At 43.0% G+C, this 72,089-nt stretch overlaps 1 long non-coding RNA gene across 1 annotated transcript; it reads left to right on the forward strand.

The window, feature by feature from the left end:
- Window positions 1–24,128: 24,128 nt before the first annotated feature.
- Window positions 24,129–34,200, forward strand: LOC118665056. The gene is made up of 3 exons (XR_004970523.1): window positions 24,129–24,155; window positions 33,038–33,097; window positions 34,131–34,200. It is a non-coding gene; the product is annotated as an uncharacterized LOC118665056 (long non-coding RNA).
- Window positions 34,201–72,089: the final 37,889 nt, after the last annotated feature.

Raw genomic sequence — 72,089 nt, forward strand, 5'->3', positions numbered from 1 at the left:
TGTTAACCTTTAGGATCATGCACAGGGAAGGTCCCCTATATAAGCATTATCCTTCACATGAATATGCAGGCTTTGGAGTCTCATGTCCCAGGAGTCGAATTCCAGCTCGGAGCTATCCACACTCCAGCTGCACCTCTCATAGGCATGCGACTGTGGTCAAGTAACTTTACTCCTCTGGGCCTCAGTTTCCCCATCTGTAAAACGAGGGCAGTGATAGCAGCTGTCTCACAAGATTTAAATGAGCTGTTCACCACACATAAAGCACTTGCGGAGTCCCTGCCACCCAGGACGTGTTTCACGGCTCTCAGCTTCCCATGTTCTCTTGTCCCACCACTGAGACCACGTGGGGCAGCCAGCAAGAACAAAAGAAAATTCGGCCATTCTTTGTAGCTTCAGCTATTCATTTATGTCCAGTAAGATGTGAATTAAACAAATAGAGCCCAGACTGCTCTGACTGTTTCCGCCTTTCTCACATTTGTTTATTTTTAAAGAATACTTAGATAGCACTTACCTGTGATAGGCACATACTAAGCACCTGACAAATACTGAATCATCTAATCTTTTAGAACAACACTAGGAAATGCATACTATTATTATTATTCCCATTTTACAGCTGAGGAGGCAGAAACACAGAGAGCTTAAGTAGCTGGTCTGAGGCCACATAAGTGGTAAGGGGCACAGCCGGGATTCGAACCCAAGCCTTCTAGTCCATTCCCTCGTATGTATCATGGGCATGTTCTTTATCTGGGAAGCCCTGCTGAGGACAAAGCAAGTCGAATGGAAAGCCAGGGCCAGTTCTGCACACTCTATAAAGTAGCAGCAGAGCTAGAAGTGCTGCAGTGGAAGAAGTCTCTGCTGGATAAGCTACGGGTAGCCACCACCTCAACCAGAGGGGCCTAGAGGAGTTGGCTGAACCAGCAACAGGCAGGTTTCCCAGGCCTTTGGCACTCTGCCCATCTCTCTACTCCCACCGCCTGGAGGGTACAGCCTCCTCTGCGGTTTCTTCATTCTTCCTCACACCCTCCTCGCTGTGAATGTGAATGTGCTGGCTGTTGCTGACTGAATGTGGAGGGGAGGTAGCAGAGGGAGGAGAGCATGAAAGTAATCAAGAAAAACAGAAATAACTTGTTTTAAAATTTTAATACTTTTATCATTTCTTTTATTCAAAAGCAATATATGCTTGTGGGAAACATTATAAAGAGGCTGACTCAAACCCCTCCTCCCTGCTTTCCAGCCAGGGTCACGTGATACAAACCTGGCCAATCAGGCCTAAGTCTGCTACGGGGTTCCTGGGAACGCTCTTCTATCGCGTCCCCCTTTCTTCTCTGAGTGCTTATGTGATGACTAGAGGTACAGTGGCCGCGTTAAGGCCTCGGAGGAAAGGTCATGCAAATGTGAGGCCTTGGTCCTGGCCTTGTTGCGTGGCTGCACCACAACAGTTTGGATTTTTATGACTTGCGGCCAAGCACAGTCTTATCTATACAAAGTTCACGTTGTAGAAAAGTTAGAAAATGCAGAAAGAACAGAAGAAGGGGGAACAATATCACCCATAAGCCTACCATCCAGAAATAAGCAAAATTAATATTTCAATCTATAGCGCTTCAATTTTCCCCCTTCATAGTTTTACAAAGATATGAACTAAAGTTTTATAAATGGTCTTTTATACCTGATTTTTAAAAAACTTACCAATGAGTTAAGGCCATCTTTCAATATCAACCATATTCATCACTGCCACTGCATGGGTGTTCCAACGTTTATTTACCCAGTTCCCTGGTGCTGAACATTTGTTGTCTTCAATTTTATCTGTTGTAAACAATGATGGTGTGAACATGTTTGTAGATACATCTTTGTCTGATTATTTCCTTTGGATTATTTTCTGAGGATAAATTCCTAAAGTTGATGTGAACTGCTGGATCAAAGAGAATGAACCTATTTAAGGCTTTATATTCCTTAGATAAAATGCCCTTCAGAAAGGCTTTGCCAAATTTTATACTTTTACTTGTAGTGTGTGCCTCTCCACCACATCATTGGCAACCCTGGGAATTATTACCTTTTTAAAAATGTCTATCACTTTAACAGGCAGTAATAGATTATCTAACAATGTAATTATTGAGCTTGACATATTTCCATGACATTGTTTGCCATTTTTAATTTCTGTTCATCACCTTTTATGTGCCAAATATTGGGCTAGGCACATGTTATTCCTTTTACTTCTCATATATCCATTGTCTTTTGTTTCACGAATGAAGAAACTACAGCTCAAAGATGTTATACAACTCGCTCAATATCACACAGCTATTAAGTGATGAACTGGGCTTCATAAATAGGTCTTCCTGACTCCACAGTAGATACTATAATAAGTAAAGGTTTAAAAGGGGGTGGTAGTGAGGCACTGTATAAGTTCTCAAGTCCTATAGGAACGAGTAGGAAAGAGGGTTTATAGGGGGAACTATTTACAGGGTATGGAGAAGGTCAAAGGACCAGCCAAGGGCTGGGGAAGCACCAAGGGATCATCGACAGCAGGAAGCCATGGTCATCCCTGTCCTGAAGGGGCAGAAAGAGGGTCCCCTTGTGGGAACCTGTAGCCATGAGAGAGCAACTGCCCGAAGGGAGCTTGGCCATCAACAGAGGAGCACAGCCCCTGCTCCTACACAGAGCAGTTGGGACACAATAATGCACCCAACTCTGATCTCCTGCTGGGGAGTCCCACTGTCCCACTGGCCAATTCCAACTTGAAGCCGGAGGACAAGAAAGTCTGGATGGGTCATCCAAGGAAAGCCAACCTCAGGGACACACACACACACACACACACACACACACGGGAAAGAAGGGTGGAGAATGGACCTCCCGGGGCACATTTGCTCTTTATTACCTTCAGAAGAGCAGAAGTGCATCATCCTGCAACTATCTACTGATACACTTTAAAAACCATGAGCAAGGCTGCTACAGGATTAAATGCAACCAGGTCGGGAAAGGGGTTAGGACTGTTTGGTACATTGTAAGTACTCAATAAAAAATGAGTTATTGTCTCAGACATATGCCAAAGCAATTTCTTCACTGATACAGCTCCTAGGGCATTGGAAACTAAAGAGAAAATAAACAAATGGGACTACATCAAAATAAAAAGCTTCTGCACAGCAAAAGAAACCATCAATAAAACAACAAGAAAGCCCACTGCATGGGAGAACATATTTGCCAATGTTATCACTGATAAGGGTTTAATCTCCAACATTTATAGGGATTCATACAACTTAACAAAAGGAAGATAAACAACCCAATAAAAAAATGGACAAAGGACATAAATAGACACTTTTCAAAAGAGGACATTCAGAAAGCCAAGAGACAAAGTCACGAATCATCTGAGAAATGCAAATCAAAACAACAATGAGGTACCATCTCACACCTGTCAGAATGACTATCATCAACAAATCAACAAATGACAAGTGCTGGAGAGGATGTGGAGAAAAAGGAACACTCGTGCACTGCTGGTGGGAATGCAGACTGGTGCAGCCACTATGGAAGACAGTATGGAGTTGCCTCAAAAAACTAAAAATGGAACTCCCATTTGACCCAGTGATCCCACTTCTAGGAATATATCCCAAGAAACCAGAAACACCAATCAGAAAGGATATATGCACCCCTATGTTCATAGCAGCACAATTCACCATAGCTAAGATCTGGAAACAGCCTAAGTGCCCATCAGCAGATGAATGGATTAGAAAACTGTGGTACATCTACATGATGGAATACTATGCTGCTGGAAAAAAAGAAGGAATTCTTACCATTTGCGACAGCATGGATGGAACTGGGGAGCATTATGCTAAGTGAAATAAGCCAGTCAATGAAAGAAAAATACCACATGATCTCACTCATTTATGGATAATTAAGACCATTATAAACTGATGAGCAAAAATAGATACAGAGGCAGAGCAACATTGAACAGACTGTCAAACTACAGCGGGAAGGCTGGGGAGGGTTGGGGGGCGGGAGGGGGGGGGTAAGAGATCAACCGAAGGACTTGTATGCATGCATATGAGCATAACCAATGGACACAAGACACTGGGGGGCATGGGAGGCTAGGGGAGGGTCAAGGGGAGAAAAAAAGGAGACATATATAATACTCTTTGTAATACTTTAAGCAATAAAACAATAAAAAGTAAATAAAAATAAATAAATGAATAAATAAATAAATAAATAAATAATCAAGTGAATAAATAATCTGAAAAAAAAAAATGAGTTATTGTTCCTACACTTTGAATCAACACTCCACTAATGGACATGGACCACTCCAAAAGATTCTTCATCTTCTTTTTTTCCATTGGCAACTGAGCCCTCAAACCCCTGGCCATAAAACAGCAACAACAAACTACAGAGAGAAAAACAAAAGAAAAGGGGAGAAAAACAACTTCGTTTTGGGCACATTTCTCAAACCCCCTTGCTCTAAGACAGCGGTTCTCAACCTGTGGGTTGCGACCCCTTTGGGGGTCGAACGACCCTTTCACAGGGGTCGCCTAAGACCATCGGAAAACACATAAATAATTACATATTGTTTTTGTGATTAATCACTATGCTTTAATTATGTTCAATTTGTAACAATGAAATTGGGGGTCACCACAACATGAGGAACTGTATTAAAGGGTCGCAACATTAGGAAGGTTGAGAACCACTGCTCTAAGGCATGGCCATGTAACTGAGTTTCAGCTAATGGAATGTGAGCAGAAGTGGTGAGCACAACTTCCAGGCTTGACCCATAAAAGCCTCTCACATGCATTCCTCCATGCCATTTCCTCTTTTGCCCGCCCAGTATCAATGAGCAGGTTATCCTCAGATCCCTGTGCTGAGAAAGACACAGCCCCGGTCGGTCTGTGTTTAAGCAGAGCCCCCACTCCCTCCTGACCTGGAATCGCCTTGGCTCTTTGTGGTAATGCAATGTAAAAGTTGGTGGTGTTGAGCTATCAGTATGTTAGAGCTTCTTTGCAGTAACATTTAGTGGTACCACCATTAGGACAAAGACCAAACACATTAGTGCAATATTCAGACAAGGACCCAGACCAGCACTGATGGCCATAAATGAATACACACAGTGAGGCTTCTCAGAAAGGAGCCTCCGGTTCTAAGGCTCCTAACCTTCCTTTCCCTGATGAGAACTTAATGTTGGTGTTCTTGGCGTACTATGTTCTACCACAAATCTCTACTTAAAATCCCTTAAAATGAGTAGAACGTACCAAAAGGGGGAGGCCTGGCACTGCATGCCATCAGTTCGCAAAGATTTGGGTTCACATTCACTCCCACTCCTTTAGAGCAGTGGACCTTGGGCAAGTGGCTCAACTTCTCTGACTTAATATATATACAAAGAACTGAAAACTGTCCAACATGTAGGTGGCACTCAATGCAGGCTTAATGAACAGAAAATAACATGAGAAGAAGAGACAGATGTCTGATCCCTCCCCTCTCTTCCCTTTCAACCAGGGCTACCTTTGCCTCCTGTGTTCCTTGCTTCTCAGAGGAGTTGGTAGACAGTGATGTGGAGGAAAAGGGGGGCAAAAGGAGGATAAGGGCATGGATATGGCCAGCAACGAGTTCCCTTCTCCTCGGGGGTTGATGCAAAACCCAACTCTCTCAATGAGAGTCCCTCTAGCCCACCAGTGGCTCCCAAAGTACAGCACTGGACTTAGAAACCAGACTATGGATATAGGCTGGTTTGAGTCCTGACTAAACAGGAACACAAGCACCAAGGACAATGCCTTGCCTAAGTGTCTCCTATAAGCATTACCTATGTCTACTATTATTGCTTTGGTCAAACCCTTCAGTACCTGTGAGCATATAGAGGCCTCTGGACAAGGTTGTTGCCTTCCCTTCTTGACAGATGCCAACACTGGTCCTACCTTGAAGTGGCACCTTGTTTTGAAACCCCTGCCCCCATCCATCCATGTCATACTTGACCGAATGCCACCAATTCAGAAAAAAAAAATTGTTAATGATTTGTGAGCCTCAAAAATATATCAGAAGAAAGGAAAACTTTCAGAATCACTAGGTCACGGCCCCCAGCTCTAGTACTGTGAAGAGAGTGATGACCAGATGCATGATCTGGTTACAGGTTTCAATTGCATGCAGGGCAGTACCACCAAAGTCATCTTTCCCATCTGTTAAATGGGGAATCATCCATCCCAGAATGACAAGAGAAAAGTAATGGTGCAGAGCATTAGAATATGTAAAGCTGCCCTGATCAGGTAGCTAGTTGATTAGAGCATCATCTCAATATGCCAAGGTTGCAGGTTTGATCTCTGCTCAGGGCACATACAAGAAGCAACCAATCCTATCTTATAAAAGAGAAACATGGTAATTAGCTGTACCTCTGCTACCCTTCCCATTGGCTAATCAGGGTGATATGCAAATTAATTGCCAGCCAAGATGGTGGCCAGCAGCCAGGCAGCTTGAAGTGAACATGAGGATTACTTGCTTCAGTGATGGAGGACTCCAACGTTCCCGGCCTGCCTGCTGCTGCCGGCCTCTGAGCTTGCAGTTTGAAACATTGTTACAAATATAGAAGCTAAACAAAACCCCAGAAACCTGCTTTCAGCCAGCCAGGATCTCAGAGCTGGAGTTGAAACAGTGTTTCAATTATAGAACCCAAACAAACCAGATACCTGCTTTCAGCAGTGGAGGCCTAAGAGCTGGAGCCAAGCCTCAGAGCTAAAGCTGGCCCAGAATAAAAAAAGAAAGAAAAAAAGGAGCAGTTGGGAGCTTCAGTCACCCACCAGCCTGAAAACAGCCCTCAGCCCCTCACCCAGACTGGCCAGGCACCCCAGTGGAGACCCCACCCTGATCCAGGACACCCTTCAGGGCATACCAGCTGGCCCCCACCCATGCATCAGGCCTCTATCCTATATAGTAAAAGGGTAATATGCCTCCCAGCACCGGGATCAGCAGAGCCGCAAGGCCTGGTCGCCCTGCGGCTCTGTGTGTGACAGGGGGTGGGGCTACAACCTCCCTATCCGCCCTGCTCTGTTCATGACAGGGGAAGGCGCCCCAACCCCCTGATCAGCCCTGCTCAGTGCCTGATAGGTGGGAGCTCCCCAACCCCCTGATCGCCCTGCGGCTTTGTGTGTGACAGGGTGAGGCGCCCCAACCCCCCTACCCCCACGGGCCCTGCTCTGTTTGTGATGGGTAGAGCCATATCCTCCCCATCAGCCCTGCCCTGAGTGTGACAGTGGCAGCTCCCCAACCCCCTGATCGGCCCTGCTCTGTGGGTGATAGAGGGTGGCGCCTCAACACCCCCCCCCCCCCACGGGCCCTGCTCTGTGTGTGTTAAGGGGTAGAGCCATAACCTCCCCATCGGCCCTGCCCTAAGTATGACAGGGTGTGGCAGCCCAACCCCCTGATCCGCCCTGCTCTGTGTGTGACAGGGGGCGGTGCCCCAACCCCCCTATCAGCCCTACTCTGTGAGTGACAGGGGAGAGCTCCTCAACCCCCTGATCGGCCCTGCTCTGTGCATGACGGGGGCGGCGCCCCAACTCCCCAATCGGCCCTGCTCTGAGCCCGACCAGGGGCTGCACCTAGGGATTGGGCCTGCCCTCTGCCACCCGGGAGCAGGCCTAAGCCAGCAGGTCGTTATCTCCCGAGGGGTCCCAGACTGCGAGAGGGCACAGGCCGGGCTGAGGGACCCCTCCGCCCCCCCCCCCCCCGAGTGCACAAATTTTTGTGCACCAGGCCTCTAGTCTATAATAATAAAAGGGTAATATGCTAATTAGACTAGACGTCATTCTGGACATCATTCTGGATGTCCTTCCAGACAGAGCCGGGACCAGAGTAAAGCCCAGGTCCTGGGTGCCTGCCGGTGGCCAGAGGGAAGCCTGGGTCCTGGGTGCCAGAGGGAAGCCGGTGCCGGCAGCCGGGGGAAGGAAGGCCTACTCTTGCATGAATTTCGTGCATTGGGCCTCTAGTGAATGCATAACTAAATTGAATAAAATCTCTCTCTTGTCTTTCTTCTGTCCCTCTAAAATCAATAAACATTGAAAAGCACACACATATATAAAGCTAAGAGTACCTATAAAATGCATATAATAGCTAGGACATATTTTCTGTCAATTTAAGCTCCCTAAAACCTAACATTTCCATTCAGTGAAATTACAATACAACATGGTTAGTGTATAAAGAAAGCATCAGAGCTGCAGAGCTGCTGGGGTGAACACAAAGTTCCCTGGCCTGAAGTCTCAGTGTCATGCCATAGCTTGGGCCAGGAGGAACACTGTAGATGAAAGAACAGGCTGAGTAATGAGACAGAGAGATTACTCAGGCCCACCTACTATGTGCCAGGTGCTTCATGAAAATCGCTCCATTTAATCGTCACTTCATCTATGTTTCACAGATAGCTTTCCGGAGCTCACCTGTCCCTGTGATGAGGGCAGGCCTCAGGAATCACAATGCCCTGGATTTAGAGCTACACTGCCACCTCCCAGCTGTGTGATGTTTAGAAAAGTTACACAGCCCTCTGAGGAGTAAATGGGCTGGCACACGCATGTAAAACACCAGTCCATGGCAGGTACCTGATCAGTATGCATTTGTTTCTCTCGCTTCTATCAGCGATTTTCAACTTTGGCTGCACATTGCAATCACTTGAGGAGCTTTAAAAAAATACTCTTGACTGAGCCCTTCCTCCAGAGATCCGCATTTAATTGGTCCAGGGTTCGGTCTGGCCATAGAAATGGGGAATTTTAAAAGCTCCCCTGGGTAAACCTAAAGTACAGCCAAGGTTGAGAACCACTTGTCTTAATTGAATCATCCAGTATCACACAGGGAGCTAGTGGGTGATGCAATGAGTGTATTGCTAATCACATTGGGCCCAGTTATCAGAACTGGGAATTCTGGGAACTGCTGACACGCCCTTCGGCCATGAAGGGAAAGGACAAAGGAAGCGTAGTTCTCTCAGCCATGTGTCTTCCAGGGAAGCAAGTTAGGAAGATGAAGAAAAGGCTGGACTAGCAGTTTTACCTTGAGGCAGGACACCCTTTGGGGGAAACCAATTCTTCAGAATGAATCATATGAGTTGAAGAGCCTGTGGGTGTAATTCTCCGAACTAAATTCATAGTCTAGGAACCAAGATAATAATCGGTGCTGCAGTCTTAATGGAGGACTGAGATTCTGGAGCCGGGGTTGTTACTGCCGGATGCTCAAGGCGAGTTCCTTACACTCTCTGAGCTTCAATTTGGGGCAAGTTCCTTACACTCAGAATTTCCCAATCTGAATAGTAGTTAGGGATATACTCCCTTTTAAAGATAACTGTCTGAAAGCTTGACCTCAGGAAAGAGAATAAAGCCATATCCACATTCCCACAATCTCACATACATCTTACTTGTAGGGAAGTTCATGAACCACATTACATTTTTCTTAATTACATGAGCCCCTTTGAACTTTATAAAATTATTTTGCTGTAATTAAAATATTGTTTAGCGATTATGCTACATGGGTGGGCTCTACTGGGAGGCTGCTAAAAGGAGAGGGACTTCTGGGGCGGGGGAGGGTATTTCAGCAGGAAATAATGGGGCCAAATCTCTGGCTAGCGTGAATTATTTCAAAGGTCTTGGGTCTGGGCAGCCCAGTTAAGTACCTAAAAAAAAAATATTCTCAGGAAAAATAACTGGGCCAAAGAATTACCATCCAAACTCGTTCTTCTGGAATCAATGCCTTTAAAATGGTCTTCAAAGTCTAGTATAGAAAATCCACATGTGATTATCAGGGTCATGGCCACACAGCTCTGTGGATGAGGGGAGCCGGCTGGAAAGGAGGAAGTTGTGCGTGCAGATCCCTCTTCTACCAGCAGCTCATTGTGTGATTCCGACCTGGGCAAGTTGTTTCACCTCTCGGTGCCCTCGCCTGTAAAATGCAGATAACAGCACCAACCTCACAGGGCTGGTATGAGGAATAGCTAATAAAATGTGATAGTGACACACCCAATTTAAATGCAAACGGCTGTAAAACAACAGAAAGCATATTTAAAGATTTCCACTGCTAGGAGGTTGAGGGGGAGGGAGGGTAGAGGAGGAGGAGGAGAGACAATAGGGCTTTGAGAGGAGATCCTTTATTTTGCTTTGTAGGGCACACTTCAGTTAATCAATGAAAATCTATTATTTTATGTGCCAAATACGGTGCTAGACTCTGGGAAATAGTAATTTGTAGTCAGCCATTCCGGGAAAGACATATAAAGCCCATTGGAAAATGTTCTAAATCACAGCTCTCTTTCTATATTTAACAAACTCTACCTGTCTGCATAAGATTGTGCTATGAGTTTTGGGAAATGCACAGGCTTATAAGACACATCACGAGCCTTGAAGAGTTCAAAGTCTCACCTTAAAGAAAAGACATATGGAAAAGGGAAGTTGTCCAAGGCAGGGTAAGACCCAATGCCAAGTGAATATTCAACTTCTCTCATTTGTGTTTCTTTTCCATTTGAGTGGCTCCCTCTCCACTCTCTCCCTCTGAGGATCTCTTCCACACCCCGTTCCCTGATTTCTAGATCTCTCTCAGGACCAGTGTGAAGCAATGCACGTATCTGTAATACTATAAATAGCCAGGACCTGGAAAATGCATGCCCTGTCCTGTTTAAAGCATTCAAATTCGTGTTTATATGATTGTTTACATGCAGTAAAATGCTCAGGTTCTAAGTGTCCAGTTGAATGAGTTGTTGACACATGTATGCACCCTTATCCATACAAAGAACACTGGAAGTTTTCTCGTGTCCCTTTCCATTAATTATGCCTCATTGAGAGGCGATTGCTCTTCTGATTTCTATCACTGTAGCTTAGTTTTGCCTGTAGCTCTTCATGTAAATGAAATTACACTGCATGTGCTCTTTTGTGTCTGGCTTCTTTGATGCAAAATGCTTTTGAGATTTATCCATCTAGTTGTGTATATTGGTAGTATGTTTCTTTTCACTGCCATGTTATGTTCCTTTGTAGGAATATACGGCAATTTGTTTATCCATTCAATTGTTGAGAAACATTTGGTTTGTTACCAGGTTTTTGCCATTCTGATAAACTTGTTATAGACGTTCTTGTACAAGTCTTTTTGTGGACATATGTGGATTTTTTTCCAGATATTTTTTGGGATGTAATTGGCATAATATTATGTAACTTTAAAGTGTACAACATAATAATTTGATATACTTATATATTTTGAAATGATTACCACAGTAAGGTTAGTTAATAGCTCCACCACCTCACATAATTACTATTTCTTTTTTTGTGGTGAGAACATTTAAGATCTACTCTTGTAACAACTTGCAAGTATCTATATATATAAAAAGTCAGCGACAGTAACGACATAACAACCAGAAGGACCGGTCGCTATGATGCCCACTATGGCCAGGGAAACAACCCAATCAGGCCAAATGCCCCCTCATCCTTCCCCTCGGCCAGCCCTGCCCCCAATTGGCTCTCCCCACCATGAGAGGCCTGCACCCCCTCCCCCTAGCTGGCCCCGCCCCTGATCACAACCCCCACCCTAATAGGGGGTGGGGCTGGCCAGCCAACCTCCTGCAGCCCCTCCCCCCGGGCTCCCCCGTTCCTGATCACACCCCTCACCCCAGCCAGCCTGGCCCTGATCGGGCCCTGACTGGGGTGGGTTGGCCGGCCAAACTCTCACCATCTCCTCTTCCAGATAAGCCCAGCCCCAATCCACCCTGATTGGGGCCGGGCTGGCCAGATTCCACCCATGCATGAATTCATGCACTGGGACTCTAGTCCTATATAATAAAGAGCTAATATGCTAATTAGACTGGATGGCCAGAATGGCCTTCCTGAATGACCAGTGGGTGGGGGGTGGGGCCATGGGGCAGCAAGGCAGCCAGGGCTGCGAAGGCCTACTCTTGCACAAATTTCATACATCAGTCCTCTAGTATAATATGGTATTGTTAACTATAATCTCCATGCTGTGCTTTAGATCCCCAGAACTTATTCATCTTATAGCGAAAGTTTGTACCCTTTAACCAACATCTCCCCCTCTCCCAGTCCCTGGTAACCACTGTTCTATTCACTGTTTCTATGAACTCTGCTTTTAAAAATTCCATATATGTGATATCATATCATGTTTGTCTTTCTCTGTCTAACCTATTTCACTTAGCATAATGCCTTCAAGTTCCCTTCATGTTGTAACAAATGACAGAATTTCCTTCTTTCTTATTCCCAAATAATGTTTATTCCATGGGATATTCTTAATTTTATTTTTCAGTTACAGTTTGCACTCAACATTATTTTGTATTAGTTTCAGGTGTGCAGCATAGTGGTTAGACCAGTGGTTCTCAACCTTGGCTGCACATTGGAATCACCTGGGAATCTTTTTAAAATTCTGATTTCTGGGCCTCATCCTCTGAGAGGTCCAGAAATCAGGATTTTAAAAAGATTCCCAGATGATTCTAATGTGCAGCCAAGGTTGAGAACCACTGGGTTAGACAATCATGTACTTTACAAAGTGCTCCCCCTGATATTTCAAGTACCTACATGGCACTGAACATAGTTATGACAATATTATTGTCTATAATCCCCATGCTGTAATTTACATCTCCGTGACTATTTTGTAATTCCCAATTAGTACTTCTTAATCCCTTCACCCAATCCTGCAATTCCCCTCCCTTCTGGCATCTATCAATCTGTTCTTTGAATCTATAAGCCTGTTTCTCTTTTGTTTATTTTATTTTTTAGGTTGTACACATGAGTGAAATTATCTTGTGTTTGTCTTTCTCTGTCTGGTTTGTTTCACTTAGCATAGTACCCTTTAGGTCCATCTATGCTGTCACAAATGGTAAGATTTCATTTTTTATAGCTGAGTAATATTCCATTGTATATGTGTACCTAAACGTTTTTATCCACTCATCTATTGAAGGGCACTTTGGTTGCTTCCATATTTTGGCTATTGTAAATAATGCTGCAATAAACAGAGGGGTGCATATATTCTTTTGAATTAGTGTTTGGGGTTTTTCAGGTATGTATACAGAAGTGGAATCGCTGGGTCATAAGGTCGATTCATTTTTAATTTTTTGAGGAAACTCCATACTGTTTTCCTCAGTGGCTGCACTAATCTGCATCCCCAGCACCAGTACTCTAGGGTTTCCTTTTCTCCACATCCTTGCCAACATTTGTTGTTTGTTGATTTATCAATGATAGCCTCTCTGACAGTTATGAGGCAATATCTCATTGTGGTTTTAACTTGCATTTCTCTGATGATTAGTGCTATTGAGCATTTTTAATATGTCTACTGGCCATCAGTATGTCCTCTTTGGAGAAGTGTTTATTCAGGTCCTCTACCCACTTTTTAATTGGGTTGTTTGTTTTTCTTGGTATTGAGTTATCTGAGTTCTTAATAAATTTTGGATATTAACCCCTTATCAAGTATATCATTGGTAAATATCTTCTCCCATTCAGTAGGTTGTCTTTTTGTTTTGTTGATGATTTCCTTTGTGTCAAAACCTTTTTAATTTGATGTAGTCCATTTGTTTATTTTGTCTTTTGTTTCCCTTTCCCAAGGAGATATATCAGAAAAATATTGCTAAAAGAAATATCAGAAATTTTACTTTGTTTTCTTCTATGAGTTTTATGATTTCAGGTCTTATATTTAAGTCTTCAATACATTTTAAGTTTATTTTTGTATATGATGTAGGAAGGTGTTCTAGTTTCATGTCTTTGAATGTGTCTGTCTAATTTTCCCAGAACCATTTATTAATTAGACTGTCTTTACTCCATTGCATGTTCTTGCCTCCTTTCTCATAGATTAATTGACCATATAGGCATAAGTTTATTTCTGAGCTCTCTATTCTTTTCCATTGTTCTATGTTTTTATAGCAGTACCATGCTGTTTTTATTACTCTTTGCTTTATAGTATTGTTTGATATCAGGTAGCAAATCTCCAACTTTGTTCTTCTTTTTCAAGATTGCTGTTGCTATTTGTGGTCTTTTGTGTTTCCGTATTTGTTCTAGTGCTATATACCACATCTTTTTTTAAAATAAATCTTTATTGCTGAAAATATCACATATGTCCCCTTTTTTCTCCCACTGACCCCTTATAGCCTGCCCCAACCCCAGGCCTTCACCACCCTATTGTCTGTGTCCATGGGACCACATCTTTTTTATTCATTCATCCATTATCTTATCTATCCTATCTTATTATCCTACTCCAGGATGTTCTCTATGTACTATCTTAAAATAGTTTTGGTGGGTGGAATGACAAAGGGTCTTCTAGCATCATCTTTTGGAAAGACTATCATCTTTGAATTATATTGATGCCTTTATCAAAATCAGTTGACCATAAATGTATATATTTCTGGATTCTGTTGTGTTCTACTGATATATTTTTCAATTCTTACATTAATACCACACTGTCTTTATTACTATAAGTCAAAAGTAAGGCTTTATATTCATTTTCTATTCTGCATACCAAATTGTCCCAAAATTTAGTAATGTAAAACCATAAACACTTAGTGTTTCCACATTTTTTCTGAGAGTCAGGAATCTGAGAGCAACTATATTGGGTGGTTCTGTCCCAGGGTCTCTCACAAGGTTGTTGTCAAGCTACTGGTCAGGGTTACAGTCATCTGAAGGCTTGACTGTGGCTGGAGGGTCTGCTCCCGAGTTCACTAAGGCAGCTGTTGACAGAAACCTCAGTTCTTTACCGACTATTCCTCACCATGGGCTTCAGTTCCTCACCATGTGGTCCTCTCCATAGGACTGGTCATAGATGGAAATTGGATCTCTTATAACGTCTTTTCCTCAAACATGAGGTACTGTGATTTTGTGCATGATTTTATTAGTGTTCATGTAAACAGGTGTGAATGTCTTATAAAATAGACATTATTAATCATTATTTCCCTTATTATCTCCCTTGCTAGTTACTAATTAAAGGTCAGGTGGTCCCTTACTTCCAGATTTAGCCAGAAATCTCACTGACTGATTGCTTGTCCTTTAGGGGTAGCAGCAGTGAACTCACTAGGCTTTGAGGACAGGGCTGGGGATGAGGTCTGCAGGGATAGCTGGAGAGAGAGTCTGGATGGTCTGCTTTCCTGCTGTTTCTCTTGCACAGTTTGAGTTCCCTCTGAAATCACAAAGAAATATTTGAGCAGAAGGATAAGATACCCAAATTGAAAACTGCAATTATTGAATTACTGAGAAGGAATTTTCTAAAGACTGAAAGTTTGTGCCGTCCCCCGCCCTGCTCCTCCCTCCCCCCACCCCCAATTAATATGTTGACACCTAATCCCCAATGTGATGGTATTTGGAAGTAGGGCCTTTAGGAGGTCATGAGAGTGGGGCCCTCATGAATAGGATTAGGGCCCTTATAAAACAGACCCTGGAGAGCACTCTCACTCCTCCCCCACAGAAAAAGACAGCTGTCTATAAACCAGGAAGTAGATTCTACCAATAAGCTATTCAGTCTGTGTATTCTGTTCCAGCAGCCCAAGTGACTAAGGCAGAACTCTTTGGAACAGTTCTGGGACACATTCAGAACTGAACCTTGGCTACCAGTTCAGATCAATTGGCAAGAAACAAATGCCTCTGGGTTATGTTCAACAGAAGCTCTTGTCAAATGTTCTATCAACATATGGTTGAATCAATCATTCCACAATGACTATTTTTAATAGGTCAAATAATTCAAAGTTCAAATATTCTGCAACCAACATTTAACTTCTAATGTGATCTTCAAAATAAAGGAAGGAAGGAAGAATAGTGGTGAGGAAGAGGAGGAAGAAAGGGAAGGAAGAAGGGAGAAAAGTATGTAAAATTTCCATATTTTAATGCTTCAAGTATAGCTGCAAAGCAAACATCATTTGTCCCTGTCACTAATAGCAAACCTCTCACCTCCATGGTTTCTGATAAACAAAACCATGCCTGAGGCTGCATACTCTGAGATAGGTTTGGCTAACAGCTACTTTTCTTGAGACACAACAGAGGATTTGTTTTACTCTAGAATAAAGGCAGAGCCAGAACTGTTATATTTTTCTGTCACTTTGCTATGCAGAGTTAATCACCCAGCCACACCACTGCAGGTGCTTCTGTCAAGGCAAGGATGCAAGGGATGAGAAGATTGAGGTCCAGCATTGTCCCTTAGGTCTGAGACCTGAGTAAGACAGAGAGGCTTACATTTGGGTAGATCAAATGTGAAAGAGGAGCCTAGACTAGCTTGGATCTGCCCCTTTGAACTTTTCCTACCTGTCTGACCCACTGGGGTAAGTCACTTACCTCATCTGAGGTTTTCTTTTCTCCCATATAAAAGGGAGGTTATAATTCCTGTCCACGAAGGTTCACATATGCCTGATACAAAGTGGGAACCTGATATATATTTGTTTCTTTACTCTCCTTCCCTCACCTGCACTGCTCATCATGTCCGTCTGGGGATGAGTGGCCCCTTTCCCCCCCTCAGAGCAGGTTTGGAAATGGGTATCAAGGAAGAGAGCATGAATTTTGAGGCCAAACAGAGAGAGAGGTGATTCTCAGTGACCAATTACTACTTGTTGACTTCGGGCAAAAGACTCAGCTTATACACGCTCAGTTTTAGTTGTAATGTGAAGACAGTAACAGTGTCTGTCTCAGGTTTTGCAAGGCTTAAGTGAAGTAATATGTTTAAAATGCTTGGCACGTATGCTCCATAAAGAGTGGATATCATTATATACTTGACACAGAGTAAATGATCAAAACTGAGGGCCATTGTTATGATTTATTCATTGAAAAATGAATTATGAAGATAAAATCATCTCTCTCTATGTAGGGTTGCAGTGTCGTCTTTTAAGACCTTGTGTCCACCAGTAAACACTTCATTTGTATCCATTGGCAGGTGTTCCCAGGAAATAACCAATCAGAGCTGTCACTCTGACGTGTATGGGAGTTCCCTCCCTGCTGGGTGAACTGGGGTAAGACGTGAGGGGGAGGATGACTACAGGAATGAGACTTCCTGCCTAGAGCGGGGTTCTACAATAATAGCCTAGGGAAATCACGAGGCATACTTTCCCACTCATTCAATACGTATTGTTAACCTATGGGGAGATTCTGGATGGAGCACAAAATAGACATGGATTTGCCCCCATGGAATTTACAATCTAGTTGAAGAGACAGAAAAATAATTAAGAAGGGAACCCAATAAACCTATAATTACCATTTGTTATGTGCTATGATGGAAAAAGGATAGGGTATTCTAGAAGAAGAATAAGAGTGGGCAAATTTAGTTCAGGAGCAGGGAAAGCCTCTCTGAGGAAGTGTCCTTTGAGCCAGAAGGAAGAAGAGGAGTTGGCTAGGGAGCAAATGGCCCAGCCACTTTCTGTCCTTCAGCCTGCATGTTGCTCCCATCTTGGCCTTTCCTTGCCCTTCACTAGACACTGTGCTTGGAGCTAGGAACAGATGAGGAAGCGATAATTGCTTCCCTGTGGTGGTGGTGGAGGGAAGGACAGACAGGTCAACAGATATTGACAATAGAGTGTGGAGTGGGACCATAGAGGAGTGGCAGCCGGGACCGCTAGTTACTAGCTGTCTGCCCTCAAACAACTTTTGACTTTCATTGTTAACAGGTTTCTCAGTGTATGAGGACAGGTGTGGCTGTGTGATTGGGGATGGCCACTGGAGAGGTGTGGTAATGGAGGGGAGTAAGGAGGAGCATGATTGATGCCTTCTTCCCATGCTATGTCCTCTCATGGTAGGAAGGCTGAGCCATTGCTACAGGAGCCTCATTAAGATGCTGCTCTTCAATCCCTGAGCCACCTTCAGCTTTGATGGGGAAACCCTTTAGAGAAAAAATGTGGTCCAGCATTCTCACTGGGTTTGGAATGAGGATGTAGACCACATTTGCCCTCCCTAGGGAGCAGGCATTTCAAAACTTATCATTTCACATTTAGAAAATGAAAAGCAATTCCAATTATGATGTAATATACTATAATATATATCCATCCATTCTCTAAATAAATATTTATTGAGCAGCTACAATGTGCCAGGCACATCTTTACTGATAAATAGATAACAGTGAATAAATCAGATGAAATATTTGCTACCAAAAGAAAGCTTGATTCTGTACAGCAAAAGAAACCATCAACAAAACAACAAGAAAGCCCACTGCATGGGAGAACATATTTGCCAATGTTATCACGGATAAGGGTTTAATCTCCTACATTTACAGAGAACTCATACAATTTAACAAAAGGAAGATAAACAACTCAATCAAAAAATGGGCAATGGACCTAAATAGATACTTTTCGAAAGAGGACATAAGGAAGGCAAAGAGACATATGAAAACATGCTCAAAGTCACTAATCATCCGAGAGATGCAAATCAAAATGACAATGTGGTACCATCTCTGTCAGAATGGCTATCATCAACAAATCAACAAATGACAAGTGCTGGTGAGGATTCGGAGAAAAAGCATGCCTTGTGCACTGCTGGTGGGAATGCAGACTGGTGCAGCCACTATGGAAAACAGTATGGAGTTTCCTCAAAAAACTAAAAAATGGAACTCCCATTTGACCCAGTGATCCCACTTCTAGGAACATATCCCAAGAAACTAGAAATACCAATCAGAAAGAATATCTGCCCCCCTATGTTCATAGCAGCACAATTTACCATAGCTAAGATTTGGAAACAGCCTAAATGCCCACCAGCAGATGAGTGGATTAAAAAACAGTGGTACATCTACACAATGGAATACTATGCTGTAGTAAAATAAAGAAGGAATTCTTACCATTTGCAACAGCATGGATGGAACTGGAGAATATTATGCTAAGCGAAATAAACCAGTCAGAGAAAGATAAATATCACATGATCTCACTCATTTGTGGAATATAATGAACAACATAAACTGATGAACAAAAACAGATCCAGAGACAGAGAAGCATCGATCAGACTGTCAAGCCTCAGGAGGAAGGTAGGGGAGGGTGGGGATAAGGGGGAGAGATCAACCAAAGGACGTGTACGCATGCATATAGGCCTAACCAATGGACACAGACACCAGGGGGGTGAGAGCATGATTGGAGGGGTGGGGGTTGGGGGCAATGGGGGGATAAGGACACATATGTAATAGCTTAATCAATAAAGAAAAAAAGAAAGCTTGACATCCATCTTGGATGTGACAAGAAAGCATTTGGAGAGATTAAATTACCAAGTATATGATCAATGTTGAGTGCCCTGCTGATCAAGACCGGTCCATTCGCTGTCCATCTCAAAACTGAGAGCCAGAATCTCTCCTATTGCCTCTGGACACTGAATCACCTGGTGAAGTTGTTAGAGCAGGTCCCCAGCACCACCCCAAACCTGCAATAGGATCTCCTGAGGAAGAGACCTAGGAACCGCATTTTAAATGAGGCCTCCCTCCCCGCAAATGACTTTTCCGCCCACTACAATTGGAGGAGCGCTGGTGTTTGGCTCTTTAGTAGACTTAACTCCCACCATGTGTGCAAATGTGAACGTTTTCTGTTTAATTCCCCAAAGCAGAACGCTGATCCTAATTCTACTGAGGCTTTAGATTAAAGATTGATGCTGCAGTGACCATGATGCAGGTCCAATAAGGAGAACATAAGATTCTGAAATTGACCCAAAGGGAGGCTGGTTCTGTTGAAACCCTCCATACACCTGAGTAAACAGACACAGATGCTAAAAGACTTGCTTAAGGTCACACATCAGGGGCAAGAAAGTAGCTGCCCCTATAAAAGGCACCGTGGTTGGAGCATCTGGTCTTGACTACAGGAACACTAATAGAGCTGTGCCCGGGGGTGTGGCTCCCCCGTTTGTGAGCCGATTCTTAGGGCTTAGAGACAGACCATCCCCTTTTGGGTGGGACACAGCTCCTATTCCCAAGACTCCAGCACAAATTCCAAGAAGTAACAAACCAGGAAAGTACAAATTACCCCGAGGCCAGGGCTCCTGCCTGCTGGCTCCTAGTGTGGGCTGACCCTCTTCGGGGTGCTGGATCTTTGGAAGCCAAACTGACCTTTAAAAACGGACTTCCTGAAGTGAGGAATAATGATTTTCATATGTGAACCTGGAAAAATGTAGGTAGTGACGACAATGAACAAACGCAGGTTTAAAAAAAAGTTCTTGCTGCCAAAACAATTCTTTCAGGATCTTCTCATATTTTCCATGCATTCCCGCAGCAAGAGAGTATAAGACAAGTTAACCAAATCAGAAGAAATAAAATTTTAAATTTGCAAAATTACAACATGGATCCCAAATTTGTTAGCATGTAATAACTTTTAAAAGAGCTATGCTTCCCTTCTAGGTTTCTGAGAACTACATTATGCTCTTAGAAATTAAAGGTGAAAGAGAGAGAGAGAGAGAGAGAGAGAGAGAGAGAGAGAGAGGGAGAGAGAGTTTACTGAGTTGAGTTCAAAGATAAATATTAAATGACAGTGCTGCACAAATGATAGGGCTATTTATGATTACATGCGTAATTTAGAATTGTCAGCCAATTTAAGCCAAATGATTCTCTCAGATCTGATTTGCCCCAACTGCTTCCTACATTGATTAAATAAGCTGTCATTTCTCCCTTGTGTTCTGTGATGTATGGGCAGAGCCAGAAGTTTCCCTGCCCACACATATCCTAAGAGAATATTAGCTTTTTCCCAGGTAGGAAAGTTATTTGTTGCTCTGCTGTTAGTTACTCTCACAAGATTCGGTCCTTTTGGTTGTGTTCCCCTCACTCTATTGGGTATCTATAGTTGTAGACAACAGGAAATAAGGTTTATGTTTCTATAGTTTTCTCCTGTAGTAAAGAACTCTAACCGAACCCACTCTTCTTCTATTCTAGTAGTAATTCTATAAGACACCATTTATACATATAGTTTCTAATTTTTAGGTCCTTCTTGCTTTGCAAACACACACACACACACACACACACACACACACACACACACACACACCCTGAAGTTCAAGCACTTCAGTGAGTCTGTGATCTATTGCTATAGGTTTCATTTCCCAAGATTAAGTCACAGAGTTTCAACCGACCTAACGTAAGGATTGTGTTATGGAAGTTGCCAATAGAAATGCCCAAAGAATGAGACAGGTAACAAAAAGAATGCACTGGCCCAGTAAGAAAGCAGTGGGAGCATACGGTTTAAAAGCAACACCATCGAATAGAACTTTCTGTGCAGATGAAAATGGTCTATACCTGTGCGGTCCGATACGGTAGACACCTGCTACATGTAGCTATTGAACACTTGAAATGTGGCTACTGTCACTGAAGAACTGAATGTTTCATTTCATTTTTTAAACATGTTTTTATTGATTTCAGAGAGGAGGGGAGAGGGAGAGAAATAGAAACATCAATGATGAGAGAGAATCATTGACCAGCTGCCTCCTGCATGCCCTCGAATGGGGATCAAACCCACAACGCAGGCATGTGCCCTGACCGAGAATCGAATCGTGACCTCCTGGTTCTGATTATAGGTCAACACGCAACCACTGAGCCACACCAGCTGGGCCTTTGAATTTAATTTTAATGGAAAGAGCCAAATATGTTGCTGGCTCTCCCATGGGACAGCTCAGAAGGTTGGTCCTGTTCTCTACTCACTCCCTTGATTGTTACTTCACATGAGTGCAGACTCGGAGGTACCAGGCCTTTTGACCTTTCTTGAGAAACTAGAAATCCCACTTTTAATGGAAACCTCTTAATATTTAAAATACCAGGCCAGCAAACACATGTATGGTTCAGTTTTTGCCAACAGACCTCAGTTTGCTACTCTAGGTCCATTTCCTCACCCTGTTCTCTCCTGTACACAAGAGACTTAGTAGACTCCTTCGATGTGACAAGAAAGCATTTGGAGGGATTCAATTAACAAGGTACATGATCAATGTTGAGTGCCCTGCTATGGGCCTGGAACCCTGGGGTGTCCCCCACTATTCGAAAGCAGAGCATTCCTGTGAAACCTTTCATACGCTGAAATGGCATGAAAGGAAGGCACTATTAACATTAATGTACATGATTGATATTTTAAAATTTTTGAGCATTTTCAAAATGTAACCTACCAAAAGTAACCTCCCAAATCATACCAAATAACACACGAAACCTAATATCACCCTAATATATAGCAAAAGCAGGAATGACATGACAACTCTACACCACGCTTTGTACGTCAGTCAATCCACTCAGGCAGCAGCACTGTCCATGTTACCATTGCTGGAGAGACCACGTTGCTACTAGCAGAAGCGATAGTAACCTAGCCAGCTTTCAAGATTCTTTCTCCCTACGTGTAAATTGTAGGAGAGGTGGACCAAGGCAAGTCCAATGCACGCAGTGTCTTCATTTCATTCATCATGATCAAAACGCTTAATTACATCCAGTTTTCCGCTGAGCCTAACACCCTATGCGCTCTTAGGACACATCTCGCTGAGGGATGCACACAATAAACGGAGGGAAAGCACAGGTGCTCGCAGACACTGCTCACAGCCCTGGCGGCCTGAGGCCGAGATGCTGCGTGTAGTTCCCGGGAAGGAGCTTGGCGGTGCCGCTGCCTCTGTAATGACCGCTGCTGCCAAACACACCACTGTTTCCACCTTTTTTTCATAAAAGCGAACATCCCCTTGGGACTTCTCTCAGTGAGAGAAAGCAGGTACTACTGCAGGTTTTTTTTTATATAAGCAAAGAGGCATAACGTGAACTTTCGAAAAGCAGAGGACACCTGGACCTGTTCAGAAACGCATTGTCACGAGGTACCTTCATCAGCCATTTGCACCTGGGGTCTTGGTCCGGCCAGCCCCTGCGGTTGGAGCAAGCTCTGCTTCACGTCTTCCTCAGCTTCGGCCTCTCTTCCCAGAATTCTTTGCCTTCACCTCAGAAATGCACTCCCCTGGGCAGGAAGGGTAGAGTCACTCCTATAGCAACTGACCCCTCCCTGTAGGGACACCTGCACAAAATTCCTAATAGATTTAGAACATTAACAATTGCCCTTACGGCGTGTAGTTTAAGTTCTCAGAAGGTAGAGAAAACGCTGTAGTTGGTTCTATTCTACATTCCATTTCAAGTTGTTTCGAATGGAATGCATAGTAAGTAAGAGATACATTTTTCATTGCAACTTAATCTACACATTCTGCACACACACATTTAGGAAAGTTTCATGGAACACTGTCTACCCATACTCAGTGGCATGCATTCTGATGTTTTCTACTCTCCTCTACCTTTTTATCTTTTGATTTCTTTCAGTGCTGATCTCAGAGTCCACTAAGGAGTCCCAGTCTAGGGTTTGAAAACATTGCTATAGAGACTCCAGCTCAGGTTCTATAACTCAGAAATAGTCATTGACTAAATGCTGTTAGCCACTCCCTCTAAGAGCCCTCAGCCTCCTGCCTCCCCAGTGTACACACCCCATTGGTAGGAGGGAATCAGAGACCAGCAAAGAGGAATTATTCTCTGATATTCTGGGGTCTTTGTAGTCTCCGCTAAAAGAACCTCATTAGACTCAGATTGTTCTTCATGGGAAGTGGTTTACATTGAAAAAAAAAAGGGGGGTGGGTCAAAGACTATTTTCCCTGCACAGTATATGACTTCCTGCAATTCATCAAAATTCTTGTCATGGATAAAGGTCACCTTTCATTTATGTATGGCATCTGTGTGTATTTTCTCAAAAAGGGTGTGGCTCTCAACACATAAATCAGGCCTTAGATGTTGAAAAAACTCATGAAAAGTGACTCCAGGGAGGGGATGGGAGTCACATGGTGAAAACAGACACAAATGCCATCAGACTTCCCAGAATGATGAACTCAGCCCGTCTGACTTGGGGGGGTGAGGGGAAGCAAATAAAATACCTGAGCAGGATTCTAGGACTCTGCCGTTGCTGTGAGTTGTAATACGTTTCATAAAGCACTTTGGGGGTCGGGGGGAAGGCACTTGGGTCTAATGTAAACAGAGACAAAATTGGTGTTGGTGCTGGAAACATTGAGCTGACTCATCGGAGACGTCTTCAACAGGAAACCATGCCCCGTGTTTCCTCTAATGTAACGGATTGGATGCAGGACCTGACTGTCTGGATCTGAATCCCACCCCTCCTGCTTACTGGAGCTGTGACTTCATGCAAGTGACTCACCTTGTGCCCCATCTCCTCAACCACAAAATACGAAGAATAATAACCCCAGCCTCAGAGGGCTGTCCTGGGGACTGAGTTCATCAGTGTTTGGAAAGCGCTGAGCACGGGTGCCTTGCATATGGTAAGTACAGCATCAGTATCTGTTAAATAAGTTGTCTAAGAGAAGATGAGAACATATCCACTCTCTGTCCTCTAACTTCAGGCTGCAGATGGCCTCTGGCTAGTACAGTTCAGCTCTTATTTAAAAAAAAATAAGAATGGAGAAGTCCTGTAACTTGCTGTCCTGTTTGCTCAACTATGCACAGAGTTGACACCTAAGATGACAAAACTTAAATGCCATCCTCAATGAAAAATAACAAGGCATATTAAGAGGAGGAGGAGGAAGTGGGAGGAGGAGGAGGAGGAGGAGGAGGAGGAGGAGGAGGAGGAGGAGGAGGAGGAGAAAGAGAAAGGAATAATATCTCTGTCCCTGAGCCAAGGCGGCAAAGTGAACCGTGTGAAAAACATAAAACAGAGCTGTTCATGATAACTAGAGGCCAGACATGGCTGAGACCACCCGGTATCACCTGAGGGAGAAAGAATGGAGCAAGCGGAAAGCCCAAGCCCTGGGGAATATCAGCACACCAAGCACATGTGGAGAGGACAATGGAAAGCCACACGGGAAAATTCGGTTTAAAAGTTTTCTGGGTAAAGCTTATAAATATGAGTGACTATAAGTGTAGAAATCAACTGAAAGAGGCAAAATTAAAAACCACAGGAGACGGGCCCATTTACATGTAGTTGGTTAATCATCTAAGAAGCTATTGAAATACATCTTACTGTGAGGTGTGCTCTTTGAAATGAAAGAGGGGATCTGGATTATTGGAAAACACCTTGCAATGCTTTGTTCTTGGTTTCCTGCAACTTGAATGTGGAAGCCTCCTATATATATGCAAATGCCCACAAAATGCTTCCATATTCAATATATTCATATTCAATATGCTTTAAAGAAATATCTTCTTTTCTTTTTGAAGTTCTTTATGATGTGACATTAAGAGGTGAAAAGATCACCTAGAACCAATTGGCTATGGGCATTAAACTAAATGGTAATCCATGCCCTAGAAAATATAGAAATCATGTACAAATTTGGGCATAGGGCCAACTCCCCTTAAAGTAACTAGTTCAAACAATTGCAAAAATGGCCTGAGACTGAAGCTGGGGCCTCTGCGCTCAGGCAGTGAACATGGGTCCTAAGGAGCCACTTGGATGTCAATAGCAGCATTGTGTTAAAATATCCAAGACAATGCAATAGCCTCTGACCATATGGAGCCCCTTCCTCTCTCAGGCTGCAACGCCCCTGACTATGGCTAGCAGCGTGAGGCTTGGACTGATGGTTGCAGATGGCCTCTGGTCAGTGAAATTCAGCTCTGCACTCAGCGTCAATCATGGAGAAAAAGGAGGTTTACTTTTACCAGTAGACCCACTACTGCTTTTGTTTTTTGTCTCTCTTCTTCCCCTACCTTTCCTTCTGAAGCCCTTCAAATCCCAGATCCCTCCCTTCCTTCCTCCCTTCCTTCTTCCCTCCCTCCCTCCTTCTCCTCCTCCCTTCCTCCTCCCTCCCCTCCCTCCTCCCTCCTCCTTCCTTCCTTCCTTCCTTCCTTCCTTCCTTCCTTCCTTCCTCCCTCCCTCCCTCCCTCCCTTCTTTCTTTCCTTCCTTCCTTCCTTCCTTCCTTCCTTCCTTCCTTCCTTCCTTCCTTCCTTCCTTCCTTCCTTCCCTCGTCTTTTCTGGGAACATCTCTTTTTATTTTTACGGTCCTCTTTTTTACATTCATTCCTCCCTTCTTGGCACCTTAGGCCTGTTTGTGCCCCTCGGTTCCTCTGTCCTCTCAGTCCCCATTTCTCTTCTTATTGGGGCCCCTGCCCCAGAGGCTAATCACCCTCTTCTAAACGTAGGGTCTGCAGAGCCTCAGAAGCACAAACACCGGTGAAAGCAAACAGTTTCAGCCCAGAGTTTCATTGGTGCTGGACATTCTGGGGGAAATAGTGGGTGACTAGGAGGAGAAGGGGCACTAAGATGTCTCTTTCAGAGCCACTTTTAATCCCATGATTCATTGGACGTGTGCAAAGAATTCTGATCCCTGTCTTTCCTTCATTGCACATTGGTGGTGCCAGGCGCCACGCTGCCTGCATTCCCTGGCTTGGGGGCCCCTCCACCTTCAAAGCCAGTCGTCTGGCTCAGGTACATCACTCTCACTTCCTGCTTTTGTCCTCCCATCTCCTTCACTGACTGGCCTTTGAGGACCCTTGGGATTCTACTGAGCCCGCTCGAATAGTCCAGGGGAACCTTCCAATCTCAAGATTCTTAACTTACTCACATCTGCAAGGTTCTGTTGGCCACATAAAGTCACATATCCACATGTCTTGGGGATTAGGATGTGGCCATCTTGGGGAGGGGTTATTATTCTGCCTACCACAGGCACATAAAAATGTTTCCATTTAAAACTAGAATTTTTTTTTAAAAAAAGCATGTAGGTAGAGAAAATGGTTTCCTATGGAATATTAAGGTTTTTGTGTTTAGACCAACAGAGCAAGACATTCTTCCTATTATGGAGGAAGGAGGCCCCAGAGTATGAAAAAGTGCTTCCTACAAAGTGGCCAAAGCAGCATCTATCACAGGGAGCTGCAGGGAGGGTCCTCACCTCAGAGTCACGGGAGCCAGGCCCTGGTCCCGGCACTGCCATTAACAGCTCATCTCGGTCAAGTTTATCAAGGAAATAATGGGCTGATGGGAAAAGCAACTGGTTAGCACCATCCAGGACCCCGCGGTGATGACAGTAGGGGCTTTGTATGTAGACAGACAGAACTGGATTCACACTGTGGCTCACTCACTCGCTACCTGAGTGACTTCATAAGCCACTTAACCTTCACAAGTGTCAGTTTCCTTATATAGGCTGATACCCCTCATCTCACAGGATGAAGGTGAGTTAGTGGGCGACAGTATACAAAGTACTTACCGCAGCGCCAGGTACACAGTGAGCGCTTCATAAGTGGCTGCTAATCTTATTACTATTTTATGACTTTTATTATTACAATTAAGTAATAGTGATAGTTTTTAATCTTCATAGTTCAAAATCACACCATCTGCCTCAAGCAATTTTTAATTTGAGAACCAAACACCATGGGGATAAGAATTTAGAGGGTCCCCACTTACAAATTGGATCATTTGTGTCTCGCAATAACCGGGACCAAAAGAAGTGAACTATGCCCAGCAGACTGGATCTTAGCCTCCCTCGGGCTTCGGTGTGCAGTGCCCGCGTAGGATGGTTTTGTCAGACCAAGGGGCATCCTAGTGCTGAAAACAAGAAACAGAGGCATCCTGTTTTCCACATACTAGTTCCAGAATCCAGAACTGTGCTGTCTAATATGGCAGCCACTGCCCACATGTGGTTCCCTGAGTTTAAATCCATTGAAATTAAAAATCCAGGTCCTTAGTCACACTGGCTACATTTCAGGTCCTAAACCGGTGCCTGCGGCTAGTGGTTACCAAATTACACAGGGCAGACCCAGAATTCTTCCACCGTCACAGAGCGTACCACTGGACAGTGCTGATCTAGTCTAGAGGCTACATTACCCTAGTAACCTATGCAAATAAATCTAATTATTATTTAATGTGGTCTAACTTAGAATCATACAACTATGCAATCTGGTGGATCATAGGTCTTAGAAACACCAAGAAGATTTATCTCTTTTTTTAATTTCAATTAGATGCTTTAATTTTTGTTATTACAAACCTTCTACAGCAGCGATTTTCAACCTTTTTCATCTCATGGCACACATAAACTAATTACTAAAATTCTGAGGCGCACCAAAAAGTATATTTTTTGCTGATCTGACAAAAAAAAAAAGTACAATTTTGATTTCATTCTCACAAGATGGCTATTGTTGTATTGGCTGTTGTCATTTTTTCATTTGACCATCTAAGGGAAAAGAGGTCAGCATTCCTGACTAAATAGTCAAGTATCACATGTTTTAAAAATTCTTGAGGCACACTGGTTGAAAATCACTGTTCTACAGCATTAATAGGGATCCATATTATCATGTTTGTATAAATTCTGTGGTTTTGCTTATATAACAAATATCCCTCCCACCCTCCTTTGTAAAGGAAAACAAAACAAAAGCAGTAAGCAAACATGGCAAACTAACTGGTTAACCAAAAGGTTGGATTATTTAAATTTTCATCAGTCTTGGCTTTCAAACATTTTTATTGCAAATCACAGACGGAAATATGTTTTACATCAGGGGGCCTCAAACTTTTTAAACAGGGGGCCAGTTCACTGTCCCTCAGACTGTTGGAGGGCTGGACTATAGTTTAAAAAAAAACTATGAACAAATTCCTATGCACACAGCGGCGGCAAAAACACCTGGAGGGCTGGATAAATGTTTTCGGCGGGCCGCACGTGGCCCGCGGACCGTAGTTTGAGGACCCCTGTTTTACATTGTGAGGGCCTTGTGCAAGCACACAAATACAATTGAGACAACAGCTCCACAAAGTAACACTCACCCTGACTACAGGTGATCTGTTCTGAAGTTTCTATGTCCTCCTCTCTCTATTCCCCCTCTTCCTCCTTCTTTTCCTTCTTTAGTGTAGGTTACCCACTGCACTGATTTCATGACCCACAAAGAAGTCATGACCTGGAGTTTGAAAGACAATGATCTAGACCAGGGTTGCAAACTTAAATGCTTAAAGTTGTTGGGCAAGTTACATAAACGGATAGAAGGGCTGTGTGGGAACGGTGGGAAACGGAGAGGACATGGCCCCTTGGAAAGTTACAGTGGCTACTCGGTTCCAACCCAGCTTTACCTTATGAGCGTAGGTCTCTGTTCCTAGACTTTCTGATAGTTCAAAAGAGGCCAAATACCCAGATACTTGTGTGAAGCTTCCCAATTCAAAACTGCTGCAAAGAATTCTTAAAATGTTTAAATGCTTGTCAGCCAAACAAAACAAGTCTCTTGTGTAGTATCAATTTGATTAGGATTAATTTACTAGTTCCAGGGGTAGAATGGGAAACTGCCTCTAAAATGAGAATCCAGACCTGCCCTGCCTGCCCCCCTCCCCCCACACACACACACCACCAATGGATAGAGCACAATCCTTCTGTCTTCCTGTGACCTGGTGGGGGAGAGAGGAGGCATCCTCAGCTGATGAAGGGGGTTGAATGCCATCATTTCTCCTGGAATGAGACCATGCTGAGTGTCCACTGACTGCCAAGAAGGACAAAGGGAATCAGTCATTCCAACAGCATAGAGTCCTCAAGAAACTGAGTTTAGCCCTAGCCAGTTTGGCTCAGTGGATAGAGCATTGGCCTGCGACTGAAGGGTCCCGGGTTTGATTCCAGTCAAGGGCACATGCCCGGGTTGTGGGCTCGATCCCCAGTAGGGGACATGCAGGAGGCAGCCGATCAATGATTCTCTCTCATCATTGATGCTTTTATCTCTTTCTCCCTCTCCCTTCCTCTCTGAAATCAATAAAAATATATTATTAAAAAAAAAAAAAAAGATGAGAGGGAATCATTGATCAGCCGCCTCCTGCACGCCCCCTACTGGGGATAGAGCCCCAGTGCCTTGACCAGGAATCGAATCGTGACCTCTTGGTTCATAGGTCAACACTCAACTACTGAGCCATGCTGGCCAGTTGGGGTCTCTCTTTATGAAGGTCAACTCAGTTAGTTCTCACTCTTACCTAGATGACCAGGCATCCAGGGTCTGAACTGCAAGGTACAAATAGTGAACCAATCACTTGAAAATATCTACAGCTAAAACATAAATCTTACCACTGTATCATTAAAAGGTTGAATCAGCCTGTTTAATATACAATGCTTCTGGGCTTTAATCTATTGGTAAAACTGCCAATATTCAAATATTAAAAAACCCCACTTTATTTTGGAATGATTTTAGATTTATAAAAATGTTGCAAGGATTATATAAAGAGTTTCTGTATATTTTTACCCAGTTTCCCCATAATGTCAACATGTTATATGTCATGGTACGTTTGGCAAACTAAGAAATTCATAGTAATGGTAAATTACTATTAGCTGAACTACACCATTTGGATTTCCTCAGTTTTTTCACTAATGTCCTTTTTCTGTTTCAGGATGCAACCCAGCAAGCCACATTGCATTTAGCTCAATTTTTTTGACCTACACAAGCCTAACACTTTAGGAATAAGTCTAGTAACCAAAGAAGAAAAGTCTTATGACAGTGTAGCCATTAGGTCCTAGGGAGGAGATGGATTGGGGACCCGTCATCATGCCTCAGTGGCCAGTTGGAGATGCTAACCTCATCCAGCACCGAGACACAGTCACGGGCTTCTGAGTCTGTTTATTGGCCTAGCGCAGTGATGGTCACGAAGTAGGTGCCCAGTAAGCACATGGTGAACATCTACTGCTTGTCAACCAATAAGAATTAAGTGCCTGGAAGCCCACACAGGGACAGAAGAACCACTTCCTGCCCAGAAATCGGCCTCTGATAAATTTCACTTTCCATCTAGGACTAATGCCACCTTGAGATCTCAGTGCTTGTGTTAGTCCGCTAGGGCTGCCGTGACAAAGCACCACATGCCTGGGTGGCTTCAACAGAAATGTGCTTTCTCACAGCTCTGGAGGCGGGAAGTCTGGGATCAAGGCGTGGGCAGGACTGGTTTGATCTGAAGCCTCTCTCCTTAGCTAGCCGAGGGCCACCTTCTCCCGATTGCACCTGGTCTCCCTCTGTGTGCCTGTGTCCACATTTCCTCTTCTTACAAGGATACCAGTCATAGTGGGTTACCCCCAAATACCTCTGTTTTATTTAACTCTTTAAAAGACCCTGTCTCCAAATACAGTCACATTCTGACGTACTGGGGATTAGGACACCCCATATAAATTTTGGGGGACACAACTTGGCCCATAACAATGCTGAATATATCTGAAGGGTAGGAATTAAAAAAAAAATCAGAGGAAGAATTTTCCTAAATCCAAATGTCACTCATCCTCAGAGGCCCAGTCTGTTCTCTTCTTTCCTGACTACTCGGACTTGACTTCACAACAATGCTAGCTCCTCTCAGAGAGTGTCACCTCAGTCTGTGATAATCCAGCCCCTCAGCCAGACTGGATCTCTCCAATGCCTTCAGCCAGTTTAGTTCACGTCTCCAGAAGGTACTCTCTATGTATTTGTTTGGCTGGCTGGATACCCTTCCCAACCACCTGCCAATCAGGGGAGCGGGCATTCACAGTCCTGCTGCTGTCAGGGCCAAAGGGCAGTGCATAAGGCCCTTTCATCATTGAAATTCTGTGCTTCTAAGAATGTGGGTGGGTCCAAAGCACATTTTTCTAACTCCTGTGCATGAGTGTGAGTGTGTGTGAGTGTGTGTGTGAGTGTGTCTGCGCGCGCACACGTCTGCAATCATAATTTTTTTAAAGCTTATCTACAGGGCTGCAATCTGCATTTGGAGACTTTCAAACATGAAAACCATCACAGTGTGCAGACGTTGCCTGACAGGCAGGGGACTGGGAAAAAATTAAATAATGAACAGGCCAAGGGCACCAGGGGCAGGAATCTGAAGTGTAAGCCTTCAGAGCAGACACTCTGATAAAGAAAGGCTGCAGGGAGAGAGCAATTAATGGGGAAGAGGCCAGGGGGAAAAAACATGGGCCCAGGGAAAGCTGCTGAGGGACAGAGGAAAGGGGGAGCCTGCAGGATGGGGGAGCTGTGACCAGTGTGATTGCTGGACTGTTATTAGCCCAAAATTATCAGGCACCTGAATCAACAGGTCAAGAATGTGACCTGAAGGTACATGAACTATTTGTTTAGGAAACCACATGGTGGGAGGAAGACTCAGAGTTAAATTGGGGCGCTTACCTTTGCTGATGGCAGAATTAAACAACAGAAGTTCAAGCCAAGCGTATGGGGCTGGGGGATTCTTTTTATTTATGTGCTGAAGGAAACTGATAGGAGACAGGGTGGGGAGTGGGCAGGGCTCAGACCCATCTCTCGATGTGGGAGACCAGCCCAGCGGAGGGCAGCGGGGAGGAATGCAAGGGACAGGCAGGGCCTCCGCCCCTCCCCAATGGCCAGCAGCCCCGCCCCCCAAGGCATCCGGATTCCAGGCCTCCAGGCATCAGACAAAGGGCCCTCCCCCCTTGTCAGCCTTCCTGTTCCCCGGGATTGTGTGGCCCGGCCCTTTGATCAAACTAAGGGCATTATGTCTGCAGATAACTGCTTTAAAAAGGAAGGTTTCAGGGCTGCCTCTGGGTCCCCTCAGTGTTCCCAGTGAAAGGGATTAGGCCTTGCTCTCTTAGGATTTCTGCTTTTGCCCCCTGCGACCAGGTCCCTAGCAAAGCTTTCTGACACTGCTCTCACCCTTAAAATGTGTCCTTAAGAGATAGGCATGGTGCATGCATTCTCAACACAAATCCTTCTTTTTTAGTGTTTCTGGTGGTTATGGCTTACACGTTCTTTACCAATTCCCGCAGGGAAATGAGAATCCACCCCTGGCCAAAGTGCATCTCTAACAAAGATGTACTTAACTTCCAGGACTGGGAACAGGACTCGAGTTCTCGACCAAATTCTCTGGCTTGCTTGCCAAGTCAGTTTTAGTCATTTATCCTCTCTGGGTCTGAGTTTTCACTCTTAAAAAAGTTAGAAATAGCCTGAGACAGTATGGCTCAGTTGGTTGGAGCGTCATCCCATACACAAAAGGTGGTGGGTTCCATTCCTGGTCAGAGAACATACGTACCCAGGTTATGGGTTTGACCCTCAGTAGAGATGCATGCAAGAGGCGGCCCATAGATATTTCTCTCTCACATTGATGCTTCTCTCTCTCTTTCTCTCTGTCTCCCTTTCCATCTCTAAAAATCAATAAAAAAAGGTTAAAAATTATTTTTAAAAAATGTCTTTTTTGAAAAATTAGAAATATGGACTTGGCAAGCTCTGGAGCTAGATTTACAAATACTACGTTTGTTTGTTTGTTCACTGTTATGTATTCCCAAGAAAGACTGTTGGCCCTGCAGTGACATAAGTACTATGCATTTCACTGGCTTCAAGAAATAGGTGGGTGGCAAGTAGAAAATGAACAACCCCTTCAAAAACTATTTTAGATGGCAACACTTTCTCCACCACTCACCACTTTACTAGGGAGTTGGTGTCTAGCAAAGCCAGATTTGTAAATGCCTCTGAGTAACAGTTTTCTGATTTTACTTAGAGGAAATATAATGACAACGCTATTCTAGAAGGATCCATTTCTCTTGCTCTTGCTCCATGAACCACTTCTCTTCCTAGTCAAGGGGAATTCCCTTCCTCACAGGAGCAGTAAGAAGAAACAAGAGGCAGGTGCAAGACAAGAGAAATGGCTCAATTTGAGACCTACTGAGAATTGTTCAGGATTTACCACACGCTTTGCTATTTCACAAAGCAATACATTAGGATCTGTATCTGAAAGCAGCTTTGCTAAGTAGTAGCTGAAATTTGGAAATGTGCTGAGACTGTCTTAGAGTTGTTTGGTCATTACTATTGACACGTTTCTCAGCCTTGGAGTAACTGAAGTTGGTGGGATTGCACCATAGTAGGTCTAGGTATCAGAACTTAAATAGTTCAGGAGTTCGCACTTGGTGTCTTTTCTTAGGGATTGTATGGGGAAAGTTCCTTAACATCAGCATCTCGGGGTTTATTTAATTATTTTACTGATAGTTGTTTTTAGATTTTTTTTTAAAAAAAAAAGTGCTGTAGGACCTTCCCAGTCTCTTGGAGCTTTTCTTGTCTAATATCTGGGATGAACTAGAGAGATGCTTTGGGGTTCCTAAGGCGAGCTCTGCCTCTGGCTATTGTCCCTACACCACGTCCTTATTTTGATCTTCAGACCTGGCCCAGTATCAACACTTCGCCCATTCTGCTGAGCCATCACTTCTCCGAGGCTGATCCCCGAATATCTGCTTCCAGATGCCTTTCTTTCCTGACCCCCCGTTATTGTACTAACTAACCATTTCCCCTTGGATGTCCTTCAGGGACTCTGAAGTCAAGCACTTAAGACTTCATTTATGATACTTCCTCCACAAAGCTGCCTCTCTGACATCCTTTATTCTATCAGCAGCCACCCTGTTCGCCTGCCACCCGACTTAGACGTCAGCCTCATCTCTAACCAGTCCCCTCTGTTACCTGCACTCAGTCGTCAAGTCCTGTAAGGCTCCCTTCACCATGTCTTTTCCGAATGTCCCTCCTGCCGATTCAAACTGCCGCTACCCTGGTCTGAATCCTCATCCCTCGTCTTTTGCGGACACTTTCTCCCCAGCCCTCATGCAAATCCCTTCAGATGCATCAAGTTGTTCAACAAATATCTGTGGAGTGTCTCCTCGGTCATCTTCGAAACCCTCAGTAGCACACAGACTGACATCTACAGAATAAAATGGACTCCGGAACCTCTCCCTCCCCTCCTGACTGTGGCCTCCACTCACTCCTCAGAGGCACCCCTTCTTCTGCAGACAGTTCCGCTCAGCTTCCTCTGAAAATACGTAGCACACCCCCTTCTCTGAGTCACCTGGAAGTCCTTCTTTCCTCACGTAACCATCACCATCTCTCCAGGGGCAGCTGTTCCCTTCACACAATTCCTATGACTTTACGTGAATTGCTCTGTTTCCTTTATGATTGACACTTGCAAAATTGTATTGCTCTCTCTATATTCTCTATGTCTTGTCGCCACAACTGGGCAGTGAGACCCTCAAGAGAGATACAGTGTTTGTGCGCATCTCTGTGGCCCGTCAGCCTAATGGAATAAATTGCAAGAAGGAGGAAAATTGAACAATGATTGAGTCTCTGAGCCTCTGCAGTTAACCAAAGACCTTTATATATATTGGGGTTTTCTTTCCTTTCTTTTTTTAAATCCTCACCTGGGGATATGTTTTCATTGATTTTCAGAAATAGAGGAAGGGAGAGAGAGAGAGAAACATTGATTGATTGCCTCTCGCCCTTGCTCCGACTGGGGATCAAACCTGCAACCTTTTGGTGTACGGGAAAACACTCCAAACAACTGAGCCACCTGGCCAGCTCTTCCTTTTCACGTCTCACTTCATGTTTTGAGCCTGGGTCCAGCCATCTGTTTTTATAAATGAAGTGTCGTTGGAACAGAGCCACGCCTGACCATTTACATATTGTCCTGCTGCTTTTGTGCTACTGTGGGAGAGTCGAGCTGTTGTGACAGATATCGCGTGGCCAGCAAAGACTAAAATATTTACTATCTTTCTCTTTAGGAAAGTTTGTTGTCCCTGGTCTAAACAGCCAGAGGAGGCTAAACCCCCATCCCCTTTCAGAGAGTGCGAGTAAAATGCTGAAGGTTACACAGCTAATCAGGAACCCAATAAAAACTTGAAGTCAGTCTATGTGATTCTAGGAACCCTCCCCCGACCCCTGGATATGTTCGGTGATTGTTAATGTTCGATGATAGTAAGGGTATTGTCTATGTAATATCCGTTGGTTTATCTTCAGTCTTTTGCCAGAAGTAATCCAGTGACTAGAATTAACTGGAATTTTTCAGGCACACATTACATTCCTACGACTGACATATTCACATTATTTTAAACAATATTTTCTGTGATTTCCCATCATAGCAGTTACCTCGTGCTACGGTACCACTTGAGGGCAGGGGCTGTGTCTTGTGCCCTGAGCTTCCAACATGGTCTGGGCACAAAATAAACCCTCAACATATGTACATTGCAGGAGATCAGTTGTACAAATGACTATTATTTCAGAAAGAGAGAGGTTATTTTCACAACTACCAGATTTCATAGAAGTTAGTATGGAAGAGCTCCCAGTGTAGGGACCACCTCAATTTTATTCCCTGTGCCATCGTTTACAAGCTTTGCTCCCACGGACAAGAAGCCTAGTCTGTATAAACTTTCTTATTTTTATCCGGAAAATGGAAATGATACAGTTATCTGGATGAGATGAAGTAAGCCGAAGAAAGCACTTACAGTGATTGCTGGCACACAGCAAACAATCAAAACGTAAGTTAGTAATTATTATTGGCAAACCGCCTCGCATCTGCGCTCGGAAACTTGAATTCATTTGAAGAGCCATAAAATTACACAAAGTGGGAAAGGCAGCCAAAGCAAACAGTAAGCAAGCAAGGAAAGAAGGAAACAAGAGAAGGACAAAGGAAGCAAATAAGACCCTCCTCTTGCTTTATCTCTGCAAAAAGTCTCCAGAAGATATGTTTGGCCAATAAATAAAGATACCTGTGTTCTCAGAAACATATCCTGCCCTACAGAGGGAAACGAGGGGAAGGAAATTTTGCTCAAACAATGGTTTCAGAAGACAAGCCCCACATAATAGGACAGAGAGGGGGAATAAAAGAGTTTGCAAAGCAGCACACTTAATCATATTAATTATCACACATAATAGCCCTCAATGCCAAAACCGGCCCCTCGCTGAGATTTGCATCATTACCCTAAAGTAATTAAACAGCTGCCAAGCTCCTGCATCATGCGAATCAGTTCTACCTGGAATAGCTATTAACATTAGAATCATGCTCCATTTGGAGTCCTGACTGCATGAACGTGATGGAGAGCTTGCTGAAGGAGGCAGGACTGGCCTGAGCCTTCCAGGAAGGAAAGGGGTGGCCGTGCCGCGGATGGCGGGCATCCATCACTGCCTGACGAGCTCCGGTCCTTTCTGCCGACTTTCAGAAATCCAATACAGAATGCGTCCCTTCTGGTCTCTGGGACTGTTTCAGAAAAGCTTTCATTAAGACGTGTTTCCCATTGATTTTCTGTTCCCTTTATTCTTTGTTTAAGTTCAGCTCTAGAAGTCTGCACTCTAAATGTCACTTAACAGACAAAAAAGAAAAAAGGTGTGTGTGGGGGGGGGTCACGGGGAGAGGAGACAACGTCCCAGACTCTGGTCTTTTTCCTGTAGGTTTCCTTTTTTCCTCCAAAATGTCCAATTATTCTCTTTGCACTTTCCTCTTTAGTGATTTGGTTTTACATCTTCATGAAGTGACGGCAAATGACATAAAGCAGAGGTCTATGTTTTATCTAGTTTTGTAAAATTTAATTCTTGGCGTTGGGAAATCCATTTGTTCTCCAAAATGGGTCATGCATATTTGGGAGCAGGCGACCAGCCAAAGGAAGTGAGATTTTTCAATAACTGACTACTGCGCTGACATGATGTAAGTCTTCACAATGGGCCTCGGGGAACCCCAGAGGGCTCCAGGGTCTGGTACCTGCCCTCCTTTGCCCTCTTCCTAGGACATGGGTCACTTGAGCTTCTTCTAAGTCACTGTGTTTGTACCATGAGACCCTACTTTCCTAAACATCTCTCTCTCTCTCTCTCTCTCTCTCTCTCTCTCTCTCTCTCTCTCTCTCTCTCACTCACACACACACACACACACACACACACACACACACACACAATTATTGTTTGAAGTATACTTCAAAATGCCTCCCTGTTCCTGGAGTATTTTTCTAGTGTGTGTGCATGTGTGTGTGTGTGTGTGTGTGTGTGTGTGTGTGTTTGGTGGTTGGGGGGTGGGGTGGGATTGGAGGTACAGTTTACAGATTGAGAATATGAAGCAATTCCTATGTGCCTGACACTTGCTCTGATTGGCTTCCCATAACCATTAGACAAAGACAACTTCATAGAACTTGAGTGAGCTTCTTGCCTTTAATTTCTGATCAGCTAAGCTAGTCTCTTAGCACAGTCCTAAAGAAATGGTGCCAAACTGGCAGAAAGCTTGAGGGAACAGCCAGGCAGAAAAGGGCCTGTGCATCATCTCAACAGTGAGAGGTACAGATGGGGGGCCCTGGGTAGCAAAACCTTGACCCCTGAAGGGTAAGAGGTATTAAGGGCTGGATTATATCCCCCTCCAAATCCATGTATTAAAGCCCTTACCCCAAGTACCTCAGGATGTGACTCCACGTAGAGACAGGGCCTTTTAAAGAGGTGACCAAGTTAAAATGAGGCCATTAGGATGGGCCCTAATCCCATCTGACTGGTGTCTTCTTAAGAAGATAAAACTTGAACACACAGAGAGACGCCAGGGGTGTGCACATAGAGGAAAGGCCACGTGAGGACACACCGAGAAGGCGACCATCTGCAGATCAGGGAGACCGAGGTCTCAGAAGAAAGCAAACCTGCTGACACCTTGATGCTGGACTTCCAGCCTTTAGAACTGTGAGAAATAAATGTCTGTTGTTTAAGCCACCAACCAGCCTGGCAGATGACGACAGTGGCATTCAGAGGGACTCCCTCTATAAGGAGACCCAGCTGTAGTGACTGCTGTCATTTCTAGTCCTCCAAGAGCATGATGGGAAGGGGAGGAGCACCCACAGTGAGACAGGTACGCGATGCACTCGCATTTCATCTTCACATGAGCGGGAAGGCGACTGTCCTCCTATTGTAGAAGCGGAAGCGGAGGCCCAGCGAGTGAAGAGTCGTGCCTGAGGGGACAGAGAGGGTCAGGTGTGGCAGGCTCCCAGGCAGACACCACGCAGACTCTCAGGAGCCCCTGACAGGAGGAAAGGTCTGGATCAAAGACAGAGTCCAGATGGGCTGGCGCTGAGCCTGTTCAGTATCACTAACACCGAAACATGTCAAGGGCTGGCTAGTGCGGTAAAGTGACGCAGGCCACGAACTAGGGGGTTAGAATCATGGCTCCGCCACCTACTAGCTGGGAGATCTCCGGCAAATCGCTTTATCTCATTCCCTTACCTGGGAAATAGTAATACCACTTAAAGCACTGTGTTCAAACATCATAGGCTTATTGACAATATCAGATAAATAAAAAAATTAATATATTTAAAATACATAATGCAATGTGTATCACTCAGAGAAAAAGAACCAATAGGTATCTATAAGGGGAGATTTATTTTAAGGAGTTGGCTCATGTGAGTGTGGAGGCTTGACAAGTTCAAAATCTGATAGGGGAGGCTGACAGGCTGCAGTCAGGAAATAGTTCCAGGGCAAGTCCAAAGGCAGCCGAATGCAAGAGCAATGTTGCAGGTGAAGTCCAAAGGCCGTCTGCTGGGGAGTTCCTCTTGCTGGGAGGAGGTCTGCTTCTTGTTCTATCTAGGCCCTCAACTGATTGGATGAGGCCCACCCACACTATAAAGATTAATCTGCTTGACTTAAAGTCCACTATTTTAATGTAAATCTCATCCAAAAAACACACTCACAGAAACATCCAAAATAAAATATGACCAAACACCTGGGTACCTAGCCAAGGTGACACATAAAAATTATGCAGTGCATGGCACTTAGTAAATGCTCACTATGATTCCTTTTATCATTCTTATTAATAGAAAAAAAAGAACATCCTTTCTCTTATGAACCTAATTGTGGTCAAACACAACTGGCATGTTCAGGGTTAAAGGAAGAAAAAAAAAATGCATGGTCTAAAAAGAAACAGAACTGACAAAACTGTTATTAAGTTAACTCTTTCTCAGAAAGTGAAGAAGGAAAAGGGCTGGTATATCTAGGAAAATAGTAGCCGTTTTGCTCTCTCTCTAGATAAAAATATTATCAATATTATAATTACAAGATCTGTTTGAAAAAGAATGTAACAGTATTTTTTATTATTAAAATACTAGAGGCCTAGTGCACAAATTAATGCACATTGAAAAGAAATTAATTAGAAAAAATATTTTAGAGTCCAGGGGGGGACTGAGAGAGGGCTCCAGGGTGTGTCCGGCCCATTTCACCCAGTCCTGATCGGCTGGACCCCAGCAGCAAGCTAACCTACTGGTCGGAGCATTTGTCCCCTGGTGGTCAATGCACATCATAGCGACTGGTGAAGTGGTCAACTGATTGGTTGGACACTAGCATATTAGGCTTTTATATATATAGGTAGTTGATGCAATATCATGTTAGTTTCAGGTGTACAACATAGTGATTTGATATTTGTATACCTTACACTGTGATCACCACGATAAGTCTAGTGACTGTCACTGTACAAAGTTACTACAATATTATTGACTATATTTCCTATGCTATATAATATAACTCAAAATTTGTACCTCCTTTTCTATTACAAATGGGTCTACTTTTTCTCAGATAACTAAGATGTGGTCAGACCTTCACCTCAAACTCCTGACCTAACTGGGCTGGTTTGGGCAAAAACTTCTCATTCATGGCCTTCAATTATTCCCACTGCAATGAATCATTTATAGAATTTCAGAATTGAAACAAGTCATCTACACAAGGAGGTACTGAAGGGCCACACCAGTAGGTAAAAGATGGAGCCAAGTAGGCAGGTCTCTGAGTCCCCAACTTCTTTTTGAAGAAATAACTCATTGTCTTCTCTACATATTTGTCTTTCACTTAAGATTCCAATCATTTATAGAAAGAGTTTCATGGTTAAAAACAAAACAAAAAAACCACTGATTTTGGCCCAACACTTCGTATGATGCGAATGTAGCCCTGTCAAGTGTTCATTTAGTCCATGCGGAGGGATCACTGGATGGAGATTTTAGGAAACAGCTTGTTCCATTGCATCTTTAGAGAGCAGAAAATGCTTACATCTCTGGTGGAGTCAACCCAATCAATACAGCCATTTTGGGCTTTTAATTAAAAACAGAATAACAAATCTCTATTCTCCTCTCTTAGAAAGCTTCACTTTATGTCCTAAATTTTGTGTTTCAGGAAGGAAAGTGGCGACTGAAGACATTAAACTTTGATACCCAAGCCCCACAAGGAAGGTACAGGACCCCCTTCCCAAAGGCCTCTTTCCTGACTCTTCTTCATTCATGACCTCACTGGGTAAGGCCCCCAACCCTAAAGGCCAAAGGAGTCCTCATCACAAGGATGTTATTGGATGATCTGTAAAGAGGGGTGAGCAGGAGTAGTTCTTTCTTCATCATTGCCACATTTTACTGTGGTTCACAGGGAGGCACGAACAAGCATAGCCTAGTAATTTGGCCAGTATATAGAGTAGCTCATCAAAAGTATGGCTTGTTTCATTTACATTGCAATGCTCGTGTCGGACAAGAGGGCGTAGGCGTGGAGTGCGGGTCTGTGTGAGGCAGAGAAGGTCCGACCGGACTGAGAGCCCATGAGTGATAGCTGCTTGTGATATGAATGTTGCTAAATCTCTTGATTTGTAAAATAATCTGGAAATATAGATTTTCTTCCATGAGAAATTTTCTGATACTAAAGTGAAAAAAGAAAAATAATGAAGAATCCAACAGCATAAATCAGTGAACTGTACCATAGGCCACCATTTGACAAACTTTTGGTAAACCTTTATCCAGGGGACTCTGTATGTGAAATTTCTCTGATATTGTTGTATAAAAAAAAATTGATCCCTCTTTATCAATTGGGCAATGTTGTGTGGGGAGGGGGGGTCAAAAGTTATTTTAGGTTAACCTGTATTGAGGTTCGGCTTATTTTTAGTCAAAACAGGTCAAATATCTACAGTTTCAAGAAGTTCAGCCTAGCCCTAGCTGGTTGGGCTCAGTGGATAGAGTGTTGGCCTGTGAACTGAAGGATCCTGGCTTCGATTCTGGTCAAGGGCATATGCCCAGGTTGCGGGCTCAATCCCCAGTAGGAGGGCATGCAGGAGGCAGCCCATTGATGATTCTTTTTATTATTGATGTTTCTCTCTCTTTCTCTCTCTCTCTCTCTCTCTCTCTCTCTCTTCTCCCTTTTTCTCTGAAATCAATAAAAATATATATATTTTTTTAAAAGTTCAGCTTAGTGGAACTGTCAATAAATACGGTGACCCTGAGCAAAGTCCTATGATCAAGTTAGACAGTTATTGATATTTAGTGGCTGAGGATCAAGAATATTAGAGAGGATATAAAATGTGAAATGGCTCAAACACCGTCAAAGTGTATGCCTCCCTCACTTACAAAGTCTAAGGCAGTTTGAGGTAGCCAGGGGGCTCTGCTCAACACATTGTTCAAGCTGACACTGGAGGAAACGTTCTACCGTGGTCAACAGTCAAAGTTCAAGGTCACTTCGTGTGCCAATATCCAGCAGCAGAAGGAGCAAGTCTATGGAAGGTTTCTACAGGCCAGGTCTGGGAGTGGCCTCCATCATTTTTGCTCACATTCCACCGAAAAGGAAGCTGCATTCTTGTTGTGTGCCAAGAACAAAGAGAAAATCGATTGGTGACCCTCTGGCAATCTCTGACACATAAGGGACGGCTCTCAGAGTAAGTTTTCTATTGGGTTAAAACTTAGGAGATGGGACACACCAACATTTAGGAGATGTCTTCGGCCCCGATGCCTCAGAATTCAAGCAAATATTTGGGAAGGACAGTTTTTTAGGGGATTTATGGAATTCTAGATGGGGGGGGGGTGGAATTTAAGCCATTTTGTAAATCCACTTTAATGGTGATCAGTAGAAAGAGCAAGGACTCTACTAATTCGCTCTGTGATCTTTGGCAAGTTTTAACTTGTCTGAGACTTAGATTCTAGGTTCCCTTTCTATCAAATGGAGATACAAATATATAATTTTTAGTGTTGTTCTAAGAACTTGAGATAAGTTATGTAATATTCATGTATGACATTCAGTCATTATGAAATCGAGTCAAATGGTTGTCTAGGCTCTGTTAAGCCATCTCCATGGGCAGGGACCTCAATGCCTCCAGAACAGCCTTCCCATTTCTATGCAGAGTTGACAGCCAGAAATGTTCTTCATCTTATTAAGCAAAATCCCTTTCACCTTGAGTCCCACTTCTGTCTACTAAAACCACACAGAATGAGGTGAATCATGCTTTCGCCTGCCAGTTCTTCAGAAAATTGAAAATAACACTCCTACTTTGAGACTGCTCTTTCAGTTTCTTCAGCTTTGAATCTCTCACCACTCTTGTTGCTCTCATCTGAAAACCTCTGCTTTGCTTTTATCTTTCTTAAACTATGATCCGCAGATAGAAATATACTCTAAGGAATATAGCATAGAGCACAGTAGTAACTCCCTCTCTTTTGTTTAATAAATGTGTTAGTCAGGGCTAGGGTATCAGTTATGCTGCTGTAACAAAAAGACTTCAAAATGCAATTATTCAAATAAGAGAGAAATCTATTTTTCACTCATGTAACAGTCGAAAGATAGACAGGTGTGTGATTTGTCCAGGCACTGAGATTTCATTACTATAAAGCTCTTTTTGTCTCCTAGGATTTGCCCATGTCTGTATGGTTATAGCTGGCTCTCAGTGCCACATCCAGATTCCAGTCTACAGAGAAGAAGATGAAGAGGAAGTGGAGGGTGAGCAATGTTCTGATATGGAAGTGAACACAAGCTGGACTCATCACTTCTGCTCCATTCCATTAGTGAGAACTTAGCCATGTGGCCACCAGCGGTAAGGATGACTGGGAAATGTAAATTGTACCCTGGGGGTGAGGGGAAGAGAGTGGAACACTGTACTTTGCTAAAACTGGAAGTGAGTTCTATTACTAGGAACAAGGGAAGAATGGAGTCAGGAAGAAATCTAAGAGTCACTGCCATGAGAAGGAAAAACTAACAGTCCCAAATTTTAAAGGAATTAAGAAGCCCTGGCCAGGTATCTCAGTTGGTTAGAGCATCATCCCACTACACTGTGGTTGCGAGTTTGATCTCCAGTCAGGGCACATATAAGAAACAACTAATGAACAACAAATTGATCTCTCTCTCTCTCTCTCTCTCTCTCTCTCTCTCTCTCTCTCTCCACTACCTCTATCTCTTTCTATCTCTCTATCTCTATCTCTACCTTTATCTCTATCTCCCCTCCACACACACCTTCCTCTCTCTCTCTGTAAAAAAAAAAAAATCAATAAATTTAAAAAAAAGAATAAGTAAAAAGTACAAGAGGGAGTGGGCGAAAATAATAAACAAGGTGTCTATAGCTCAGGTATGTGGCAAGTTAGCAGGTAACATGACAAATGGGTAAATAAACTGAATTGTTGTCATTGCCTGGAAAATGAATGACCACATTTGATAGATACTTTAACCAGAAGTACAGTTAGAAGTTTTAAAAGTTAAAAGTCCTGCGTATTATAGTTTTGAAATACTCCAGTAGAAATCATCTTTCCTAGGAGGGAAAAAAGTGACCAACCAATGTAAAATGAGAAAAGCTATCATCTTTCCCTTTCTCTGAGGAAGAGTGAGATTGACTGAACTAAACAGTACTTTCCAAACTCTAATTTCAGTCATCTTACCCTCCACTGAATGGGCAATTTAATCTGGAAATTCCCAAAATGTCAATAAATGAAAAAAGCAAACAAATTGGGGGAAACAAACATTTCATTTTGGAGTGGGGTGGAAACAATTACTGTAAAATACACTAAATGCCTAGTTTGATTTCTGGTGGTTTCTTGGGGTTTTAAGACTTCATTTTCCTGATTGATTGGCCACAAATCATTGAAAATACCAAGAAGCAAAATGTGCTTTAGGCTAAAAGCTCAGCTTTTAGTAGGACCCAAATATTGACATTTAGAAGGAGGAATTTCTCCCCGTGTGGTAATGACAATCAAGCCTCAATATTACTGATAAAGTAAAACTCCAAGTGTATGCCTTCTTGAACATTGGTCAATTAGGCAACATCATCATCTCACAAAAAATGATATGATGTTCATTAATTTAATTGCTTCTATAGATGAGAAGCAAATGCTGAAGTGACCGCATTTTACATTCTCCATTCTGAAATTATAGTTGACAGTTAGTACAGTAGCGAGAAGCAGCGCCTGAGAACATATAGAGAACTAGGTTAGGGGGACAGAGTTGCTATGGGTCCTGCTCTACAGCCTACTATAATGCCAAAATTCCCCTGGGTGAATTTCCTATTAGAATCACTTTCAGAAAAGCATAGAGGTTGTCAGATCTGAAATCATTCTCTGGAATGGGAAAGTCCCTATTCTTGAGCAAGAGAAAGAGTTTAGAATTTTAAAATTAATGTAAAGGCAATTGCTCAAGGAGGACTTAGTTCACTTCTCTCAGCACCTGTTCTGTGGGATTGCTTTCTTCCTTTTTCCCCCCAGAGGTAATTCTCAAAAACCTTCTAGAACCGGCTTTGAAGTTCTCTGCACACCTGTGTAGATTATAAAGCGGCAGGCAGAGCTTCCACACCCAAACTCTAAATTCACAATGCAACGTGACAGTCAGGACATGCCCTCTAGCATCTTCTTTAAAAGGTAAACCCAGGCTTGATATAATCTCCTGAAATGGTTAACCCTTGCTGGGATTGAGCACACATCCCCGATACTGGAGAAAGACCATACTTATATGTTACAGCTCTGTCTTCAGAACGCACTTGATCTGGGGAGACAAGCTTTTGTGATAGGTGCTCTCAGAGCATTATAGAGACTTTATGATTGTTCTTTATTCTTTGCTCAGGGGCCAAGAGTGACACAATGTGTCTTCCTGATAGGTTCCTCCACCTCTTTGCCTTCTTGGATTTTAAATTAACCTGTTAGTGATGCTACTGGAGGTATAAAGAAAAGGGCATTTCTCTTTCTAACATGACCTGAATCACAGCCTTTACCCCATTCTCTTTCACCTTACATACCCCACCCCTTCTCCTGAGTGGAGCACTGGGAGCTGGCCATGGTCCCGGATGTGGGTACGAGGCTGGAATTGAAGGGTCACAACAAGAGTGCTGAGGTGGGACTGGAAAAGCCACAACAAAGCGTTAGGGCTTGGATGGGGTGGGGTTGGGGGAATTCTAACACCAGGGGCTGGGAGTCTGAGCAGCAAGGGGTCAAAGAGCTGGTCGTGCTGGCCAGGCATGACAGACAAGGGGAAATAGCAAGGAGGATGTGATTCAGAGCCAGATGTTTGCCCTGCGCTGGAAGCTCCTTACACGTCCCAATCCTGGGCCCAGCCAACCTGGGTCTCACAGGTACAGGCCGGGAAGTGGCTGCACCTGGCTCAGGTGGCTGTGTCGGTGGAAACTACAGACAGGCATCTGGTTCTGATCCAACACCACCCCCTCCCCCCATCCACCAACAATGAACGTTCTGACTTCTGCCTCTGAGTGCAAGGAGCCCCCTCCCCAGCCCATTTCTCGGTCTGGCCTTTACCTTGTGATTTCGGGATAGCCATACGTCCTGGACTGGTCTTAACTTCACCATCTGCACCTAAGGTTAATCCTATTCCTGCTCCTGTTCCTGAGAGGGCTGATAATGACCCCAGTGGGGTTCTTTCCTCTGTGGGCTCTAGACCTAGACTATTTTCAAACTCTAGTTAAGATGAATCTCTAGGCAGCAGGTACTATCCTGTTACCAAGAATCCTTTTTAAAAAAAAATAAAAAAATACCTTTCTCCCAGTTCATTCTTTCAATCTCTGGTTCTGGCTTTATGCATAGGAAGATATCATGATATGGAGATTTGGCCTGGTTCCCAAATCTCCAACCCTCAATGCAGCTCGTACAAAAGGTCCCCTGGGGACATAGTTCACTTTGTCCACTTGCCCTTCCCTGTCCTCCCCTCTGGTGAGTTGTGAGCCTGTTGACCCTCAAATGTAGAGGACCCGAGGGGCTGTTCTAAGCTGCCTTTCTTCTGACCCCCAGGTTGGTACCAGAACCACACATCCCCTGTACCCTCCACCCGCTTGGAGGTTGCCTCCAGTCTGTCTTACTGCACCTGCCTCACAACACGGACTCAAACAAGACACAGTCAAAATAGAACCAAGATTATTCCACATAACATTTTTGTTCATAAATTGTATTTCCTCCTACCATCGTATGTTCTACTCCCTAGAGTACACAGAATCCATTCTTTACCACATCCATTTCAGAGTTCTCACCTTGTGAGTGGAGTTTTTCTTTCCAGAAAAAGAGTGCATAAATGTGTACACCCTTTTTTCTGATAGCTCAATTGACATTTCTTTCTTTTCAGATTTAACCCATTGGAATTAATAATGATTCAAAGTATGTATACATTTTGGAGGGATACCATATAGTATATATACTAGAGGCCCAGTGCATGGGTTCATGCACCGGTAGGGTCCCTCAGCATGGCCTGCGGGAATCGGGCTGAAACTGGCTCTCTGACATCCCCCAAGGGGTCACAGAATGCAAGATGGCACAAGCCAGGCCAATGGACCCCACCAGTGCATGATCAGGGCTGGGGAGGGACCACAGGAGGGCTCCAGGGCGTGTCCGGCCCATCCCACCCAGTCCCAATTGGCCAGACCCCAGTAGCAAGTTAACCTACCAGTCAGAGCATCTGCCCCCTGGTGGTCAGTGAGCATCATAGCAACTGGTCGAATGGTCAAATGGTTGGACACTTAGCATATTAGCTTTTATTATATAGGGTTTCAGGGTACCCATGGAGTCCCTGAAGCCCCTCCATGAACCCTGGGCCAAGACCCTGGCCCTAGGATTAGTATGTGCTTTCTGATCTCCATAAATTGCCTTTTAGACACTTTTTGCCAGGCCTTGTCTGCTCAGTTTTTATCCAAAACAATTTTCCAACAGGCGGTGGGCAGCTCCTCTTTCTAATCTCTTTCTGTACAATCATATCTACATTGTCATCATCCACATTATCCTCATTAATGTCATTCCACTTGGGTCCCATCTTACACCCTACCTTTTCTAGGGGACACCTTCTTAGTAGGGAAAATTCAAGTTTTCTTGACTGGAAACTTAAAGGAGCCCTTTCTAAGGAAGAGCATACTAATTATCTCACCATTGCAGGTTTTACAAATTATATTTATAGTATATTAGAGGCCCGATGCATGAAATTCATGCAAGGGTAGGCCTTTGCAGTCCCGGCTGCCTTGCAGCTCCACCCCCTGCCTGCACCCACCTTGGCCTGGTGCTGCCAGTGTCGGCTGCCACACACCCCAGGTTCCCCGGTTCCATGGAGCCCCCCAATTGATCGCTCTGCTGGCCAGTGGCCTGGGCCTCCCTCTGCAGGGCGATGGTGGGGCAGAGGTGGGCCCCCCAAACAATCACATCGCACCTGCTTTGGCTGGTCTGGTGCCAGTACATATAGCGTGGTCATCTGGACAGTCATTCTGCTATTCGGCCATTCAATCGATTTGTATATTACACTTTTATTATTATAGATTATAATTAAATATATAATATATAAATATAATATAAGAAAAAATATACTATAAGTACTTTCTATATGCCTAGCCAGCATGGCTCAGTGGTTGAGCATTGACCTATGAACCAGGAGGTCACGGTTCGATTCCCAGTTAGGGCACATGCCCGGGTTGCGGGCTCGATCCCCAGTGTGGGGCATGCAGGAGGCAGCCGATCAATGATTCTCTCCTCATTGATGTTTTTATCTCTCTCTCCCTCTCCCTTCCCCTTAAAATCAATAAAAATATATATTATGTATAATATATAATAATAAATATATAGCCAAATATACTATTACATATTTCAAACACTCTGAAGTCCCCTATCATGACCTTAAAAGGGCCTATGCAAGTGAGCAGCCCAAACTGTAAGCTTCCTTAGCTCCATGGTAAGGCCACTCGCTGTATTACCCTGTGGTGGGCAATCCCAATCCCACCCATCAGGAGTATTCCCAGCTTAGAGATTCACCACCTGTTTGTGGGTTGGGGATATTACATGCAGCTCAGAGCTCCTGTAGCTTCATGTTCTCAGAACTCTTGCACCGTACTGCCGAGCACAGCACCAACAACTTATTATGATTAATTAGATTTTTAATTAATGCCTCACCACTTAATTAAGAATGATCCCTTGGAGTAAAACCCCAACTAAATATTCTTTCTTTTATTAATCCTCTCTGCCTGTCACCAGAGGAAACGATGAGAGAAGGAGTGTGTGCGTGTGTTGGCTTTTATTCTCCCAAAAGGTCATAAAGATAATATCAGAACAGCTGGGGAGGCTCCAATTCCTTCCCATAAAACTTTCTCATTCTCTGACTGTTTGGTGTCCTTTTCCTGGAATTTATGTTCATTATTTAACTCATTTTGAGCCAGCAACGTTTATTGAGCACTTATTATATGTGCTGGGCATTGTTGTAGGTGCTCTCGAGTTTCAAAGAGGGTAACTTCAGCCCCTACCCTACAGGGAACCCCAGTCTCAGACAGGCAGAAAGATACACCAGGGTAAAAAGATAACTAGTGCATGCAAAGTTAAGACAGAATAATAAAGAAATGACCACCAATAGAGCTTGAAACTGGCTCTGATGACATTTCCCCAAGCAGAATCCGTAGCTGGTTTGAGCAGTCACAGTGTCATCAGGGACCAAGCACCAAGCATGGTGCTGTACAGTATACATACATTATCTCTAATTCTCACAATGTAGAGTAGATGGGCGATAAGAAAATGTGTGCCTTGTCCATGATCCCTCAGCCTGGTTGACTCCCCTTGCTGCATCCCCATGCCAGTATCGGGTGGTTGCCTGTCTTTACACACATGCCCCTTGTAATCATTGTTCAATGCCTTCTGCACTGTAGGCTCCATCAGAGAAGGGACTGTGTCTGCCGTGTTTGCCACTATATCCCCAGCACCTAGCACAGACCAGCATAAAGCAAGAATTCAATAAATATTTGGTGAATGAATTGATGGAATGAGGGGAAGAAGGAGGCAGGGATAAAGGAAGGGGTGAAAAGGAGAGAAAGGATGGAAGTAGGCAAAGAGGATGGGAAGAAGGAAGGAATGGGGGTGGGTGAGGCTATGGGGAAAGGCTCTGTACAGGGGGCCAAGTGAGCTGAGCTCTGTCCAGATGGCGCTGTGTTAGCATCTAGGATCTGGCCCCCCATTCATGTGTTCATCTTCACAGTTGACATTTTCTTTCTGTTCTGGAGAGTTGGAAAGAGGTTGGAGTGTTTATCTTCATTTGCTTAGTAAAGTCTGTTTGGACACCGATTTCACAGGGGGTAGGGAGGTGACTTCTCCTGTACCAACATGGCTTGGAGGTCCGAGTGACCCCGGAGGTTAGAGAACATAGTGGCAGCTACTATGATCTTCTCCCCCTACCACCACCACCACCCTCCTCCTCTGTGGCTGGAGGGAGAGAGGGGCAGGCTAGCCAGAAACACCGATTCAGTCACTCCTGAAGTTTTCTCTCAAGGGATAAACCTACCTTAGTCTATTATGGAGAAAGAAAAAGATCTATGCAAAATAATATTTTAACTTCTCCCTCACGGTAGGACTTAAGGTTCGCTGTGCTCCCAGTCTCATCTTCCTGGCCAGTGAACAGTCTTGGTGCTGGTCCCTCCCAGGAAGCCAGCTGAGGAGTCAGGCTGAGGAAGCTCCCCGTGTGCCAGGAGGCCTCGCGTTGTGCTTGCTAATCACATTATTCACGGTGAGACTCCAAGGATATTCATGTGGATGACATACTTCGTGCTGATACAATCTCGAGTGATGTGGTGAGAACATTTTAAAAGGCACCGGGAAGCTTTTCAGACATAAATATAGCCAGTTTCTTATCACACCTAAATTGCTAACTACTACCTTGATGACGCTCACTCAGAAGAGGTTTCAAAGATGCACAGAACATCCCAGGGAACATCTAATTGGTGTTCAAGGAAAAAGCAACCAGTGAGCACCCTGATGCTGACAGTTGGAAATTTTGGTGATGTGGCTCCCCTGTCCCCGGAGCACCCAGGGCACCATCTACAGAAAATAAGTGACTCAGAGCCTGCCCAGCCTAATCCTGATTCAGGACACCCCTCCCCCATCCAACTCCAACAGAGAAACAGTCAGAACATCTCCTTGCTCAGCGCAACCCAACCTATTCCAGGTCCCACTCAATCACTTAACCTTTCGGTGCATCTCCTCCTTCTCTGCATGTTGTCCTACCAGGTTGGCCCATGTATACTGGGTACCTTTAAAGCCACACGTGTGATCCTGTGGCCATTCTTTTGTTGTTGTTGTTAATCCTCACCCAAGGATATTTTTCCATTGATTTTTAGAGAGAGTGGAAGGGAGAGGGAGAGACAGAGAGAGAAACATCAATGTGAGAGAGACACATCAATTGGTTGCCTCCCTCACACACCCCCAACAAGGGCGGGGATAGAGCCGGCAACCACGGTACTCGAGGTACGTGCCCTTGACGGGAATCAAACCCATGATCCTTCATTCGACAAGCCCGATGCTCTATCCACTGAGCCAAATCAGCTAGGGCATGGCCATTCTTGACTTAGGTTCATGTTCACCGTGTTTTGCTTAAAGATACTTTCTAAGTTGGCACAGAAATCATTGGGAGTAGTTGAAGTTCCATACGACCAATCCAAATTTTCCTATTCCTCTCTCCCTTTTCAACCTAGAGTGATTTCCATTTTTACTCATTTTTAGCAGTGACCTGTTTAATGGGAGTGAACAACTACAACAGAGCGGACAGACTTCATTCAGAAAGAAATGGCACAAAGAAACCCTGTTTAAGAAGAGCCCCCCAGTACGAGAGGGTACTCCCTGTCCACTCGCTCCCGGCCCCCAGGACCGGCACACACTGATGAGCTGCTTGCTAACATCTCCGTCTGATTCCCTCCATTTCCTACTTTGCCCCAGGTCCTTGGCTACATTAAAACAAAATTTACTAAAAATAAATAAATAAATAAATAAATAAATAAAAATAAAAAATTTACTTTTACCAAGAGGCAGATCAGAAAATGATCAATTCTCCTTTTTCCTTTTGGGATTTGTTTGGCATGGGATCACCCCAAACCTTGTTTTCTAAAAACACTAGTGGAATTACTCATTAGTTATCCCACGGAGGCAAGAATGCTATGAGGTAGATGTACTTAGATCCAGCAGATAATCAAATGGCTGGATTCGATTGAATTCTGCCTCGAATTCTTCTCATACAGCACTTAAGTGTCTCATTCTGGCTTCAGTGCAAGCCATAAACCAGGTCATTTAAACAATTTTTTTAAAAAAGCAAAGATATTACACACCATTTGTATGACATGGTGTGAATAGTAAAATGTTGATCAAATTTCAGGCAGACTAGGGTCACGATTTCCAGCAAAATCAAACCTGACAGCACTTGGTCTGCAAGGAAGAGCTGCAGCCTCCACAGGCTGCCTGCGCTGTTCGGGAGCCAGTCACCCCGGCCTGTAAAAGGCTAATTGACGACCCTAAGACCCACTCTTGTAAAATGGCAGCTAATTATCAGTTGCCCTGCTTGCATTTCCCAGACTGCTTCACTCACTTAAAGTCGAGTCACCTCGCTAGAGTAATTGAGTGGGGTGCAGCCAAGCCAATGAAAGCCCTGCACCACCCAGCCTGCCAGCACCCAACCCAGCCCAGTCCCAGCCCTGCCCAGCCCTGCCCCAGCCCCAGTCCCAGCCCTGCTCTAGGGCAGGCTTGGCCCCAGCCCCACCTAATCAAGCTACTGATTGTCTTTGGGGAGGGACCTAAAGAGCACTCCTGCCAGGAGTCCTTGTTAGGACCTGTCACTCCTTAGGCCTAAGCCGGCCACCACTGCTGGGGCTTGTCTCTTGAGGCTATACGGGGACAATTAATTGCAACAGCTGCGGCTTAATGTGTCCCTCAGCACCTGGTTGATCCTGCTGGTAATGAAAACAATGGAAAAAATAATATCAATATATCCGAAATGTTCAAGGATATTTCTCCAAGGTTCAGTTGGGTGTGGTTTTTTACTTAATTGTGCCGGGATCACATGAAAATCATGTTGGTTAAATTTTAAACGTTAACAGTGACAGTTGAAAGGCACATAATGATTGTTTCTCAAGAATTATTGTGTTTCTGAGCATTTATTTACTTAATCTTTTTTAAATTGAGCTTATAATTTTTACAAATCATGTTAAATGCCTGCTTTGAACTTAATACGGCACATTAAAGTGTTTCTAAGAGTTGTGTGCATTTCTAAGGTCTTATTTAATTAATCAAATAAGTTTATGTGTGTTTTTTAATGTCTGTCCACTTATTGCAAAGTTTAAAAGTGTTTAAGATGCACAAAAGCAGCTGATCCATATATGAAAACTCTAAGAAACACAGAAGAAATTCCACGGAAGCATCAGAAGAAAGATCAAATGGATTCTGACTGAGAGGCAAGTCTGTAAGATAGAAGGCAGAGAACTTTGAAGAAAGAAGGGAATAACTGAAAATAAAAAGAACAAAACTGGGATAATTCTGAATAATTAGAAACATGAAGTACTAATAATGCCCACGCTGTATTCAGTGGGAAAGATATAGCATAAAAAAAAGTCTCTTATAGCCCTGACCGGTTTGGCTCAGTGGATAGAGCATCGGCCTGCGGACTGAGGGGTCCCAGGTTCGATTCCGGTCAAGGGCATGTACCTTGGTTGCGGGCACATCCCCAGCGGAGGGTGTGCAGGAGGCAGCTGATCAATGTTTCTAACTCTCTATCCCTCTCCTTTCCTCTCTGTAAAAAATCAATAAAATATATTTTTTTAAAAAGTCTCTTATAAATGGGAACAAGGTTTTGGAGCGAAATAGTAAATATATCAAATAAATTTTAATGTAATGGAAATGTTTCACTCAGTCCATTGTATGTCAGAAACTAGCCAGGTGCCCATCAAACCTGAGCCCAGGCAGCCTGGCTGGCTCACTTCTTTCTAAATAAACTTTTGCTTGTATTTGAAAAAAAAAAAGAAGCCCACCAATCCATTTTCCTGTTCTTCCTAGACACACAGCTAGACTATAATTCCCAGCCTTCCTTGCACTTAGCTGTGAACATGTGACTGAGTTCTGGTCAATTGAATGTGGGTCAAAAGCATCTTCAGCACCCTAAGTCTTGGTCCATAAGGCCTTCCATGGAATCCTCCATGCTCTGCCCCTCTTCTCTTATCTGTTAGCCAAATGCTGAGGATCCAGTGTGGACTTCAGGACACCGGGGCATAATGGAGCTACTTGATGAAAGAAACTACCATGTAAACACGAAATAAACCTCTATTAAGCCACTGAGCTGTGGAGTTTGGTAGATTAGCCCAACTAACACACACTGAAAAGTCATCTCTTCAGATTGCTGAGTACAAGGTACATGTAAAGAAAGCAGTCGGTAGAACATAGCTACTAGAACATAGCTCTGTCCCCATCACTGGGGTAAGATTACTTCACCCCTTGAATTTAGCCAGGAATGATTTTAGGTTGTTCTTACAAAGGTGTGATTGTTGGACCATCCAATATCTTGGACTGGTGAAGAATAAGATTCTTTATGATGTTTAGAATGAATTAAATAAACTAATAAGCAAATGAATGAATGCATAAAGAGATGAGTGGCTATTTTATTAATAACAGTACTTACATGTACTAAGTACAATTATAGCTTTTTAAAAATTATATGGAAACTTTTAAACTAATTATATGGAAGATGAAAAGACTGAATCTTCTGTAGACCATCTTCTCTCAAACCACTATACTTTCTCCTATGGGAATTTTCTCCATCCCCATGACTTAAAATAATTATTTTCTGTGTGTTGGCAGTGCTCAGATCTCTACTTCCACCCCAGGTCTGTATCTCTAGCCCAGACTTTTCTCCTCAGGATTTGAACCATAAGTGATAAATACACAATGCAATATATAGATGTTGTATTAGAGAATTGTACACCTGAAACCAATATTATTTTATTAACCAATGTCAGCTCAATAAAATCAATAAAAAAGAAAAAATATTTGAACCATCTATGCATCCTAGAAATTTTCACTTGTGTGCCCAACATAATAGGCATTCAAATGAATGAATCATTGAGCTACAAAGGATTAATAAAATTTACTTTTACTGGAGACTGTTGGTTATCTTCTCAGCACCAACCCTTGTACATCCCCTTTTCCTTCCAAAGAGAACCAGGGTCTGGTTCATGTGTCTACACTTTCCCAGGCAGCAATATCCCTGGGGAAAGCTGACCCCACTCACCTCCAGGGGCGGCCTCTTTGAGCTAAGGAAATCTAATTGGTTCAGGAATGGGCATATGCCAATGTGATGTTAAGAGTTGTCTGCTGGGAAAGTTCTGGGGAAAGATTCCTTACTCCTTAGAGAAAACTACAAGAAAAGACAAGAAAGAAAGGAAAAAAGACATAAGGAAAAACAAATATAGAGTAGAACTCAGCATTTAAATGCACATATTATTGAGCCACATTGGCTGGATTTGAATCTACCACTTACTAATTACCTAACAGTCAACAAATCACCTAGCCTTTCAGTGCCTTGAATTTTTCATCTACAAAAGGAGTTATAAGAACAAAAAAAATGAGTTAATGTAGAATGCTGGCATACAGTTGGCACTGCATAACTATTGCTTATTATTATTTTGTTCCGAATGTTGTTTGCTTCAAACTTCTGAGGCTGAAGATTAAACAAACTCCAAGGATACAAAGAGAATTTTAAGTAAATGTCTTCAAAATTCATTGAAGCAAAGAAATAGAAAGAACCTGGGTCTTCAATGACATGGTTGAATTATGTAATCAATCAACACCCTACTCTGCTGGGCATTCTGTTATAGGGGCTAATGAACTCCCTTACTGTTCCAGCCTCATTGTTCCCATTAGGTTTTCTGGTATTTGCATGCAAAGGCATCCAACTTGAACATTAACTGGACAAGGCTTTTACATTCGATCTTAGCCAAAAGGCCGAGAAGCAATTAGACAAGAGTTTTACAACTTTCTGAAATTGTGGAGTCTTTTTTTTAAAAAAAAAAAAAAAATGTAATAACATGAATAATAAAAATTTAATTTTCCTTATTAAAAAATGAAAGCATTTCAGATAAATACCTCCACTTCTCTTTCCCTCCCCAGAGGTAACCACCATTCTATCTCTCATATGTGTTATTTCCTGATTTTTTTCTTATTTATTTATATAAAAACTTCTATATCCAAAGAAAATACCTTGAGTAATTTTGTGTGTGTTAATATAAGTGGTTTTATATTGTTGTACACATCTCCCTGCAAAGTTGCTTTTTCAGTCAACACATTTTAGAGAGTTAGCTGCATTAATATATAGATTAACCTTATTCTTTGTAACTGTTATAAAGTATTTCAAAGAGTTAATATTCCACAGCTTATTTAGCCAATCACCAGTTTTTAGATTTTTATGTTATTTTCAATTTTGTTTTCATTTATGTTCTGTAACCAGAGACAAGGCTACAACATATGTCCTCAACCTGTCTGCTTGTCAGATCTATATTATTGGGTGCATACACGCTCATAGTACCATCTATTTTTTAGTGAACTGTTAGTTTTGTCAACACAAAAGACCCTCTTTATCACTTGAATTCTTTGTTATCTTATATTGTCCTTCTCAACTTGACTCTATTTTTCTGATATTAATCTTGCTAGTGTCTCTTTCTGTTAGCATTTGGTTAGTACATTTTATTCATCCCTGTATTTTCAATTTTTCGATTATTTTGCTTTAAGATGTTTCTTATAAAAAGCATAGCTGGCCAAGCCAGCATGGCTCAGTGGTTGAGCATTGACCTATGAACCAGGAGGTCACGGTTTGATTCCAGGTCAGGGCACATGCCTGGGTTGCAGGCTCCATCCCCAGTGGGGAGAGGGGTGCAGGAGGCAACTGATCAATGACTCTCATCATTGATGTTTCTCTCTAGCTTCCTCTTTCTTCCTCTCTAAAATCAATTTTAAAATATATTTTAAAAAACTTAGCGGGATTTTAAAAAAATCTAATCTGACTATACTTGATTTTCAGTGCCTGTGTGTTTTGTCAATATATTTTCTACCAAGTATATGGCCCTGACATAACAGAGAAAGCTGTGGAAAGCCTCTGACCAGGCTTGGGTAGCTAGGGCCAGAAGGTTGGGTCTGTTTCCAGAAGATGGGGGGTGGGGGGCAGGGAGGAAAGCCTAGAAAACAAAAGCTATCACCCCTTCATGACTCAGCTACCTTGTGACTGGGTCTCTTCTACTGCTAACTGACTGTCCAAGCACATCATGAGTTTCAGCTCACTGAGAGTGACGAGGAAAGGGAGCCACCATTATTTCAGACAGGCAGAGATGGGTGTAACTTCACAAGCTATGAAGCAGCCTATAGGATGACTGTCCTTGGGTCCAGTGCCCTCTCCAGTCCAATCTGCAGTAGCCAAAGGGATTGGGCCTTGGAGTGCGGACATGGCTCTACCACTATCTGCCTCTGCTTTAATACGTTTCTCATCTCCCTCTCCAACTACTGAAGCAACAACCACATACCCTAAAGCTGAGCACAGTGCGAAGGAAAAGCCATCCTTCTACTTAGCTCCTTCAGCCTTTAATTTGGTTCTTCATTTGCCCTTCAAGGTCACCTGGATGATTAACAGCGGTGGGTTAAAGGTGGCAACAAATTCTTTGACAGAATTTTTCTTGGCCATATGTGCCCATTCTGGTGAAATGTATGTGACTCTAGTACCAACAGCTGCCACTGAATCTAGTATTCGTACTCAGTCCTGTGGTGTTGGAATACCTTCTGTTGTCAGAGGTTTGGAAGAAGTGCGCATGTGCATTGACTGCTGAATTCACTTTTGTGCAGTTTTTTGTAAATACAAATGTCTGTATTAATTTTATGTATAAAAAGTAGATGATGTACCAACCAGAAGCACAAGAGTTCCTACACAAACCTCTCTATGTTATTAGAGCTTTTGTAGAGTAAAAGTAGTTTACAATCTTGGGCTCACAGGATACCCAAAACTGAAATCTTTGCTCAGTCTGCCACAGACAAGCTTTTGCATCTGTTACTAATATTCTGACAGTCAGTGATCTTGTGCAAATATATGTCCCTTAGGTATATCTTAGGTAAACACAGAACATTTTATTTTGGATTTTATGAAAGTGGCAATTCGTCTAATTTATATAAGCTTTGTTAATGCACACATTTTCACTTCCACAGTCAATGTTGGGGACACTAGAATAAAAGGTTTCAATATTTAAAAGCAATTGCTTAAAATCAAATATCAGTTAAGTCCATTTAACCAGGATAGATTAATATATAATTTTCTTTTAGTAGGAAACAAAAAAGCATATTTGGAAAAACTGAAGCCTTGCTCTAAGTTCTCCTCAATCCGTCCTGGGAAATGTAACAGGACGCCAAAGACAGAATTCCCACTGAACACAGGGGTTCAGGTCACATGTTTCAAAAAAAGAAACAGTAAAGTCCTTTAAGTTTCTATTTTGGAATTTTCCTTTTACGACAGTTTCTAATTTTATATTCTGCATATCCATAGTTTTATACTTGTCCCCGACATAGAAGTTTTTGAACTATCATTCCTCAAAAACAAAACCAGAAAAACAGCCCTCAATACAGTCTCAGGACTTCCTAAGGAAATGAAGTTTATAAACGACTTCATAAGGAAGTGCTCGGGGGGCCGTGGGTACTACAGGCAGCCTCTGGCTTCCCCTGAGTGAGCATTGGAACTGCCTGCACCTGCTGGACAGGTCCAATGCGGATCCCAGCTGCTGAGCACCGTACTGCTGACTTCACACACGTTTCATTTCATTCTCTGAGCACAGATATGTGCGTTAAACCATTAGGGCAAGACTTGAAAATCTGGATGATGTAAGATTGCAATAAGTGCTGCAAAAGACTCAACTCAGTGAGACAGAAGGGAACTTAACCTTCCAACAATGCACAATTAAACACCCACCCAACCCTAAACAAAGCCATGGCCAACTGCAGCATCAACATCTGGCAACCCCCGTACCCAAAGCAAGGTTGTAAGAATGAAAATTCAAAGAGTTCCTATGGATTTTATGTTTTTAAAAACCCAAACATTTGTAGGGGAAAAAAAGGATGGATTCTATTTTAAGGTGGCAGATCACCTTCATTAATTAAAAACCTTCACGAAAGGTCTCCCGTATTAGTCTCAATAGTAAGAGTGAGAAGTCATCAGTCATTTCCTCCCAGATATCAGCTATAAAACCCACAGGCTGGCCATCCCCATGACATAGTGAAGTAAGGAATTCTCTTTAATTTGATAGTGATAGTGTTATTTTCACAAGTAGTTCAAACACTACAAGACTTGGGGAAAGAAACATTTTTAGGAGGAGTTTTTAGGAGCTACCAAAAAATGGTAGAAATTGGTTATACCCTAAGGAGAACACATAGCCAAAAAGCTTCTGCCTCTAACAGCATCTCTTAAGCTGTCCAAGAAGCAGGGCCAGGGAGTCTCACATACAGTCTGAATTTACACAGGAAATATTCCTAACCAGAGAGGGCTGCTGGGCCCGCTGTCAACTCCTGCAGTAACATCGACTGCCTGGACTCTGTGCCCATCCACATTAGTCAGAAGCTAGCATTACAGTCAGTTCTCCAGTCGATTCTGGGGAAGAGTTCTGCCAAGCCAAACTTTATTCTTTGTGTGTGTGTGTGTGTGTGTGTGTGTGTGTGTGTGTGCTCACGTTTTTCATTATGAAGATAATCCAAATTAATATAAGAAAATTTAGAAAATAACAATAGAAAGAAGAACAAAAGAAATCACCTGCAGCCCCACTACTCAGATAACCTAACATTCTGATGTATTTCCTTTCAGTCTTTCTTCTACACACATTAAGTTTTGTTTGGTATTAGTGTTGCTTGTTTGGCCAACACATTCACTTTGCATGCTGCTTTATTTTTTCACTTAAAATCATATCATAAGTGTCTCGCTGTGTGGGTATGCAGCTGCCTATAGGTTTTTAAATGGCTGCATTCTTAATCCAGGGTGGCTCCTCCTACAGCCCCCAGGCCAGCTCTTCCCAGCGTCAGCTGACCTGTGCTTGGAAAAGGCAGGCTCATTTTATCATAGAACAGCCTTGGCTGGTAAAGGGAACCTGCTGTCCCCCAAACTCATACTGCATTTCATTACCTTTTGGGTTATCTGTGTGGAATTATGCACATCACTGCCCTTAATTATCCACCTCACTGCCTTCTTCATTAGCATGGAGGGTGGGACCCAGGCTGCATTACATTCTCCTCAGAGCCTCAGTCACTTCTGATTAGTGAGTTGCTTAGAAAATGGCCTCAGCTCCAGCAGGCCTCTGCCAGTTAGTGCGCTGTACAGGCAAAGCATGCCATTTATATTCTCTCTCTGGGTCAGCAGGAAGGCGATGGCTTAGTGGGGTGGGGGCGGGGAGCAGTGAGAAAGGGGCCGAATGGCCACACCAGCCCTCTGGCCTCTCCTCTTGTCCCCTCTCTCTGCCCTGTCCCCAGGCCCCTCTCTCTTTATCCAGCTTCCTCCGACAGAAGAAAACCTTGTGGTTGTGCAAGCCTGCGTGTGAGGCAATAGCAACCTACAATCCTATAATACTTGTCATTCCTCCACCTCCCTGGCCCTCTCCGCACTTTGGATGGCCCCTAACAAAGGCCCCAACTTGACCCCCGCTGAAGCCAATTCAAAGCAGGGATTTGAATCCACTGAAACTGAGCATACCAATGACCACAAACCCACCCCACTCAACTTAGTCGCCTCTGAGTCAAGCAGAAACACCCGTTTTCTTCATCTTGCTCCTTTTTTTTTTTTTTTTTAATAGGAGCCAAGTAAACTAGTACAATCTCAAATGTATATACAGTATTTTTAAAGGCTTGAAGCAGGATATAAACACAATCTCCAAAGTTAAACAGAACCATAACAATCCTCCACCATTATTTAGCAGGAGATCCTGTCAAAAGCTCTTTATTTAGAAATGACACACCTTTGCAAACCACTTAAAAGGAATTCCTGGTAGATCGGCATTTTTGTTTTCTTAAACACCAGCCTGGCAAATGCTATTGCTGAGTGCTGCTATTTAAAAGGCTGGCACTCTCATCACCTACTGGTTTGCTTCCCATCCACGGCTCAGAACTATGTATGTCAAGTCTGCTGTCCCGGGGCTGGGGCTCGTCTCTCGCGCACCAGCTGGGACAGTCAGAGGCTGTTTCCTCCCCAGTCCCAGGGCAAACAGAGGCTCCTTGTCTGGAAGAAGCCAGCCAGGAAGTGCCTGCTGCTCTAGTGTAAACGTGGACGTCCACTTACGAAGTTGGGCTGTCTAGAGAATGAACTCTGATCACACAGGACGGAGCAATTAGGGCCGGGAATGGAGACAGTGACAAATAGGAAATCACAGGTAATATCTGAGCTGTAGGCTGCTTCTGGGACAGTCGTTTGCCTAAAACTTCAGCAAGATTGTTTGGGGGACTAAAAGAAGTGACTGGCTCATATGACAGACTAGTCAATCTTCAGGAAAAATTCTCTCAACTTCTCTGAGTCACCTTTTACTAATAAGAAATGCTGAAAAAGGCCTGTGATGTTTCACAGACTAAACTTCCTTTGATCTCCCTGGTAAATGCATTTCCAATAGTCTAACCTATATATTTACATACTTGCTTATTCTTTTTTAAAAATTAAACTACATTGTAGAGTAGGGTAAGGTTGGTAACAAAATTGAAGGGAAGAGCTTACCCATGTACCTCCTGCCTCCACACATGCATAGCCTCCCTCATCATCAACCACAATGGTACATTTGATAAACCTGCATTGGTGCATCATAGTCACCCAAAGTCCCTAGTTTACATCACATCAGGGTTCACTCTTGGTGTTGTACATTCTATGCGTTTGAAGAAATGTATGCTGACATGTATGCATCATTATAGAATCATACAGTCTTTTCACTGCCCCCCAAATCCTCTGTTCATCTATTCATCTCTACCACTTCCCTCTGCCCCTGCCAACCTCTGACCTTTTTACTGTCTCCATAGGTTTTCCAGAATGCCATAGAGGTGGAATCATAGAGTATGTAAGATTCTCTTCTTTCACTTAGTAATACACATTTAAGTTTCTTAAGAATTCACATTTAAGGTTCTTCCAAGTCTTATCATGGTTTCATAGCCCATTTCTTTTTTTAGCACTGAATAATAGTCCACTGTCTGGATGTACCAAGTTTATCCATTCATCTTGGTTGATATCAAGTTTCGGCAATGATGAGTATAGCTGATACAAACATCTGTGTGCAGGTTTTGGTGTGAACATAGGTTTTTCTACACCTTTGCATAAATACCAAGTAGTACAATTGCTGGATCATATATAATAAGAGGATGTTTAATTTTGTGAGAAACTTATTAATTTTTTAGCAATTATTTAGTAAGTATAAACTGTGTGCTAGGCATCATGTTGAGAGAGAGTGTGCAGTAAATATGAGCACGGGTCCTGGCAGAGTGCATGGACGTGTTCTCTCTCTCTCTCTCTCTCTCTCTCTCTCTGTCTCTCTCTCTCTCTCTCTCTCTCCATATGTGTGTGTGTGTGTGTGTGTGTGTGTGTGTGTGTGTGCTGACCTGTCTTATCACTTTATCAGCATTTGCTAGGTTGCAGTCATGCCTCCCAGTACTTTACATGCGTTATCTTTTTGAACCCTCATGATCATATGTGGTAGAAATTGTTTTTCTTATTTTCTAGATGAGGAAATTCAGGATCAGAGAGGTTACACAATTTGCCCAAGATCTTCAACTCCCAGATGGCAAAGTTAAGATGCAAAACAAAGTCTAACTGGTTCCCAAGTCTGTGTTTTTACCCACGGGGTGATATGGCCACTGCAGGGCTCACTAAAGAGAGGGATGACCCCACTGGTCCAAGGTCAGACTTCTGGTTATCTCATTCACACCCACAACGTATGATTTGCAAAAGTGGACACCTGAGAACAGGTCTAGACATCTTAAAATTTCTCTATGTTGAACAACTTTAGATTCTTCATTAGAAGACTGGCAATAAGTGGTATAGTCATTTAATGGGATACCATATAGAACAAACCGGAACCACAGGCATCAAAATGGGTTAACCTCAAAATATGAGACTAAATTTTTAAAAAGCAAATTGAAGAAGTCTAAGACTAGTCATACCATCCATTTCAAGTGTAAAAATAAGCAAAATGGTGCGATACATTGTTCATGGGCAGGTGTAGCTGTGGTGTAATAAATACACATGGGCATGATAAACCTCAAGAGTGAGATAATGGTGATTTCTGGGGATGCAGAGAAGAGAATAGGATTAGGGGAGGATTCAGAAGAGGCTTTAAAGGTATCTTAAAAACATATAAGAAAGCAAATATGGCAAAGTAATAGGAGTTATTAGAGGGGGTGGTAGGAACACACATAATTGTTATATTAGCCTATATGAATTTCTGTTTAAACTATCTTAGTTTTATAAACCACTTAGCCCATCTTCCTTATTAAGAGTTAAAGGAATAGACCAGAGAAGTAAAATAACTGGGCCCAGATCCCATGGCTAATGAGAGAGACAGTATTAAACACAGGTTTCCAGGGTTCCGGGTTGTTTCTGTTCTGCCTTTCGATACCAAGCAGACTTCCTGGGGCTCTTGCTCCATCTCTACAATTTAAAAATCGAGAGGCTGCAGTGTACCCAATGGCCTACCCTCTTCTCCATGATTTGCATTTCTGGACTCCCAGTTCCCAAAACCCATGACCCAGGAACCACAGGCACTCGAATAATAGGAGACCTTGAAGCTAGAAGTTCAGAAGACCAAAAAGCCACTAGCCCGATGGGTAGAATGATCATGAACCACAATTCTAACAGGTTTGGTTAGCAGCTTCCCCAGCTCATATAAACATCCTCAAGATATTCGAATTAGAAAAAGGAGAGGAAGGGGAAGGAGATAGGATGGCTAACAGCAACAACAGAGAAAGCAAACATTTAAATAGCAAATAAAAGCACTAGAAGTCCTGACTGTTCAGGGTAAGTGGTCATCAGCTCATCAAAAATAAGTTCAATTGAAAATATTTCAGGGGCAGTGGTTCCCAAACTGGAATGTACAGAAGGATCATTGAGGCGTCTTTTTAAAAAACATCCATGTCTGGGATCCATCCCACCAAATGCTAGTCAATGGTTGTGAGCTTGGGCCCAGGTATCAACATTTCTATGAAGCTCCTCAAATGATTCTCGCATGCTGCCAACATTGAGAACCATCATTCTGGGGTGTTAATAGTAAAATTCAGCCATTGAAAAACACATAATTTTGAGGAGCTCTTTACTCTCCAAAAGAATATGATATAAAAATTGTACTCTGTGTGTGTGTGTGTGTGTGAGAGTGTGAGAGTGAGAGAGAGAGAGAGAGAGAGAGAGAGATTAGCTTGCTTGGCTCCTTCAGCCCAGACTCACTTGTCCAGGACTCACTTCCTGAGCCTCCTCCTGCCTAGGAGTAAAGTTCAGACAATGAACTGCTTCTTACTAATTTAACTTGACAAATGAGTATAACTTTTCGCTCCAAGTTCTCTTGAGCAGTAACATTATTAGACACTTAAGAATGACCAATTTAAGAACTGTGACATAGGATGTGCAGAATGGATTGGCCAACCTTCATGTCCATGACCCATGGGTCCTGGACGCCTCATTTCAATACCTATGAAATGGGTGTTTTAAAGTCTGGTGGCCTGAAACTGAGGTTAACAGCTGTTAAGATTCACTAGTCAAATGGATGAAATAATAAAAAGCTATCAAACTCTGAAACTATGGAAGTGGGCCATGAATTCCATACAGTTTTCTTAGCTTTCATTATAATAATAAAAATTGTCATTTATTGAATACCTCCTCTGCCTTTTAGGGCTTAACAGTTAAGATGATACCTATTTTACAGATGAAAAAATTGAAGTCATCAGTTTTTAATTTGCTCCAATTCATTTAGTTAGTAAATGCTGGAGGTAGTAGGATTTTAACCTGTGCCTATTTGATTCACAGATACTATATTTTACTAGTTATGTAGCAGCAATTTTCAACACACACACACACACACACACACACACTTTTTTCTTTTTAACTACCTCTTCCAGTTCATTCTGTGTTAACTTTTTAAAAATCCCAGAAAGCATAAAATTCATTACAATGGGAACAATAATCTAGGAGTACTTTACATGAAAAGAAAATTAATTCTTGCAAAACAAGTCAAATTTTCCCACTTGTGATTCCAGAGATATGTACTTATAAAATGTTTTGACCTCAAGAAAAAATATGTAGTTCAAAACTGAAATGTCCTTCATCCCTGAAAAGTGTCCTTGGTCAGTCAGCAGGAGGTGGTGCTCAGCCTGCAGGAGAACAAAGTTCAAAGTGCCCCTCACATCCTAGAGCTCACCCACCCAACCCATCCATGTCCATGCGGATCCTGAAGGGGGCTGATCACCCAAGTCCGTTTCTTTCCTTAGAGCAATTACCTATGGCTCTTGCAAGTCTAATATGAAATAACGAGCAGATCTATCAAAGAGAGAGGATACTTATGATGTTCCCAGACCATGAGGGTCAACTCCAGCCCAGGTCTCCTGCCAGGGTGGTATCTTGAGGTCCTTCTGGGACATGCAGATCATTCTGGTGAGTGTCCGATCATCTGCAGAGAAGCTCGAATACAAACCACTGCCAGGACCTCAGGAGCTGTGAGGCCTGGGACTCCTCCCACAGCAAGTGAATCCAATTCATTTGTTCTTCTGTTGGAATCCTTACAAGGCAGGCCTTCCTATACCTTTTTGCCACCAAATTAAATAGGAAACCTATAAATGTGCTTTTGGGTTTTTTTTTGGGGGGGGGGGGTTGTTTGTTTTTTTATATATTTTATTGATTTTTTACAGAGAGGAAGGGAGAGAGATAGAGAGTTAGAAACATCGATGAGAGAGAAACATCGATCAGCTGCCTCCTGCACATCTCCTACTGGGGATATGCCCGCAACCCACGTACATGCCCTTGACCGGAATCGAACCTGGGACCTTTCAGTCCGCAGGCCGACGCTCTATCCACTGAGCCAAACCGGTTTCGGCGTGCTTTTGTTTTTTTAACATGGGCAATTAAGAAACACTTTCAAAAAATTAAATATGGAACTGCCATTTGACCCAATGATCCCACTTCTAGGAATATATCCCAAGAAACCCAAAACACCAACCAGAAAGAATATATGCACCCTTATGCTCATAGCAACACAATTTACAATAGTTAAGATCTGGAACTAGGCCAAGTACCCATCAGCAGATGAGTGGATAAAAAAGCTGTGGTACCTTTACACCATGGAATACTATGCAACAGTAAAAAAGAAGGGTCTCTTACTCTTTGAGGCAGCATGGAGGGACCTGGAGAGTATTATGCTAAGTGAAATAAGCCAGTCAGAGAAAGACAAGTTACATGATCTCACTCATATGTGGAATCTAATGAACCAAATATACTGATCAACAAAATAGATCCAGGGACATAAAAGCAAAGAACAGACTGTGAAATCTCAGTGGGAAGGCAGGGGTGAGGGGTGGGTCAATGGGTGTGAAGAGATTAACCAAAGAACTTGTATGCATATATGCATAACCCATGGACACAGACAATAGTATGGCGAAGGCCTGGGGTGGGGGATGGTGCAGGCTTGAAGGGGTCAGTGAGGGAAAAAGGGGGACATATGTAATACTTTCAACAATAAAGATTTTTTAAAAAGCTAAATTACCTTAACCTAAAAAAGAAAACACACAAAAAACACTTCCTTATACAAATAAAGGATCTTAATCAGTATTAAAATGCCCCCTGAATAAAGCCCCCTTCTAATAAGCAAGATTTTGAGTCTTCAGTAAGTTATAAAGTTGTATTTTTAAAAACTGTTCCCTGTACTTTTCCACTGACCTCGCATCAGCCATGGGAGCATATGGTCTCTGTCTGATCATGAGCATAGATAGCAACTAGAATGTACCAGCGGCCGCAGAGATCTAGAACACAGTAGGGATTTAATGAGTGCTTTGTGATAGATTTATTGATTGGTGAGTTGAAGAACATACTCTGTGGTCCTTGATCCATCCTTTCTGTTGAGTTTATGGCATTCATTGTCCCACAAGCGTGGCCCTCCCCCAGACACCCATCGTCCCTCTCTCCTCAGTTACTGTGATCTTGCCAAGATGAATCCGTTCTATAGTGAATTAGATAATGAAGACATTGGAGGGGATAAAAAGTTTTAAAAAAACCACAAAGCAACAAAATAAATAAAATAAGCCTCCAACAAAACAGTCTGTTAATACTTAAAAAAAAAATAACTAGTGTCTAACTCTCCTCCCTCCCACACCCAAATCACCACAGCTTACAGCAACAGTCATTTCGAAGGACCACAAAATTACTTACGTTGAACCGCCCTGGCCTCTGGCTTCATATACCCCCGCCTCCTATCAACAACATCCTCTTTGAACCAGTGAGGTGCCAGTGGGGTTACTTCTGAGTCATACCAGTGGGAAAAGTGCCCCCACTTGCGCCCTGCGGTGACCACAGGAGAATTACTGTTTCCTCCACACTGAGGTCCTGACGAAGCCTCAGGAAACATCACCGAAACCGTTGCCAGATACCTTGAATGGAGTGGCTTCTGATGGCTCTGACGTGGCCAAGCTTGTTGGGGGAAAAAAACACCTTTTTACTAAAAACCTCTTACAATTTTGTCAATTATACCTCAATAAAGCTAGAGGGGAAATAAAGTCACATAACCTATTTGTTTTCTAAAAAGCAAATGATTCAAACTTGTGCACAATTGACTTAGCACTGGATATTATTCATATCATTAATTAATAGAACAATGAAATGCATAGAATGACGAGGTGGTGGCTACTGTAATGAACAGTGGTTTGATTTAATTCATCATAAATTTGGATATATCAAACCAAGAGACTGTCATACTGCCACTAAAAGTACAGTGACAAATAGAAAAATAGAACATTAAAGTTTTGTTTATAATCCTATATAATAAAAGGCTAATATGCAAATTGACCAAACAGCGGAACAACCAGTCACTATGACATGCACTGACCACCAGGGGGCAGACGCTCAATGCAGGATCTGCCCCCTGGTGGTCAGTGCACTCCCACAGGGGGAGCACCACTCAGCCAGAAGCCGGGCTCATGGCTGGCCAGCTCAGCTGCGGTGGCAGGAGCCTCTCCTGCCTCCGTGGCAGTGCTAAGGACCCCTCGGGGCACAGGCTGGGCTGAGGGACACCCCCCTCCCCAGTGCACGAAAGTCGTGCACCAGGCCTCTAGTATAATTATAATAAAAATGGATGTGAATACAGAGATTGTAGGAGTGAAAGAATTTCCTTTTCTCACCATGGAGAAGTCACACCAGCCATGACTTCAATTCTAACCATGGCCTCTGAGACCTAGGATTTCAGGTGAGTGGCAGAACCCAGCATGGTTTTTATCCCAAGAATAACATCTGTAACATGAGTTATCTGAGTATATGCACTCATTTTAAAAAATTTGGATGTCATTAAAATTGTAAAAGTAAGAAAACTGGAAGAAAATTAATGCTTCTTTCTTTTAAAAATTTTTTGGGAAACATGGACTAATAGAATAGAATGATGGTTGGTAAACATGGCCTAAGGACAAATCCAGCCTGCTACCCTGTTGTTTTTATCCTCCCCCAAGGATATGTTCATTGATTTTAGAGAGAGAGGAAGAGAGAGAGAAACATCAATGTGAGAGAGAAATGTTGATTGGTTACCTCTCATACCTACTCCAACTGGGTGGAACCTACAACCTTAGTGCATGGAGAAGATGCTTCACCTAACAGAACTACGTGGCCAGGGCTGGGTTTTTACATTTTTAGATGGTGGTGGTGGAGGGGAATCAAAAAATAATAGTATTTCATAATATATGAAATTCAAATTTCAGTGTTAAAAAATAAAATTTTATTGTAACTCAGCTATGCCCATTTATTCATGTATTGGCTATGACTGCTTTTGCACTATAATGTAGGGTAGAGTTGCTGCAACAGAGACTATATGGTCTACAAAGAATAAAATATTTACTATCTGGCCCTGCACAGAAAAGTTTGCCAAGTCCTAGATTAAGAAAGAAAGGAAGAAAGAAAGAAAGAAAGAAAGAAAGAAAGAAAGAAAGAAAGAAAGAAAGAAAGAAAGAAAGAAGGAAAGAAAGAGAGGAGGGGAAGAAGGAAGAATCCACGAAGTCCCACTTTCCCAAAGTAGCATTTTTAATATTTTCCCTGTTTTATTTCTTTGCATTATTGTAATTTGCATTTTCTTAAAGTCATATTTTTCCTTAAGAGAATACAACCTAATCACTATATAAGTGGACAGTGGCACAAAAAAAATAAAGAAGGTAAATATCACCAATAAATAATCTCAATATACAGGGAAAACAAATGCTACATTTTTAGTATATATTGTTTTAATTTTTTAATAGGCATTTTTCCAGTTTTTACAAAATTGGGCTTATGATATTTTGTATTTTTCTTTCTTTCACTTAAATTAAAATTATGAAAATTTCTTGCAAAGTTTTCAATATTAAAATTAACTACAATGAAATGTTTGTCCCCATTCCTTTAATAAGCCTTATGGGCCATTTTACCACATCATAGAAAAATGGTCTTTTTTTTGTAGAGTTAAAGCCAATTTCAGTGAGTTTAGAAGAGCAGTCTTATAGCTCTTTCAAGTTACCAGAATCTTTATGTTCTGTTTTATATTTCCTTGAAGAAATAAGACCTTTTTCTTTAATAAGCAAACCTTTAAAAATACAGATCATCCTTCTCTAGGCCAGTGATTTTTCACCCAGTGTGCCACAAGAATTTTTTTTTCTTTCTTATATATTAAGCAATCTACATGGTTGCTTCTTGAGATTTTTTCACCACAAGAATTTTTAAAACTTGCCATACCTTGACTCTATAGTCAGGGCCACTGCCCTCTTTTCCCTTAGGTTGTCAAATTAAAAAAAAAAAAAAATGACAACAGCCAACACAGCAATAGCTGTCTGGTGTGAATGAATCAAAATTATACCTATTTTTTGTCAGATCGGCAAAAAAATGTATTTTTTGATGTGCCACAGAATTTTAGTAATTAGTGTATGTGTACCGTGAGATGAAAATGGTTTAAAATCACTGCTCTCGGCTTTTATTTTTAATCTAATAAGAGAATGAGAAGCTTTCCAAGTGGGGTTTTATTATGTTATAAAATATAATATTTCTGCATATCTGTAATGTCCCCCCTGTATCTACGTACAGATACTAATACGAAACATAAGTATACTTGCGAAGTTATGCCAATCCCTTCTGTGAGCGTGATTGTTGAAAAGCATTACTAACTACCAGAAGGGTCATGTTATTTTGTTATCAAAGGACATATATTGGAAATAAAAACTGTTTTGAAACCACACCTAGCAACAGGTTATGGTAATACACAACTATTACATTTAAGCCAGGTTATTTCCTTAGGTTTAAGTAGCAAAGGATCAACATAAAAGGATTAGAGGATGGGAGGGGGGAAACCTTTGCTGCCTCCTGCTAGCTTTCCTTGCTATCACAGATGGAGAGTCCCACAACCGTTGTTGGAAAATAAACTACGTTGAAGAGGAATGGTTTCAATTCTCCATTTGGCCCTCATTCTGTGCAGAAACCAGGGCTGCCTTTGTTTAACGTCGCAGCTTCTAGTATCCAGATGGAAGTGAGGGACATTGAATCAATTTGAGAAACCACAGTTTTTACTGTAAGTGATGCATATCAAGGGATAGGTCCCCATTGTGGGTAACCAGAGTGTGGAGTTGAATTCATTTTGGTTCCCTTAACTGTGCAGAGGGCATAAAGTAAGTTTACTGGAGTGAGGACACACTAGTGGTTACCTATGATCCATAAACCTTCGTACACTGAGACCCCAAAACCTTTCAGCTGTTTACTGCAATCACAGTGACGTCTATGCACTCAAAAAAAAGAAAGAAAGCAAAGAAAAAAAAAGGGGGGGAAATGGAAGAAAAGAAGAGAAAAAAAGGGAAGGAAAGAGAAAAGGAAATAAGAAAAGCTATTGACTTAACACATCTTTCATCAGTATCTCTGCGTGTTAACAATGGAATCTTCGCAGCTGAGGAATTCTTTGATGATTTACAGCCAAGAAGAACTTTGAACCCCTGTCGATAAAAATGTATGCATGTTTCAACTGCCCTCGGCTCTCCGCCTTTGCTGCCAGATGTAGTGATGAAGTTGGGGAGATAATTCTTTCCATGAGGAGAAATGAGGTGAGGAAACAACATCCTGAGATACTGAAAGAATCATGACACTCTGAGGTTGAAGTACGCTACGTGGTCAGATTGCTCGTGTACAAAAGCAGGTTGCTAATGCCAGTCCAAGGAGATGGGAGACCCAAGGGTTTTCGAAGAGTCTGGCACCCAGTAGGCTATGACGAGTGATCGCTGACTTTGAATTGAGGATGATCAGCAAAACTGTGGCTACTTGAAGATAAGAGTGTCTGTAGGACCCACGTTTGGGAGGGCTGGTGTCTTGTATAAGCCACGGCACCAGTTACCCCTCGAGGGGCTGGGGTAGCTTCTCTTCACTCCAGATACTTTGCAGCAGGGGTCCTCAAACTGCGGCCCGCGGGCCACTTGCAAATACAAATATTGTATTTGTCCCCATTTTGTTTTCTAACTTCAAAATAAGATATGTGCAGTGTGCATAGGAATTTGTTCATAGTTTTTTTTAAAACTATAGTCTGGCCCTCCAACGGTCTGAGGGACAGTGAACTGGCCCCCTGTTTAAAAAGTTTGAGGACCCCTGCTTTACAGGGTCTTTTAAAATGGATTAGACATTATAGGGCAAATCCCTCTCTCACAGGGTTAAGCCGTACTCCCCCAGGCAGGAAGGCTCCTCTCCCCTCTGATTTAGCACCTGCATTGTTACTCGGCCTTGTAGAACAAAGCCAGCAAAGGGCGAACTGGGCGATTGTAAAAATGATTTTCTAATAATGATTCATGGCTAACTTCAAGCTAACTGTGGCCGGCTCTGCGGTGGGCTGGACAGGGGGCCAGGCTGTGGAGAATGGGAGCAAGACGCACCGTGCGGGGCGTTGGCATCCTTCAGCCTGAACCTGGACTGCTGGGCTTTAGAGATGAAAGGTACGCCTTGAGCATGACTGGGCAGCAGAAGAGGAAGCCGTGAGGTGCTCCTCACCTCCATCCCCTTCCCCCAAACCATGGTCCTCTGTACGATTGTGAATGGGCAAAGAAGTCATAGTCACTGCCAACTGCTTTATCCTAGGAATAATGTGGAAGGCACCTTTCGCTTTTCACTGTTGGTAGGTATTTTGGCCACTGAACCCTAACCAGAAAGGTCTAGAGAGGATTTGGACATGAACTTCCGGTGGAAAGGAGTGGCAAGGTCAGGATCCTGGCGAGCGAGGTGGGTAGTGCCATAGATTCTCCCAGCCTCGGTAAGTCAAAAACAATCATAGCTGTCTTTGCAAGTTTAATTATCTCTATGCAGTACTTTTCTTATTCCCGTGTTACAGATGCAGCAACTG

This window comes from Myotis myotis, unplaced genomic scaffold (assembly GCF_014108235.1).
Source record: "Myotis myotis isolate mMyoMyo1 unplaced genomic scaffold, mMyoMyo1.p scaffold_m19_p_1, whole genome shotgun sequence".
In the NCBI taxonomy this organism is placed as follows: Eukaryota; Metazoa; Chordata; class Mammalia; order Chiroptera; family Vespertilionidae; genus Myotis; species Myotis myotis.